The following is a 71,471-nucleotide window of genomic DNA, read 5'->3' on the forward strand; positions in this document are numbered from 1 at the left end:
AATTTCGCAGCTGACTTTGGAAAAAAAAAAAAAGTGCGTACGCAAATGGCGGCGCCCATGGGCGCCGCCATTTGCATTCCTTATTTGGGCACGTGTAGTCTACGTAAACATTTACGTAGACTACGGCGAAAATAAGGGCAATGCTATTTCCCTGGAAAAAATCAAATTTCACCTGCACCTTGCACCTTGCGCCTTGCACACAGGTCAGTGGGCCAAAGTGCCAGAACTCTGGTGGGTGGGATGCCCTCTAGTGGTGCTGGGAGGTGCCCAGGTGTCACGCGTGTGCGTGGAAACAGTGAGAACTTACAACTCTTGGCTTTGGGAGTTTTCCTGGAAAAACTCAAAATTCACCTGTGCCTAGCACACAAGCCAATGGGTCAAACTGCCTGGGCTTTGGGGGTGCAATGCCCTGGAGGGGGGCTGGGAGAGGGCCAGGTTTCATACACATCCATGGAAACAGGGAGACGTTATGGCTCTTTGCTTTGGGAGTTTTCCTGGAAAAACTCAAATTTCGCCTGTGCCTAGCACACGAGCCAGTGGGCCAAACTTCCTGGGCTTTGGGGGGTGCAATGCCCTGGAGGGAGGCTGGGAGAGGCCCAGGTTTCACACATATCTGTGGAAACAGAGAGAAGTTACAGCTCTTTGCTTGGAGAGTTTCTTTGGAAAAGCTCAGATTTTAACTCCACCTAGCACAAAAACCACTGGGCCGAAGTATCTGAAATTTTGCAGGTCACCTCCTCTCCAGGGGCTTGGAGACGTCCCCAAATTTCATGCCTGTATCCTAAAAACTGGAAGCGGTATGACCATTTGTGTTTTGCCATGCAAGTCAATGGGAAAACACCAAAACCACGTGATCCGGATATCTGAATTTTGCTTTGGATTTGGATCTGAGTTGGATCGGAAGGGGTCCGAATTGGTCTGAGGCGGATCAGGGTCACTTCAGATGATCCGAAGCGGCATCTAAAGCGGATCGGGGGGTTCGTGCACAGCTCTACTACATGACTACACCAGAATGTAAAGGGGGAAAATCCATCCAAGGAGTTCAAAGGTGACAATGAATAAGAATAACTGATAAAGCAACAACTAGTCAAGCAATTATATACTACTAAGCCCTTTATTACATCCCACGAATACTTCATCCAGCCCATGTAGTTTAAAAGTATCCCAAGTTTCCTTAGTTGTTCTAAATGCATAACATTTTAACATTAAGGCAAAGAGAAAGTCATAGCAACTAATCCAGTGCAATGCTGCCAGATACTTTGGCTTGCCCTGGATTGAAGCTCCAATGTATATACCGTTAGGTGACCTTTCCCCTTTTCCAGCGTTCCTCTTCAAAGTTCACTTTTGACACTTGCTTTGATTCCTGGCTGCTGCTTCCCGGCTGAAAGGTTTATATCCCTTGCTGCCCTCAGCCCTGACTTTATTGTGGTGTCCAGCCAACCGTGGAGCTTGGAGGTGTGTTCCCCAGCAAAATGGATTCTGCCTTCAGGCTTCGCAAGAGCCTCGCTATAGTCTATAAACTGGTAGGGGGTGAAGGCAGCAAAGGCGCACATGGAATACTTATCCAGGCTCCACTGCTTTATTACTGAGGAGGGACAGAAAGCCTGGATGTCTCTTTTGGGCACTTGATGGATGGCTGATAGGTCATCCATGATGATACTAACAGCGTCGTCATGGCTGAGGGACAGGAAGAAACGTGAATCGTCACCATGGATGTAGGAAGCCAAGACAACACCAAAGCCACTAGAGAAGTTATGGGCGGGGTAGTAGATGAATCGGGATGGATGGTCAGTTATGGACTTCCCACCACGAATGCCGTCAGCTTCCCAGAACTTCTCAGTGCAAGCAAGGAAGATCTTGGTGGAACTCCTGTAGTGGATGGATCGCAAGGCATCCATTTTGTTAGGTGAGAGGGGTGGCTCAAAATAGATGCGCCGTGTGGCCCTTGCCGTGGAGGTGACAATGGCATAATCGGCTGTCACACTTGACAGTGTTTTGCCTGGTGTTTGAAAGATCACATTGACTGAGTCGCCACTCTGCTCTATCCTGACCACCCTGGCATCGAAATACACTGTTTCTGGAATGGCACTGCAAATGGCTCTCGGCAGCTGATCAAAGCCTCCAACAATTTCATCAAATCTGCATGACAAAAACAAGCTCAAATGAACCCGTAGACATATTGAAATGGATGGGCCCTCTTCACATGTTATTTTTTACTTTAAAACAACAGCAACTAGTATGCACTATTGGTATAATCCCAGCACTGACCACCCTGGGACTGGAATATTTCTTGAAATGGCAGAGTGTAATAGTGTGGAGAAGGTAGCAAAGAAGGTTCCAGTGGACAGTCCTCTAAATAAGCCAGGTGCATAACAGATAGAACTGCCAATCTCTATCACTTTCCCCATTGAGTTCATGAGAGATAGAGTCTCTCTCTCTCCCTCTCTCTCTCTTTCTCAGGATCAGGGCTGACATGAATTTTGAGCCTCCCTCACAAGTGCTGTCAGGTAAGCCCCCTTCACACCTGCTAGGAAGAGCACCCAGCAAACTATGAATTATGGTGGGCAGCAGATGTGCTGCATTTCGTAGTAGGTAGCTGTGAGTTGCCTGCCATTTTAGATTGTCCACAATGGCCTGATGCAGCACCAATCTGGGGCACTGTGGGAAATTTAAAACGGCAGATGGTTCACAGCTGCCTGCCACCAAGCCTGGCTCCAGAGTGTGGCAAAGTTGGGCATCTGCCAAGGCCCCAAGATCAGCAGAATGCCCACCAGTGCAACAGTGCTACCTTTTCGACTTTGCACAGTGTATTCAAGAAGATCAAATAAAACCCCAGAGAATTCTCAGTCTGCATATTCCATCTCTTCCAGGTTAGGGAAGTGCCATTCTCAACGCCCCCCCCCCCCCCGCCCCAGACCCTGGAGTCAGCAGAGTTGACTGTGCTAGGCAAAAACAACGCTGGAAGGAAAGGGACCCACTCCCATGTGTGGGTCCACTCTGGACCAGGCACAAGCACTTATTTTCATTTATTTCATTCTTATTTAATGGATTTTAAAACCTCTCTGCTTACAATAGTCCATACAACAACATAATAAGCTCAGACAAAAACAACTTAACCCCTTAAACCATACTAAGATAACACAGAAAAAAACACCACACAGCACGCAAATGAATAGATTAGATAAACAATCCATACAAATAACAGCAGCAAAGAAAAGCAACATTAAAATAATGGCAGCAGATAAAACAGCTGCAGCACCACAATCATTCCAAAGCTGATTGGAAGAAGAGGAAGAAGAACCTGCCTGAATGCAGATACAGAGCATCTCTACACCAGGCTAAAATCCTGCACCTTTACCGGGGTTTTCTGCTTCCATTTTCAATGCAAGATCATGATGGGCTCCCTTTACACACTCTTCCCTTCCCCCACCTTTTCCTTATCTGTGTGTCCTATATGTTTCATTATACAGCCACTTAATGGCGCTGTGTTCTAGCTCCTCTTATTGAGAGATTTCCGGGATTTCCCCTTTTCATGAGGGGACTCAACCTGCTGAAATTTGACAGTGCATTATCTCCAATCTTTTAAAAAATGGGATAAAGGTAATTTAGCATGGGTTACACCCTGGAGGTTGACGACGTCATGTAAGGGACCCCAAACTTCTGTGAGTAACCAATCTCAATCTCAGGATAAAAGCTCTGTGTGGAGAAGCCCAGTGAGGGGGGCAAACATAGTTCTCTGACCCTTTCCCTGAAATTTGCCATTGTTATAGGGATGGACGAAAGTCCCTTACCTTATCCCGCAGCTTGCTTTGCGGTGGGGGGGAGGCGCTCCGTCCCTCCCCCTGAAATTCTGGGTGGGGGGAGGCACCTCATCCCTCCCTGCCGAAATTCTGGCTGGGGGGGAGGCGCCCCATCCCTCCGGCCACGAATCTTGTCTCCTGCTAGGACATAAATGGCGGTGGCCGTAGCCGCTGCCATTTGCCTCACTGCAGTCAGCCGTGATAGGCTACGTAAATCCTTACGTAGCCTATCACAGCTGACTTTGGAAAAAAAAAAAAAGTGCGTATGCAAATGGCGGCGCCCATGGGCGCCGCCATTTGCGTTCCTTATTTGGGCACGTGTAGTCTACGTAAACATTTACGTAGACTACGGCGAAAATAAGGGCAACGCTATTTGCGTTGCCCTTATTTTCGCCGTAGTCTACGTAAATGTTTACGTAGACTACACGTGCCCAAATAAGGAACGCAAATGGCGGCGCCCATGAGCGCTGCCATTTGCATACGTGTTTTTTTTTTCTCCAAAGTCAGCCATGATAAGCTACGTAAGGATTTACGTAGCCTATCACGTTTGTTGTTGTTGTTGTTGTTTAACTGGGAAATGGTGGCGGCAGCAGCTGGTTGGAAGACCGGCCGCCGCCGCCGAACCGCCGCCAGGAGCCGCCAGCGCCAGGGACATTCGACAAAGGTCTGGGGGGGTGGCGGGGTGGCGGCGGACCGTTTCTCCGCCAATTTCGGGGGGCCGAATGCGTTGGCATTCGGCCTCCCGGAGATTCGTGGAGAAATTCTCCGACATCCCTAATGTCTAGCCTTTTCTGAACTGATGGTAGATGTACTCACTTCCTGCTCAGGGCAGGACAGATAAAAGGAACAAGGAAGCATTTCACAGAGCACATAGTTAAACCATGGAATTCACTAGGGATGGTGGAGAAATCCGCCACGGATTCCAACAGACTACCCCCCCACCGCCAACTCCCGAAATCCCCCTGGGATGGACCTTACCTGGCGGCGGCTGCTCCGGGTTGGGCCGTTGTCTTCCTTCCACAGCTGGGCTGTGGAATGAAATGGCGGCCGTCGTAGCGGCTGCCATTTGTGTCCCTGCCCGTGATTGGCTACATAAATATTGATGTAGCCTATCATGGCAAAGAGCAGGGACACAAATGGCAGCCGCTATGCCATTTGCCCCCTTCATGGATCACTGCCTTGTTGTGGCGAAGGGGCTTGCGTAACTCAGTGAAGCCATAAGCTATGCCGTGCAGGGCCACCCAAGACGGACAGGTCATGGCAGAGAGTTCTGACAAAATGTGGTCCACTGGAGAAGGAAATGGCAACCCACTCCAGTATTCTTGCCAAGAAAACCCCATGGAACGTATCACAAGGCTAAAAGATATGACGCCGGAAGATGAGCCCCTCAGGTCGGAAGGTGTCCAATATGCTACTTGGGAAGAGCAGAGGGTATTTCCAAGTAGTGCCAGAAAGAGTGAAGCGGCTGGGCCAAACCCGAAAGGACACTCAGCTGTGGATGTGTCTGGTGGTGAAAAGAAAATCCGATGCTGTAAAGAACAATATTGTTTAGGAACCTGGAATGTCAGATCAATGAATCAAGGTAAGCTGGAGGTGGTCAAACATGAGATGGCAAGATTGAACATCGACATCTTGGGAATCAGCGAACTAAAATGGACAGGCATGGGCGAATTTAATTCAGGTGACCATCATATCTACTATTGTGGGCAAGAATCCCTTAGAAGAAATGGAGTAGCACTCATAGTCAACAAAAGGGTGGGAAAAGCAGTACTGGGGTACAATCTTAAAAATGATAGAATGATCTCAGTACGAATCCAAGGCAAACCATTCAACATCACAGTAATTCAAGTCTATGCCCCAACCACTGATGCCAAAGAAGCTGAGGTTGATCGGTTCTATGAAGACCTACAACACCTTCTAGAACTAACACCAAAAAAAGATGTCCTCTTCATCATAGGGGATTGGAATGCTAAAGTAGGAAGTCAAGAAATCAGTGGGATAACAGGCAGGCATGGCCTTGGTGTACAAAATGAAGCAGGACAAAAGCTAATAGAGTTTTGCCAAGAGAACATGCTGATCATAGCAAACACTCTTTTCCAACAGCACAAGAGGCGACTCTACACATGGACGTCACCAGATGGTCAATATCGAAATCAGATGGATTATGTCCTTTGCAGCCAAAGATGGAGAAGCTCTATACAGTCAGTAAAAACAAGACCTGGAGCTGACTGTGGCTCAGATCATGAGCTGCTTCTTGCAAAATTTCGGCTTAAATTGAAGAACGTCGGGAAAACCACTAAACTGTTCAGGTATGACCTAAATCATATCCCTGATGAATATACATTGGAGGTGAGGAATAGATTTCAGGGATTAGACCTGATAGACAGAGTGCCTGAGGAACTATGGACGGAGGTCTGTAACATTGTTCAGGAGGCAGCAACGAAATCCGTCCCAAAGAAAAAGAAATGCAAGAAAGCCAAGTGGCTGTCCGATGAGGCTTTACAAGTAGCTCACGAAAGAAGGGAAGCGAAAAGCAAGGGAGAAAGGGGAAGATATACCCAACTGAATGCAGAGTTCCAGAGAATAGCAAGGAGAGACAAGAAGGCCTTCTTAAATGAACAATGCAAAGAAATCGAGGAAAACAACAGAATGGGAAAGACTAGAGATCTCTTCAAGAAAATGGGAGATCTCAAGGGAACGTTTTGTGCAAAGACGGGCATGATAAAGGACAAAGAAGGCAGGGACCTAACAGAAGCAGATGAGATTAAGAAGAGGTGGCAAGAATACACAGAAGAACTATACAGGAAAGATCTGAATGTCCCTGATAGCCATGATAGTGCGGTCACTGAACTTGAGCCGGACATCCTAGAAAGTGAAGTCAAGTGGGCCTTAGGAAGCATTAGTAACAACAAAGCTAGCGGAGATGACAGTATTCCAGCCGAGCTATTTAAAATCCTAAAAGATGATGCTGTTAAAGTGCTGCATTCAATATGCCAACAAATCTGGAACACTCAACAGTGGCCACAAGACTGGAAAAGGTCAGTTTACATTCCAATTCCAAAGAAGGGCAACACCAAAGAGTGTTCAAACTACCGCACAATTGCGCTTATTTCACATGCCAGCAAGGTGATGCTCAAAATCCTACAAGCTAGGCTTCAGCAGTATGCGAACCGAGAACTACCGGAAGTACAAGCTGGGTTTCGAAGAGGCAGAGGAACTAGAGATCAAATCGCCAACATTCGCTGGATCATGGAGAAAGCAAGAGAATTCCAGAAAAACATCTATTTCTGCTTCATTGACTACGCTAAAGCCTTTGATTGTGTGGATCACAACAAACTGTGGCAAATTCTTAAAGTGATGGGAGTACCAGACCACCTTACCTGTCTCCTGAGAAACCTGTACGAGGGTCAAGAAGCAACAGTAAGAACCAGACATGGAACAACCGAGTGGTTCAAAATTGGGAAAGGAGTACGACAAGGCTGCATGTTGTCACCCTGCTTATTTAACTTATATGCAGAGTACATCATGAGAAATGCCGGGTTGGATGAATCAGAGGTCGGAATTAAGATTGCCGGGAGAATTATCAACAACCTCCGATATGGAGACGATACCACCCTAATGGCAGAAAGCGAAGAGGATCTCAAGAGCCTCTTGTTGAGGGTGAAAGAGGAGAGTGCAAAAGCTGGTTTGAAACTCAACATTAAAAAAACTAAGATCATGTCATCTGGCCCTATCACTTCCTGGCATATAGAAGGGGAAGAAATGGAAGCAGTGACAGATTTTACTTTCTTGGGCTCCAAGATCACCGCAGATGGTGACTGTAGCCATGAAATTCAAAGACGCTTGCTCCTTGGGAGGAAAGCTATGGCAAACCTAGACAGCATAGTAAGAAGCAGAGACATCACCTTGCCGACAAAGGTCCGTCTAATCATAGCTATGGTTTTCCCAGTAGTAATGTATGGCTGTGAGAGCTGGACTATAAGGAAGGCTGAGCGCCAAAGAATTGATGCTTTCGAACTGTGGTGCTGGAGAAGACTCTTACGAGTTCCCTGGACTGCAAGGAGGTCCAATCAGTCCATCCTAAAGGAAATCAACCAATGTCCTGCTCATTGGAAGGACAGATAATGAAGCTGAAGCTCCAATATTTTGGCCACCTAATGCGAAGAGAAAACTCCCTGGAAAAGACCCTGATGCTGGGAAAGACTGAAGGCAAAAGGAGAAGGGGACGGCAGAGGATGAGATGGCTAGATAGCATCACGGATGCAATGAATATGAACTTGAGCATGCTCCGGGAGAGAGCGCAGGACAGGAAGGCCTGGCGTGCTATGGTCCATGGGGTCACGAAGAGTCGGACACGACTGAACGACTGAACAACAACAAATGCTATTTGCGTCCCCGCGTTAGCCGTGATTGGCTACGTATATATTTACATAGCCTATCATGAAAAGAGCATGGACACAAATGGTGTAGAGGCCACTCTTTGCCTTGCTCTTTGCCATGATAGGCTATGTAAATATATATGTAGCCAATGATGGCCACGGGCAGGGATGCAAATGGCAGCCGCTACAACGGCCACCATTTGTGGCCACAGCAGCCTGGCAGTGGACGGCAGTCCAGCTGCGGATGGGCCTGGCCGGCGGCTCCACGGACTCACTGTGGAGCGGAGCCGGCCGGGCAGGATTCCGGGGGGAGGGACGGATTGCCTCCCCCCCCCCGCCGCGGACCCCACCAGCCAGAATGGTGAGTGGGGTTCTTACACTCCTAGAATTCACTACCATGAGATGTGGTGATAGATACCAACTTCAAAAGGGGATTAAACAAATTCAGGGAGAGTAAGGCTACAATCGATGGCTATGAGTCATGATGACTATGGGTTGTATACTGCCCCATGGGTCTACTTACCCATATATATTGCTTCCAGTACCGGAGCCGGTATGCTTCTGAATTACCAGTTGTTGGGGACCATGAGTAGGTGGGTGGTGTTTCACTCTTGTCCTGCTTGTGGCCTTCCCAAAAGGCATCTGACTGCCCACTGTGGGATACAGGATGCTGGGCTACACAGGCCTGTGATCTCATCCAGCAGGGCTCTGTTTATGTTCTCATGTTCTTATGCTGAGTTCATTGTGGGGAGTCTGAACATATGTTCTTACAGTCTTAGCATTGGAAATGGGATCAAAGGCCTTCTAATTCAAAGGAAAGCAGATTTTATTTCAGCAAGGATAATTGTCCTTGGCTTCCCCAGCTGTATATGTTTGCTTACCTCCTGGTAGAAGAGAAGATATCTTCGCCTCTCATGCTCTCAATGAAAGACAAGTAATACCCGGAATCTTCATTTAATATGTCTCCAATCATCTGGACAGCTCCACGACTCAGGTTTGCTACCTTGATTAAATACTCCTGTTAGGGGGGAAAGAGTCCCACACCATCTTTCAAACATGACACCGAAGCAAACAGTACATAAAATTGAAGTAGCAGACTAATGAATGTACATGCATGGAATCTGGTATCTAGAATACAGTATAGCAGCCTTCCCCAGCCTGGCGCCCTTCAGATGTGTGGACTACAATTCCCATCATCCCCAGCCAGTATGGCCAGGCCTAAGTTAAGTCCCATTCATTTCAGTGAATCTACTCTAAATAGAACTAACATACTCTAAATAGAACTAACATAGTCAAGAAGCCATTGATAGCCTATGCTCCATGAATTTGTCTAATGTCCTCTGGAAGCCATCTAAATTGGTAGTGACCGACACATCTCCAGGTAGCAAATTCCATGGTTTAACTATGCGCTATGTGAAAGAGTATTTCCTTTTACCTGTCCTTTTTCATTTTGCGCTGCACTGAGCAAGAAGTCAGCATATCTGCCATAAATTTAGAAAAGACTAGACAGGGTCATTGGGCATGCTGGCTGGGGATGATGGGAGTTGCAGTCCAACACGTCTGGATGGCACTGGGTTGGGAAGGCTGCAGTATAGCAACCTGAAGTCCTCAGCTTTCAGCATTTTTTTTTAAAGCAAGGGGTTGGATCCACAGGAAGTTAGTTGTTCTTTAGTGCCCCTGAAGTCAATGGGATAACTTTAGTCGCATTAATTTCAATGGGACTCAAGTGTGAATTCACTTCCTCTGGTTATAACCCAAAGTTCTTATTGGCATGGTTTTGAAGAAAAGCTTGAGAACATGTGGACAGTGCCTGCAGGGAAATCTCTGTCTGAATAACAGCTGAGCAGATTTACTGGGTGAAAACAGACATAATAGTCTTAACAGCGGGTTCTTCATCCACATTATGAATGACTTGCAAGTTGCCATTACACAAAATGCTGAATCAGCTCTCAGTCTTGCCTATCCAGTGAGCTTCAGACTATCTTCCTTTCTTTTTAAAATTGTAACACGTGCCAACCACAAGTCAATTCTCCCTGACACATTGAAAATCTACAGAACCATTTTTTCCAGAGCTTGTTTATGTAGTTTAGTTCAGTTTAGTTTATACATTTATATGCTGCTTAAGAAAATAATTTACCAAAGCAGCGTACAATACAAAAAACGATAAATACAATATTTAAAAGTAAAATATTCATTGCAGTCTCTCTCTCTCTCTCTCTCTAAACCAGTAACCATCAGTATACTCAATCGACAAAAAATAATCTGGAAAAGCTTGGGCAATTTTTTTTTTTAACATGTGCCTAAAGTTTATGGTTTGCTGTTGGGTTAAAACTCGGGGGGTTGTTTCTCTCTCAACAGCCCAGTGTGCCGGGTTCGCATGTCATGACAACAGTCCAGGAATAGGGCATCCCTTGTTGTTTGGTGATCTGGAAAGAAGGCAGAAGTGGAAGGTGCAGGGAAGGCAGCGTGTTCGATTGCTCCAGTGTGGCCACGGCTGAGTTGTTTAGCCCATGGTTAGCGCCATGTGCGAACCAAGTCATTCCTTTCCTCTACATTTGCTGGGTCTGAGTCATGGGAAGGGGATGGGATAGCCAGGGAAGGAGGCTTCTGCTGTAGATTTGCTTGTTTTGTATTTTAATAATTACAAAAGTGTATCAATAAACTTTAAATACAAACTATTTTGCAGTTCGCAAATTGGGGACATGGCTTCAGGAAGCGTTCCTATTACCTTGGTTGAGAAGGTGTCATATTTATCTAGTACATAGGAACAGTTTGTCCTTATCACCTCTTCTGTAACCTGGGATGGCCATTGAGAGAAAAGATCAGAATTAAAAAACAGTAACATAGGCTGGGGAAGCATCTAGTTAAAAACACATTGCATTAAGAAATGAAAGGAAAAGATGCAAAGAAAATAAAATAACAAAATGAAAAGATAAAAATGGAACCAAGATGGATGGATGGATGGATGGATGGATTACTGTAGTCTATAGACAAAGTTTAGGAACATTACAGGTAGAGATGCAATTACTGTATAGAAGAGCAGAATATGGACACAATGCAATAGTAATCATTGTACAACCTTTAAAAACCACACAAGAACAATACCTGGGACAATCAAATCAACTGGTAATTTCACCATCTGCTTTCTGATCTTCGTTGCTACTGACAGAAATGTTGCTGTAGCCACCGTAACTCCAGGAATATTATTTTTCACTAGATAACTTACCTAAAAACGTATTGACCTACCTGGCAAAAAAGCCAGAAGGGGGGCAATTACAGGCTATATCCCTACAGGGAGCAATCCTATTGGGATAGTCAGCCACCTCCAAACTTGGAGGCAGCTGACTATCCAATGCAGGGTGGGCAGAGCACAGGGGGAATCCTCCGTGCTCCAGCTACCCTGCATTTGTGGCTAGAAAGCCGATTTTGGCTGTCTAGTCGGGTACTTCAGAGAGGGGGGGGGGAAGCCAGAGGGTGCATAGTAAGCGTTGTAAGGACACTTCCGTGGCCTCCTCCCCTCCCTGCCCCTGGGAACACCCCCTTTTCGCACTCTTCGTGCTCCAGTTATGAGCACAGAGATGGGGAGGAACTGTGCTACCTATGAGGTGGCAGGGGAGTGGGAGGGGAGCATGGTTTCTGTGAATGGTTTCTTGGAGCCCTGGGTCCAAGTTCGGTTCCCAGAAATGGAAAAATCCTATGGCCATCTAGAAACTGTCTAGTGGCCATAGGATTGCTCTCCCAATCTCTGTTAAATTTGTTACATGACTGAACCCATCTTGGAGAAGAAAAGAGTGGGGAAGCCCAATGCTACAGGCTTTCATCTGTGGAATGATGGAGGACATGAAAGGAGCACCTGAGTTCAAACCTCACTTGCAGGGACAGGACTGTGACAAGGCCATTGTAAAATTGATTGAAATAATGTATCTTAAGTGCTTTGAACGTTCTGAAGTAATATATAGACAGTACTATGAAGAGCTGTTGAGGCTAGAACCAGGGACCCACAACTCTGAGGGAGGGTGCTTTGTGTCATGATCCACCAGCACTCCATCTTGAAGGATCTCCTAGGCAATAAAGAGTTCTTGGGCTCCAGACCAACAATGGCAATCAAGGCTGGCCATTGGCTCCCTTCCCCTGGAAGAACTGTACACACTTCCTGTCCAGGCTGAGACTTTGGATGGACAACAACCATCTTGACTGACTCTTAGTTCCGAACTCTCGCTTGACCGCTCATCTCAGATGGCTCCCTGGAGTCCAATTGTCTAGGACAAAGTAGGCAAAGCTGGCCATCCCATGGCTCCTTCCCCCCAGCAAACAATATTCTGTCTGTTCAATGCTGGCGATGGCTCCAAGGGTGGAGGTGAAAGGTGTGCTTTCTTCCCTTCCTCCCCAGTGCCATCATGGGGCGTGGCCAGGTGAGGGTGGACTAGGTGTCCTGAGCATGGAGGATGGATCTATTATGCTGTGTTCATCATCCAGGCCTAAGACAAGCCCCACCATTGTTTTACTGAGCAAACACACTAGGGATATTGGAGAAATCTGCAATGGAATCAAAGAAATTCTGATTTCTACAAATCTGACTCGCGGATTCTGCAGCAGACCAGCTTTTCTGGAGTTGCACAGATTCCATGGACTTGCAGAGCGTTTTTTTTTTTACTTTCCGGAATTTTATGCAAATTTAGCTGTAGAAAGATATGTAAAATAATTAAAAAAAACCACTGGCTGAAAATGTGCATTTCCCCAATGGGCTAAAGCATGAAAATGTCCATTTTGGGGGGAATTTGCACAGTGGGGGATTTGTGTATTTTCACAAGTGCAAACTTGCAGAAATGCAAATTTGTGCAAAATCAGGAAATTGGGGAAAAAAATCCTATTCCATCAATGAGTGACGATGACATGAAAGGCACCTGACAATCCATGAAACATAGACAGAATGGATTTTAAAAAATCCGTACATCCCTAAAACTAACACATGTCCCTTTCACGTTAGGTGACTCTCAAGCTGGGTTCTTCCTGGCAGGTTCCATGAATTTAAGTCTGGGGAGATTCACTGCAACCCCCCTGCTTATGCCAGGGGGCACACTGCCATTTCAGGATCCTGCCATCTCATTCTGCTGTGCATGCAGCCAAGTCTGGATTACTGCAATGTGTGGGGCTGCCTTTGAAAATGGTCCAGAAACTTCAGCTAGTCCAAAATAGGGCAGCAAGATTGTGAACAGGGACTGGCCAATGAGATCAGATTATGCTAGAACTAGCTTGACTGATGGATCCTTCCACCTTGTATAGTTTTATATTTAGGACACAGAAGACTTTGCCAGTAAAAGGGGTGAATGCTCCTTCCTTGTTCTCCTCGACCTCTCAGCGGCTTTTGATACCGTTGACCACGGTATCCTCCTGGGCCGCCTGGAGGGGTTGGGCATTGGAGACACCGTATTGTGGTGGTTCCGGTCCTTCCTCTCCAGCAAGTACCAGAGGGTAGCACTGGGAGAGGAGGTTTCAGACCCGTGGCCGCTCACTTGTGGGGTGCCACAGGGTTCCATCCTCTCCCCGATGCTATTTAACATATATGTGAAGCTGCTGGGGGCTATCATCAGGAGGTTTGGGGTGTGGTGTCATCAAGATGCGGATGACACACAGCTCTACCTCTTGTTCAAATCTTCACGAAAGTTGGCCGTAGAATCCCTGTCCAAATGTCTGGAGACGGTGAGTGGCTGGATGGGGAGGAATAAGCTGAAGCTGAACCCTGACAAGACCGAGGTACTTTTGGTGGGAGACAAGAGGAGGCTGGGGGATGCTGACCTGGTGTTGAATGGGGTACGGCTACCCTTGAAAGACCAGGTCTGCAGCCTGGGGGTCATTTTGGACTCCCAGCTGTCCATGGAGGCTCAGGTGTCAGCTGTGAGCTGGACAGCACTGTAACAACTCCATCTGATACGGTGGCTGCACCCCTTCTTCCCTAACCATCTGCTCCCATCGGTAGTACATGCCCTGGTCTCCTCTCGTTTAGACTACTGTAATGCGCTCTACATGGGGTTACCCTTGAAGACGGTTTGGAAGCTGCAGCTGGTACAGAACGCGGCGGCTCGCCTGATTAAAGGCAGCCGCCAGCGAGATCACATCACTGCAGTGCTGAAGGAGTTGCACTGGTTACCAGTTGTTTTCCGAGCCAAATTCAAGGTGTTGGTTTTGACCTTTAAAACCCTATATGGTTCTGGCCCAGCCTATCTCAAGGAGCACCTCCAGGAACACCAGACAGGCTGCTTAACAAGATCAGCCTCGGATGGTCTTCTCTCTGTCCCATCAGCCAGGACAGCTAGACTGGTGGGGACGAGGGAAAGGGCCTTTTCTGTGGTGGCCCCCACTCTGTGGAACTCCCTCCCTAGGGAACTCCGCCATGCCCCCTCTTCAATGAGCTTCCGCCATGCATTAAAAATGTGATTGTTCAGGCAGGCATTTGGGGTAGGTTAGGGTATTTTAGAAAATGTTTTTATTGTAGAATTTTATTGTTTTAAACTGTTTTATTATATGCTTTGTACATCGCCCAGAGTGGCTCAGTGACCAGCCAGATGGGTGATTAATAAATTTAATAAATACATAAATAAATAAGCCAGAGAAGGTATCCGAACCTTTCTGAGGGAGTCTCGATACAGCTGCTCTGCAGTTTTGCCTTGTTCTGAGGGCTTCACTTCGTAACCCAAGAGACTGGGATCCTTCTTCACCTCCCAGATTCTCTTCCTGATGTTGTTAAGCAAAACCCAAGCATTATCGTTGTCCTGAATGAATTCTGTCAGCCGTAGGCCAAATTTCTTAACGTATTCACGGACAATCCTGGGGAAAGCGGAGGGAAATCATAGGTATTAAGAAAAAGATTTGAGTGACACAAAGCCCTGAACAAACAGTATAGAACGGAACGCCTGTGTTGGAGTGTCAGGAGGAGAACCATGGTGCAGACGTGTGTGTGTGTATAGGGAGGTGTCATTCTACCCCAGCGCTAGGCAATCTGGTGCCTTCCAGAAATTTTGGACTACAGTTCCCACAAGTCCCTGCCAGCATGGCCAATGAGCAGGGAGCATGGGAGCTGTAGTCCAAAACCTCTGATGAGTACCAGTTCATCCACCCCTGTTCTACTCTGCTCATTTGTACTGTGCAAGCTCATCGTGTTTTACATAGAGATCGAAAAATATTTAGAGTGAACACAGCCTGAAGTTCCAGTTTCAGTAGATCTTTCCCCCCACCTCCCCGAGGGTGGAAGGGAAAGCTCCTCATAGAAAACAATAGAGAAATCTAGCAATGAACACCAAGCAAAACAGAAAAAAGGGTTGTGGCAGCTTCAAAGCTTACAAATATATTAAGGAAGGCCTAAGGTTTTGTGGAATAAGATCCGCTTCATAATCCCTGATCAGCCAGAACGCTTACTGGCTGATCCTGGGCTAGCCATGGTCTCTAGGCCTTATCTTCCCTACAGGGGTGTTGTGAGGCAGCTTTGGTGCCACTGAAATCCATGCGACAATTTAGTTAGGACTTAGCTTAAATTACATTGATTGCGGGGGGGGGGGGGGTCAAAGTCCAACTAACTTCCCCTGGATCCAATGCAATGAGTCTTCCTTTAGCAAGCCCTGCCTTCTCCCATCAGCTTTGCCCTGTTCACTTAACATAAATTGTTGTAGACCCCAAGGTCAAGTTTTAATCAGGCCCTGGGACTCATGTGCAAGCTCTGCTTGGCATGAACTTTCCTAGACGTAGAGGTGCTTACTCCAGAGTACTGGCAAGAGACCAAAGTCTCTTTTGTCTTCCACACAGAGCTTTTATCCTGCTATTGAGACTGCTCACTCACAGGAGTTTGCGGATCCTTTTCATGACGTTCTCAACCTCCAGAGGTATTTCCTGGTTATTCCAACTCAAAAAGATCCAGAAATAATGAACTATCTATTTAAGTTGGGGTCTTATGTTATTAAAACAACCACTAGATGGCCCTGTTTCATTGATCTCTAAGGAACCTTGAAAATTAAAAACTTCCCCTCTCAGCAATCACTGGTTGCTGTCTGAGAGCCCACTGTAAACGTGGAAAGGCTCCACAATGGGAGAACTGCGGGTTTTTTCTTTACTGTAAAGGCAGCCTGTGTCACACAATACAGTAGTTGTTAAAGAGCAGTAATACACAAGAAAGAGAAGTTTTATACATGCAAGTAGATCAGATAAGCACATGGCGGCCTCCCATTTTACCTGTGGCTCTCAGGCAAACGCATGGGCCCCAGATTTGCATACCAGCCTTCGTTCTCATTGCGAAAGGTCTGCGCCCGTCCTCCCACACGCTCACTGGCTTCAAGAACAGTCACCTGGAAACAAACAGGACAGCTCTTGTTGCTTCACACTGACACTGCTCTCTCTGTCAGAATTTCCTGCTCAGTTACCGTGTTGAACTTCTTAATCTGGAAGCAGGTGGGAGGAGAACTTTGTTCTGCATGCAATGCATGTGGCTTCTCTCTAACAGGATAGTTTGCCTATGCATGTCCTTCCCTTTCTTGAAGGTGATTAATAAGGGACTGATGTTTTTGTATGACAGCTGCTGGCCTCTCCTGGCCTCCTCCTTAGATCAAATTTTTGCAAACAGTTGTTGTGAAACTGAAGAAGGGGGATGGACTCACAAGATGGAATATGACACTGTGCAAAAAATATTCCTTGCACATTAAAAAATCCTAGATGCCAGGGAAAAAAGTTTCTAGCCAAACTAGCACCTCCCCCTAATATTCTAGTTTTCTATATGCGGGGAATTGCGTTGTACAGAGGGGTACTCAGTCACAAGGTCTCCCATCTGCAGTCTGAAGCAGTCATTCTCAGTCTGCTGGCTGAAGGTAATGCTTGCCATCTCATCTGCTGTTTGGAAGAATTAGGTCAGAATTCATTCCTGTCTTTTCTGTCTCCAGTTCTTCATTGCTTTCATTCATTTAAGGAGCAATCCTATGCATGTTTAGACAGAAAAAAGACCTACAACTCCCAGCATGCCCCAGCCTGCACAGCCTTTTTGTAGGCCCCTTTTCTGTCCAAACATGCATAGGATTGTGCCCTTAATCTTGATATAGCTTGTATCTACCTTGCTCCAAGCCCCACCCACCACCAGCTCATTATAAAGAATTTTGTTAAATTGCCATCCATGGCTTAGGGTTGGCTCACCAATGCTTGCTTGTTTCCTGATGTCTTGGGGAGGGGCCGTAGCTCAGTGGTGGAGTGCTGAAGTGGTCTTCCATGGGTGGAAGACCGACAGGCATGCCGAAGTAGAAGCTGAAGTGGCTCTCCCAGAGGAGATAGCCCATTCTGAGATGGATAATTACAGCCACCAAATCAGGTTCTACAGGCCCTGCTTTACATGCAGGAAGTTCCAGGTTCAATCTCTAGGATCTCTGGTTAAGTCAGGACCAGGCAGCAGGGGGTGGGGAAGAACCTCTGTTCCAAGACCAGAGAGCTGCTGCCAGGCAGAAGAGACCTGGGCTGGGGAACCCGTTTCAATCCAAGGGCCACATTCAGTTTCGGAGGAGCTCTCAGGGCCGTGTTTCAGTGGGGCCAAAGGCAAAAGGGTGGGGCAAAATAAACACATTACTAGCATATGGCACCATAAAGCTCTTATTGCCCAGTAACTAAGACTGACTAAGCTTTTCCACCTTCCAGAAAGTGGGGAGAACTCCACCAAACCTGGAAAGCCATAAGATCATCGCAGTTGGGAGAAGGGTGTGGAGTCAGAGGAACGGGGCGTGGCCATCTGGGGAATCCCAGAGTGCCAGACTGAGACTCAAGGAGGGCCGGATTTGACCTCCGGGCTTGAGGTTCCCCCCTGTAGGAGACAATACTTGTCTAGATGGACAATATTCTGGCCGGATGTGGGGCAGCGTCTCACATTCTAACACAGGGATGGGGAACATGTGGCCCTCTAGATGAGGTTGGACTGCAGTGCCCTACATCCCTCACCATTGGCTATGCTGCCTAGGGCTGATGGGTGTTGCAGTCTAACAACATCTGGAGGGCCACACATTCTTCTCCCCCGCCCCTGTTCTAATATGACCATGTCTTCATGGACTATCACAGATGTTTTATATTAGGTCTTATCATGGGTTAATGTTTTATATTAGGCCTGATCATGGTGGCTTATCATAGGTTAATTAACCCACAATTAGCCCTGGTATTTGCAGTGTGTGTGTGGCTGCCGTTTTGAATGTGTGACCTCTGATTGGGATAGAGGAGGTTGCAGTGTGTTGTGCGAACCTGGCCATTGTGGGTTAATTGAGGGTTAAACAATCCACACTTAACCCAACTACTAATCAAGGGTCACGTGTGGGTTATCTAACCCTCAATCAACCCACAATGGCTGGGTTTGCATGACATGCCGCAACCCCGCATTGCCCCCATTGGAGGTTGCATATTCAAAAGAGCAGCCCACTTGCCCCACACAAGCTGCAGCTAATCATGACTGAGTACTGTGTCCAGTTCTGGGCACCATTCTTTAAGAAGGATGCAGATAAACTGGAGAGGGTTCAGAGGAAGGCAACAAAGATGGTCAGGGGACTGGAAACAAAGCCCTATGAAGACAGACTGAAAGAACTGGGCATGTTTAGCCTTGAGAAGGCTGAGGGGAGATAGGATAGCGCTCTTCAAGTACTTGAAAGGTTGTCACAGACAGGAAGGCCAGAATCTCTTCTCGATCATGCCAGAGTGCAGGACACGGAATAATGGGCTCAAGTTACAGAAAGCCAGATTCTGGCTGAACATCAGGAAAAACTTCCTGACTGTTAGAGCAATACGACAATGGAACCAATTCCCTAGGGAGGTGGTGGGCTCTCCCACACTGGAGGCATTCAAGATGTGGCTGGACAGCCCTCTGTCAGGGATGCTCTGACTTGGATTCCTGCACTGAGCAGGGGGTTGGACTTGATGGCCTTGTAGGCCCCTTCCAACCCTACTATTCTATGATTCTATGATTCTATGAGTTAACTAACCACAATAGCCTGCCATGTCATGCGAACTGGGTCGATGTCTTATGTTAGTTCTGCACAATCCTTTCCAGCAGACTCAACTGGCATGCATCTGCCAGTCCTGAAGGCCTGGTTCTCGCATGCAGCCACATCCTTTGAGTTCTCTGCATCTGATTATTGTGCACTTGATGCTGGCAGTTAAATGTGTGAGCTGATTCTACTGAAAAAGCATTGCATCTGTCTGTGCAGCCATGCAAGTCTTCACTTGACTTGTACTCCATCAAATGAGGACATTGGATGTGAACCAGCCCCAGGCGCATGGTACGCAAGTGTTGCTTATCCTAGGAATGACTTCCTTATGCTATGTGACGTCACACGTTTATATTGGCCCTCTCCTAAATATTACTTCCTTTCAACTTATTGCCTATTTAAAACTTCTATTCTGGCCCAGTTCCCCTACCCATACTGCTGGCCGCATTTCGAATCTTACCCATGGCCAAGAATCCTGCCAACAAACCATGCCAATACTACATTGTTTGTGCCTGTAGCTGTGTTTGAATGCTGGCAGGACCCTGGCACAATGTGACTGATATATTAGGGGGACCCAAAATGAGGTTCAACAGGCCATGTCATTACCAGTGTAGAGCTTTGGGCAGTATCGAATGCTGCCTGTCCATGTGTGGAGCCCACCACCGCTTTCGTTCCATGCACAGCCAGCCCCACTGATTCTGCTGTGTGAGCGGCACCCACCGCTTCCGCAACGGAGATCTAGAGTTTCTGAGGGTAAGCCCCCAAACAAGCAGAAACATTCATTTCTGGAATGGGGCAGGCCAATGGAGCTCCTGTAGGCAAGCTCTGTCAGCCTGCCCAGTTCCAGAAACGAGCATTTCCGCTCATTTCGGGTTGCCCACGGAAGTGCTACATGTCCGTTCTGCAAGCAGTGGGCGCCACTTGCAGAAAGAATTGGCAGGGCTGGCTGCTCACGGGCGGTCACCGTTGATTCTGCCCATAGCATGTAGCCTATGCTTCATGCATTTTTCTCTTTTCTAGTTGTCATTTTCTCCAAGAAATGTGATCCAAGAGAGGTGTCAGATTTACCTTGTGCCCAGCCTCCGTGAGAGCATAGGCTACGCTGAGTCCTGACACCCCTGCGCCCACGACCACTACATGTCTCGGATGGGTTGTCTTCTCTAGGCCATTCCTGGCTATCTCTACAAATTCTTCGTAATCAGCCTCCTTGAAGCACTTTGCCAGTGGGTTAGAATCGGCGGTGCAGCTTTGCAGCGTTGCAAAGAAGAGCAACCAGGAGAGAACTGGACAGAACACACACAAAGAAAATATCTATCAGGCCTGCATGCATTGTCCTGTTTGTCCACATCCTGTGGATTTATCTTGTCCATTATCACTCCAGCTTACTTTAGCTCTGTGCTCATTGATTGATGGACTGCATTTTCCCTGCCTCCTTAAGGTGGCTTACAAGATATTACAATATATTTAAAATACAATTACAAAGGGAGGGCAAAGGCATATACACATTTCCTCCACTCTTCTGATGCTCCAGCTGCCACTCCACAGGTGGATGTCTGGGCCACAGCAGGGCTCCTAGGAAATGACCCCGGCCTGGAAATGGCTGTTAGTTAGAGCAAACAACACAGAAAGAATATTAGATAAGGCATTTCAAGAAGACCCTGGCTTGTAGGCAGCAGAAGATTCTTTTCCTGAAAGAGCTGAAAGAATGGTGTGTATGGAGGAAAACTCATCTATCAGCAGCACCTGATGAAGTTCAATGAAAAGGGACATTTCCTGTTTCCCGTTTCTTTTCCTCTCACACACCATTCCACCTGCCCATCGAAACACACACACGCACGCATTGACACTTATCTATTTATCTAATTCATTCATTTATTAATTAAATTTCTAAACCACCCTTCATCCACAGGATCCCAGGGAGGTATACACAACACAAACAAATGCAGTATAAAAACCATATCATTACACATTAAAAAGCAAACAATAACTTAAAATTTTAAAATTTTAAAATTCAAATGTTAATATGCCTGGGCAAAAAGAAACATTTACCTTGGTGCTGAAAAGAAAACCAAGTCGGTGCCAATTGTATTTCCTTTGGAAGGGCATTCCAAAGTCAGGGCACCACCACAGAGAAGGCCTTTCCTTTGTAAATGCATAGTGTATATCTCCCACTGATATGGTGCATGTTGATGATGGGTGGTGGGTGATGGATGAATGGAATGCGTGCTTGGGTGTGGATGGATATACACATGCCCATCCATCCGCACACAAGCATGCATTCCATCCATCCTTCACCCACCACCCATCATCAACATGTACCATCTATTTTTATTTTTTTAATTTAAAATGTTTCTAGACTGCCTTTTAGGGCAGTCTAGAAACTGACTTCTAGAAACTGACTTCACTTCATCGGGTGGCTTCCAGCCATAAAATTCAGTATAATAATTTTAAACAAAAACCCTGATACAGTAATAAAACAGCCAATAGCTTTAGGCACTAAAACAGATTAGAATCTCTTTATAAAAGTGGAATTTCCACCGTTTTACTCTTTTGACAAGAGCAGCTGTTTGGGTGATAAGGGGCAGGGGACAGATCACAAAAGGAAGGGCTAGAAAGGGGGAGACTGGGATGAAAGGGAGAAGACAGCAAGAGGCAAACACACATTTGGGGGATAGAGAAGGGAAAGAAAGGGAGAGATGGGGATAGATAACAAGAGGGAAGGAAGGGATAGACAGAAGAGGAACATCTTGGATTCTGATCACAGAAGAGGCACCCAAAGAACAGGAAAAGCAATAAATACACAAGCACAGGCAGAGCAACCCTGAGGGACATTTGCTCACTTCCTCGCTTCTTGGCAAGAACTTTGAGAGGTTTTGAAGCTAAATGACTCCGTGGGATGGATCCCACCTCCCTGCAGTGAATGAGGGGAGTGTACAAGCAACCATACCAGGCTGATGGCCTCAACAGACTGACCTAACTCTTGCCTCCCTTCAGCACACCCCTGCGAGGTTTTTGTAAAAGGCGCCAACGATCCAAGCGGAAAGCTGGGCCTGCTGTTGAGACCAGCTGACTGCCATGGGCACAAAGAGCTGCCACCCCACCCCAGCAGCGCCTTAAATACATAAGTGCCCTTGGAACAAAGCAGCATTACTCCTTTTGTTGGTTTGGCCTTTCTGAGGAGGAAGGAGATGTTGCCAGACACCGCTCTGGAAAAGGAGCCCAAATTGGCTGTCTGAGCAAACCTGTCTCATTCTGTGTAGTGGTTGGGCCAGCCCTGGCCCTGAGGTTCAAGCAAGCATTTCACGCTGCATCAAAACAGGCTGAAATTGCTGCTATGATGACTAGGACAGAGTCTTCATGATTTCACTGGCAGATTTGCCAGATTCTGGTCCTCCAGGTTGCAGATGGTACGAACCCCACCTGCTTGTCTAGAAATTTGTTAATGATGAGACAAAATGTCTCACAGACTCACAGATTATAATTGTGTTCAGTTAAATGTAAGATACATGACACTGAGAAAGAAGCTAGCATAGTTCCTCATGATGGTTACTAATGACTTCTTTCCCCTTCCTTTTAGAATCATCACAGTCATTATTATTTAATTAAATTTCCCATCCTGGCTCATAGGCTCTTTCCCTATAATCATAGAATCAATCATAGAATAGTAAGGTTGGAAGGGGCCTACAAGGCCATCGAGTCCAACCCCCTGCTCAATGCAGGAATCCAAGTCAGAGCATCCCTGACAGATGGCTGTCCAGCCTCATCTTGAACGCCTCCAGTGTGGGAGAACCCACCACCTCCCTAGATAAATCTGCCCTGTAATCTGCTAGCTAGTCTGTTTCCTAATCTTTGACTCCCAAGCAAGGATGGACAAATCTGTCCATTTCAGGTTCTCTCAGTTTCCTATTTTTCCAGTCTTAACTCCAGTTCAACCCAAACTCTATTTTTTTAAAAAGTGTTCATGAAAATTCATATGCAGTTTTGTGAACATTTCTCTGAATACATAAATTTTTGTACATCATTTTGCCTAATGTACACATTTTGTGCAAGAAATTTGCTTAATATAAAGATTTTTTTAAATGTTCATTTAATATATGCATTTTGTATGCAATTTTAATTAGAAAAATCCACTGCAAAATTCAGGGTTGTGCAAATTTTGAACGATAACTGAGTTTTGGTTCACATAGTGCAAAATCAGGTGAGTTCGTATTAAAATGCAAACGGAACTAATTTCTTCTCCTTCATTACTCTCAGGGCCAATTCATGTGACAATATGAGCCCTATATGAGCATTCTAATCCCCCACACAATCAAAGTTCCATGTTAGAGTGGGACCAACTGTGCTAGATCAGGATTCTAAATGACATGGGGAGCCAACGTAAGTTAGGCTCCCCACTCCAGATGTTCGCCTTACAACGCTTGGTGCATGATGGAGGGGGCAGACTTAGGGTGCTTTCAGCTGGAGGGCTCTTAGCACTCACAGCTAGAAAGCATCGTGCAGCTATTCTGTCTTCTGTTCCTTTGCAGATTTTCCAGAGGACAAAAAGAGATGAAAGAAGATGTGAGAAAACACAGGAGGGTTATGAGTGGAGGACGGCATCAGCTGGACACCACCTTGCCATAAAATTCCAGGAAGGAGGCAGGGCAGTAGTGTGATAAAAGCTGTATCTTGAAGCACCCTTAGCTTGCTCATCCACTCATGTAATTCTAGCTAGCCAATCCCAGGAGGCTGAGCTGAGGGAGAGGAGAGAGAGAGAACAGGGCCATTCCAACAGCCCTGCTAAAAAGAATCAATCCCTCCCACTTTCCTCCCCATTCCTTTTTCCTTGTGTGTGTTGTTTTTTTAGATTGTAATTGTTACGTTCAATTACACACACACACACACACACACACACACGTCTCGAGTAAAGAAATGATGGGGAACATTTGAGACCAATCCTATTTCTAAACAGTGTTTTTCAGGCCAGGATTCCCAGGGATGGTTTAGGGTCCCAGCAATTGTAGGACTTTTTTTCTCTCTAAACATGCATAGCATTGTGCCTTGGGAGACTCAGGATCTTTGGACAGAACCAATTAAAAAAAGTAAAAGCTAAGTACATTGTCCCTTGGGAGCTGATGTCAGGGTGGAAACTGAGCCCATAGAGCCCCAGAGCAGTTCTGATTCTGAGGAGGAACAGCAATCCATGGGAGAGGAGCTCGCTCATCTCTCACAAGCACAGGAGCTGGCAGAGCTCCTGCCAGCATTCCTGGGATACATAGTGACCCTGGCAGCGAGAGAGCACTGGAGGGGGGCTTGCTGGATGCTTGGTGCAGACGCAGGGAGCAACAACAGATGGAGGGCGCGGAAAGGAGGTGTAGTGCTCGTTTGGCGCGCAAACAACGGTTGCGTCCCGAGGACTCAAGGGAAAGAGGGAGGATCTCTCCATAGCCCATAAGTTCAGAGTCTTCCCGCAGTTCTCCTTCAAATGGGGACCAACTGCCTTACCTGGAGCTTAGGCTACTCTGCTATCTATCCCCAGTGCAGTTCCTTGCTTAGTCGCTAGTGATTAGTATCTGTAAGAGTCATAAGTAATAAAGGAATAAAGCCTTGGAAAGAATCCTCATCATCTGTGTCCTGAGCTGGCTATTGGAGGGGACTGCAAGAGGCAGCTAGGGCGCTCCTGACAGCTAATAGGTAGCCAACTAAGGATACACAGCATGTTGCAAAATGTTGTAACCCCTTATTCCTTGGCCTAATGTCATTACAACGTATATTTCCCTGCCAGCATGTATTTATTTATTTTATTGCATTTTTAAACTGCCTGGTAGCCAAGTTATCTGGGTGGTATACAAGCTAAAAACATAACAATACAACATGGCAATAAAAAAATAATAAAGAAGTCAGATGACAACAAGATGAACACATAAGAAAACCAAAAAGTAAAACCACTAGCATGGATAAAACAGAACAAAGATTAAAAAACTGTCCCCTAAAGCACTAAAATAGTTCCTAAAATGCCTGGAAAAATAAAACATTTTTCACCTGGTGCCAAAGAGAGTAAGGGTACAATCCTATGGAGATGGCACACTTTCTGGCTGGGGAATGCTGGGAGCCTGCCTAGGGAATGCTGGGAGTTGTAGGACCTTTTCTGTCTAAACATCCATAGGATTGCACTCTAATGTAGTCTTTCTGGGGAGGGCATTCGAAAGACGAGGCAGCACCACTGAAAAGGCCCTCCTCTCTCTTGTAGCCACCTGCCTCACCTCATTTGGTGGGGGTACCTGGAGAACAGCCTCAAATTATGACCTTAGGTCCTGGGTAAATAAATATGGGAGTAGAAGCTCCTACAGGTAACCTGAACCCAAACTGTCTAGGGCTCTAGAGGTTAAAACCAGCTCTTCGAATTGGGCTTGGAAATGGACTGGCAGCCAGTGCAGATGGCAAAGTATTGGCATAATGTGATCATGTCAACCAGTCCCCGTTAATAATCTAGCTGCCCTGTTGAATGACATCAGAACACAAGTTGAACTAGAATGCTAGATGTTCTGTATCCTTTGTAACGTGAAGTTGTAATATGCAGTTTCATGTACAGAATGGCTAAGATGCTACGAGAGCCAGTGTGGTCTAGTGGTTAGACAGCTGATTAGGACTGAGGAAATAGACTAGGACAATGGTAATCATAATCATAATCATAATAGAAGGGTGGGAAGCAGAAAACAGGAAGGAGCTGCAGTGATCAAGGTCATGCGAATTCTTTCTTCATATGGAATGCTCCAATGACTCTAACACTCCCTTTCCCTTAACCTCATGCACAGAGTGGATCAGAAGAAACTGTGCACAGGTGCTGTATGACATCCAAGAAGTTCAAACAAACAGAGAGCAACCTGATAAATGCGGTACCCTGTGCAGACATGTCGTAACAAAAGGCCACAATCTACCAGGGAGTTTCCCTGCACAGGGCCCATTGAAATGAATGGGAGTTGCAGAAGAACAAAATCCTACATTACTCCACAGACAACAGTTCAGAGCAAAAACAAAGTTTTGTACACCAAAAATGACTTTTTGAAGAAGCTCAAACTTTTCCCTCTTCAAACCTTGCTTTTGAAATTCAACTTGCCATGATATGGTTTTAAAAACTGTGTTGGTTTCAGCACCTCCTGAAAACGGCTTTATTTCAGGAAGCCTTCCTTGACTGACCAACCAGTTTTACTGGTACTGTGTCTTTTAAAATAACAATTTTTAATATGGTATTTTATTTCTTTTATCTTTTTTTAGCATTTTATCTTTTATGGTTCACCTCTCCGGAATCTGTTTAGATGTAGAGTGGTATATAAATGCTGTAAAATTAATAAATAGATAAATAAAAACTTTAAACCTAAATTCTACTGATTTAGATTTGGTTAGACTGTGAGCAGGTTACCCATTCATTTTATTTCTGTTACAGCATCTCATCTACATTAGGTGGTATTATTATTATTATTATTATTATTATTATTATTATGGCATCTGAGTTAAGTCTTAACGTGCAAATTATTTTACCTCCCCATCTTCATTCTCTGAATCCAGCAACATCAACAACTGGGGATTCTGGAAATTTTTTTTGAATGAATATATAAATTTACATCAAAAATTTTTGTTGTTGTTAATATCCATCAATTACAAATATTCAGTAGATGAAAGATTTGCCTTTTAGTCATTTCATAGGTACCTTCTGTGGACATTATAGGGAATGTGACTATCCAAAGCTACCACCTTTAATATTTATTTTTACATTGCCACTTACAGGAATATAGTAGTGCCAAATTCACCCCCCAAACAAACAAGTGAATCACAGCCCCATTGGTTAGAATTTGCCTGAATGACTAAAACTGGCTTCCGGCAATTAATAATTTAAAGCTTTATAACAATTGGAGCTTGCAGCCCCTGTTGAGACCACTCCCTCATCCCCTCCCCACTCAAAATATTTTTGCTCTACTACAATCATTAAGCCAAAACTGTATTGTAAGCTAAAGCTGACAATTTTCACAGCTACTGGAGGCCTTCAAACCTTTGAAAAGTTTCAGAAGCACATGCAGTTATTATGTTCAAAACACACACTCCCTAAGAAGGAACCCTTTCTGAAGATTGGAAATATGTTTTAATTGGAAATATATTTAATAAGATTGTCATGCCAGCAACAACCCCAGAGATGCTTGATTAGCCAGAATGTTACTTACGGAAGATGCCCATTTCCTTGCACTTAGGAACGTGGATGGCAACGCTTGGACAAAGTATTTCTTTTGCTAAACAATCTGCTCGAAACACTTTTTAAAACAACTCATATGCAAATAGAACAGGAAGAACTGCGAAGAATGCTGTCAATCCATAACCTCCTCTCCAACTCTTTCCACTTCTCCTCCCATTCTAATTATGCATTAAGTAATGAACAAAGAAATGGAAAAACCTCAATAGGCTGTGTTGCTTGCGTTTACCCCTCTGGGAAGTCCACAAGCAGGGCATGAAGGTTACAGCCCTACCCTGACATCTCTCTCCAGCATCCAGGATGTGGTGATATCCTCTTAATATGGAGGTTCCATTTGAGTATAAGCCATAGCTGTCCTCCATGACTTTCTGATCCTGGAGGAGCTCTCCTATGGCCCCTAGACAGTGTCCGGGGGCCCACAAGATACTTCAGATTCCTGGATCCAAGGTTGGAGACAAGGCTCGGACCTCGGATCTGGGAATCCATGGTCCACCCCCTCCCCCTTGCAGCTGGCACAGGAAGAACCACGCCAGCTGCCTCTCTGAGGTTGGGAACCTGAACTCAGAGACAGGGTAAAGGGGACATTCTGGTGGGTGGGGAGGGGAGGAGACTGGAGAGGCTGGGATATGAGTTCTCCTGAAGCCTCTCCAGACTTCTTCCCTCCCCCTCCGAAACGCCCCAGCTAGATGGGAGAAAAACCCTGTCTAGCGAAAATGTAGAGCGGGAGGAGCGGTGGACGCGGTGAACACCGCCACTCTTCCTGCTCTGCACTGGATGCTCGAAAGCGTCTGAGTTCAGAGGTTTACGAGCATCAAGGGCGGAAGTCATAGGACTGCACCCTTAAAAAACAAAACAAAAACCCATGTAAGCCAGAGGGTGGCCATCATCCCATCTTGTGGCAGAAAACTGTACATTAATTCCTACATTACTACAAAATTCTAAAGTGTAGAATATACCCAGTACACACAAGTGTAGAAATTATGTATCTGCTAAATGAAGATTTCTGCCTGGTGCAACCATGATGCCTAACAACCTACGTCAAATATGTAATAGCCACATCCTTAATTCCTTCCCCATGTCCATCCCTTGTCTGCTCCTCTACTCCTTCCTCGGACAATTGATTGCCTCTTTAGGGCAGGGGTGAGCAACTTGTGGCTCTCCAGATGTCGTTGGACTGCAACTCCCATCACCCCTGACCATTGGCTATGCTGGCTAGGGATGATGGGAATTGCAGTCCAACAAAATCTGGAGGGCCACAGGATGGAAGGAAGGTTAACAATGTGGGTTAAAGCCAACATTAGGGTAGCAGAAATCTGCTAGTCCAATGGGACTGTCTCCCTCTCTCCTCCTTCCTGGAGCCATGCACATCCTTGAAAATCTGCTCCACAGAGTTTCCTGGCCTAACTGCTTCCATCAGCAGAATTGTTGGAAGCTTATAAGGCAGTGTAACTGAGCTTATTTTAAGGCAAAGAGCTGCCATAAGGTTTTTGCTTACCTACTGTATAAGACCAGCATAGATAATATAAGATAGGTATAGGCTAGGATAGCTAAGAGAACCACAGATTACTAGGCCTGGTAAAACACTAGTTCAGTAGGCCTAGTTCGTGTCAGAGTAAAATTGCAGGAAGTATTTGTATGGGGTAGTAAACTCATTTCTGCTTTGGAAAAGAGAGATGTATAAGAGAACAGGTTGCGGTTAATGTACCTTTTTTAGATATGTTGCAACCTCAAGGTACAGAGACAGGATGCTTAAGAAGTTAGAGACGTTCTGAGTTTCTCTAGAATTAGTCAAAGCATAAATAATGACATGTTCAGAAGGGAGGCACTTAGATTTAGAGTAAGGGAGTTGAATGACCATCTTATAATACCCAATCAGTGAGCTTATAGCAGATGCCCAATATGGTGCAGGACAGATAAAAGGAAGTACTTCTTTATACTGCACATAGTTAAACTATGGAATTCACTATCACAGGATGTAGTGAGGGGCAATCAATTTGGATGGCTTTAAACGGGGGTTCCACAAATTCCTGGAGGAAAAGGCTATCGATGGCTACTAGTCCAGTTACAGTAACAGAGGCAGTGAACCTATGTACACCAGTTGCTGGGGAACATGAATGGGAGGGTGCTGTTGTGCTCATGCCCTGCTTGTGGGTTCCTGGTCCACAGCTGGTTGGCCACTGTATGAACAGATTGCTGGACTAGATGGACCCTTGGTCTGATCTAGCATGGCTCTTCTTATGTTCTTATGTTATATTTCAAACTCACCCCAAGCTTAGAAAGGGGCAATAAGAGTCTGCTTAAAGCAAGAAAAAGTGCAGGGTGGCTTCAGATTGGGCTCAGTTTAGGCTCAGGTTTTAGGCCTTAAAGAGCGGTTCACCAAATAAAGCAAGTTTAAGGGTCTCAGCATATCATTTAAGTTTTAAAAATCACACAGAAAAAGGATCTAGACCTTGCAAGCCACAGCCTTCCCAAATCACCTACCCTTTGTCTGCTGTCCTCTCCAGTGACCCATTGGATAGAGGATCTCCCCTCCATAGGTCTCCCATTCACTACTGTTAATAGTCCTCCTTCCTAAATAGGAATCATCATTCCCAGGGGGCAGGGGAGGGGGACTGACCTACATTCCCAGCCACTGAAAGCCAGTGCTGATCAGGTGTTTTCACACAGCCTCCCTTGCTTTTCAAATGAGGCCCTTCAATGAGATTCACTGCAGCAGCTGCTGGGCCTATCTATATAGGGACGCATGCTTGAAAGGGAGCCAGCTCTCCGAACGCAAGGAGCCTCAGTGACCAAGCATCTCGGCTAGGGATGGGGGAGAATTTCTCCCCGAAACTTTGGGGGGCCGAGCGCCAACGCATTCGGTCCTCCAAAGGTTGTTCGGGGACAAATTCCCCGCCCCCCCGCCCCCCCCCCCGGGATGGGACTTACCTTTCACGAATGTCCCTCCCGGCAGCAGGTCCCGGCGGCGGTTCGGCAGGTCTTCGTCAGGGGCGGGGGCGGCAGCCGGTCTTTTGACCGGCTGCCGCCGCCGCCATTACAAGCAAAGTAAAAAAAACAAAAACACCCCTGTGATAGGCTACGTAACGATTAACGTAGCCTATCACGGCTAGATCTGCAAAGTCAGCCGTGATAGGCTACGTAAATCGTCACGTAGCCTATCACGGGTGACTTTGAAAAAAAAAAAAAAAGCGCGTACGCAAATGGCGGCCCCCATAGGGAGCCGCCATTCGCGTTCCTTATTTGGTCGCTGTAGTCTACGTAAAGGTTTACGTAGACTACGGCGAAAATAAGGACAACGCAAATAGCGTTGCCCTTATTTTCGCCGTAGTCTACTTAAATCTTTACGTAGACTACAGCGACCAAATAAGGAACGCGAATGGCGGCTCCCTATGGGGGCCGCCATTTGCGTACGCGCTTTTTTTTTTCAAAGTCACCCGTGATAGGCTACGTGACGATTAACATAGCCTATCACGGCTGACTTTGCAGATCTAGCCGTGATAGGCTACGTTAATCGTTACGTAGCCTATCACAGGGGCGTTTTTTTTTTCTTTTGAAGTTCGCGGCCGGGGAGACGGGGCGCTTCTCCCCGGCCTGAATTTCGGCCGGGTGAGGTGGGAAGCCTCCCCCCCGGCCTGAATTTCAGCCGGGCAAGGAGGGAAGCCTCCCCCCCCGGCCTGAACTTCAGGGGGAGCAGCGAAGCGCCTCCCCCCCACCGCGAAGCAAGCTGCGAGACCAGGTAAGTGACTTTCGTGCACCCCTAATCTCAGCCCCAGTGACCAAGTGTCAGCAAACAAGCGAGTTAAGCAATTGTGCGAGTTTAGCAACAGGGTGAGGAAGCCAGGGCGGGGAACTCTGACCCTTCTACTCTGTATTCACAGTAAGTAACTGTAAATAATTCCCCCAACCTCTCGTAGTAAACAACTAAGTTTTCCAGGGAAAACACACCCAAATAAAAAACCAGTGATGAAGGTAGAAAGCTAGCAGTAGGGAAGGGGCTATCCAGTGTATTGCACTGAGTGCAACATGCAAGACTATCTACCTGCTGGTAGGGATGGGGGAGAATTTCTCCCCGAAACTTCACGGGGCCGAGTGCCAACGCATTCGGCCCCCGAAATCGGCGGTGAAATTCTCCGCCCCCCCCCCCCCAGAATTGGACTTACCTTTGACGAATGTTCCTCCCGGCGGCAGGTCCCGGCGGCGGTTCGTCGGGTTTTCGTCAGGGGCGGGGGCAGCAGCCGGTCTTTTGACCGGCTGCCGCCGCCGCCATTACAAGGAAAGTAAAAAACAAACAAACTCCGTGATAGGTTACGTAACGATTAACGTAGCCTATCACGGCTAGATTTGCAAAGTCAGCCGTGATAGGCTACGTAAATCGTTACGTAGCCTATCACGGGGGTGTTTTTTTTTTTTTACTTTTTTTTTCGCGGCTGGGTAGACGGGGCGCTTCTACCCGGCCTGAATTTCACCGGCGAGGGATGGGGCGCCTCCCCCCTGGCCTGAATTTTGGCCGGGAGAGGCGGGGCGCCTCCCCCCCCTTGCCTGAACTTCGGGGGGAGAACCGAAGCGCCTCCCCCCCACCGCGAAGCAAGCTTCGAGAACAGGTAAGGGACTTTCGTCCATCCCTACCTGCTGGACAGAAGTCATGGGTGTGTGCTCGGTGTAATGAGCTTCTGGTTCTCAGGGAACAAGTTAGTTCCCTTGAGGACAAGGTTGCTGACCTGGAGAAGCTAAGAAATGCAGAGAGATTGGTAGATGAGACCTTCAGGGACCTATTAGCTGTGTCCCACTCCTAGGGTGACAGCTCCTCTGCTGTCATGGAGAATGCAGGTCTTGGGGAAGGAGGACTTAATTCTGAGGAAGAGGGAAATGATCCCTTAGAAGGGACCCATTCCTCGGAAGACGAACGCATATCTTCTTGCACCGAAGATGTGCCTCCCGGGGGACAGGGGCTTGTGGTAGTGGGAGATTCGATCATTAAACACATAGACAGCTGGGTTTGTGCGGGGCGTGTAGACCACATGGTGAATTGCCTGCCTGGTGCAAAGGTTGCAGATATCTAGGGATGTTAGAGAATTCTGCCACGGACTCCAGTGAGGCCGGATTCTTTAGAATCTGCCCCCCCCCCCGTCTGTGGTGGAACAGAGCAATCCCCCCTGCCACCCTGCGGAATTTCCCCGGGACGGAGCCTACCTTTGTCAGCCGTCCGCTGCCCCGTTAATGGCTGCCCCAGACTGTGGCCACCATTTCCTCCTCTCTACTTTAGCCGTGATAGGCTACGTAAGTATTTACATAGCCTAATACGCCCAACACAGGGACACCATTTGCATCCCTGCCTTTTGCCGTGATAGGCTATGTAAAGATATACGTAGCCTATCACGGCTAACACAGGGACACAAATGGTGTAGCGGCCGCCATTTGTGTCCCTGCGGTAGCCATGATAGGCTACGTATATATTTACATAGCCTATCATGGCAAAAGGCAGGGATGCAAATGGCGTAGCGGCTGCCATTTGCGTTCCTGCCTTTTGCCATGATTGGCTACGTAAATATATACGTAGCCTATCACGGCTTCCGCAGGGATGCAAATGGTGGCTGTTATGGCGGCCACCATTTGCCACAGCCCAGCCGTGGATGGAAGTCCGGCTGCAGGCTGCCCAGGCCAGCGGCTCTGCAGGCTCCCGGCATAGCGGAGCTGGCCAGGGAGGATTCCGGGGGGGAGGGACGGATCGCCTCCCCTGCCCCACTGGACGGCCCCAGCAGAACAGGGTAAGTAATCCGTACACCCCTACAGATATCACGTGCCATCTAGATAGCCTAGGAGATAGTGCTGGGGTGGAGTCAGTGGTCGTGGTCCATGTTGGTACCAACGATGTGGGGGAATGTAGGCGTGAGGTCCTAGAAGCCGAATTTAGGTTGCTAGGTAGGAAGTTGAAATCCAGTACCACCAAAGTGGCTTTCCCTGAAATGCTACCTGGTCCATGTGCAGGGCCAGCTAGACAGGTGAAGCTGAGGCGTCTCAATGCATGGATGAGACAGTGGTGGAGGGAGGAGGGGTTCAGATGTGTTAGGTGCTGGGGAACGTTTTGGGACAAGCCGGGCCTGTACAAGAGGGACGGACTCCACTTGAACCAAAATGGAACCAGACGGCTGGTGCTAAACATAAAAAGGGTGGCAGAGCAGCTTTTAAACTAAGCCCTGGGGGAAAGCCAACAGGAGCTGGGAAGCATCCGGTTCAGGTAAAACCATCCCAAAGGGATGAAGCTGAAAATCTTTTTGATTACCCAAATGTAGAAGGGGAGGAAACAGGCCAGGAGTACATGGCAGAACATAATAGCCAATCAAAGGGGCCAATGTCCCATAGCAAAAGATGCACATACCAGAGGCATCTGGGGAGGGATACCATGTATTGGTGTTTTTAAGCAAATGCCAGAATACTCTGAGCCAAAATGGAAGAACTGGAGTGCTTGATGTTAAAGGAAAACCTGGATATAGCAGGCATTACAGAAACCTGGTGGAGCGGAGAGAACCAGTGAGATATGGTCATCTCTGGATATAAACTCTACAGGAAGGACAGGGAAGGGCGTACTGGGGGAGGTGTTGCCCTGTACGTCAAAGAGGGCATAGTGTTGAGCGGACTAGAACACCTAAAAGGGGTAGGCTCTCCACAGAAGCGCCGTGGATGACAATACCAGGCTTGAAAACTAATTTAGTGCTAGGAACATGCTATCACCCCCCCAGACCAGAATGCTCAGGGTGACTTTGAGATGGAAAATGAGATCAGGGAGGCCTCCAAACAAGGAAGTGTTGTAATAATGAGCAACTTCAATTGCTCCCACATTGATTAGATACATGCATGTTCCAGCCACGAGAAGGAGGTTACATTTCTAGATGCCCTAAAAGATTGTGCCCTAGAACAGTTGGTCATGGAACTGACGAGAGAGGAGGCAACCTTGGATTTCATCCTAAGTGGTACTGCCCAGGACTTAGTACAAGATATAAATGTTGTTGAACCAATTGGAAACAGTGATCACAGTGCTATCAAATTTAATATATATTTAAATGGAAAATTGCCTGGGAAGTCCAACACAGCCACATTTGACTTCAGAAGAGGAAACTTCTCTAAAATGAGGGAACTGGTGAAAAGGAAGTTAAAAGGGGGAGTCAAGAAGATTAAATCCCTTCAGAATGCTTGGAGATTACTCAAAACCACAATAATAGAAGACCGCTAACATGTATACCACAGGATAGGAAAGGTAGCACCAAGTCCAAGAGGTCGCTGGCATGGTTAACAAGCAGCGTTAAGGGAGCTATTGGAGAAAAGAAGGTTTCCTTCAGAAATTGGAAGTCTTGCCCAAATGAGGGAAACAAAAGGGAGCACAAGCTTGCACAAAGGCAATGCAAGCAAACAATAAGAGATGCAAAAAAGCATTTTGAAGAGCATATTGCTAACAACGTCAAAGCCAACAATAAAGAATTCTTTAAATATATCAGAAGCAGAAACCAGCTAGGGAGGCAGTTGGACCACTGGATGACAATGGACTCAAAGGATTACTAAAGGAGGATATTGCGGAAAAACTAAGTGAATTATTTTCATCACTCTTCACTGCAAAAAATGTAGGACAGATACCTGTGCCTGAACTGATGTTTTCAGAAAGGGAGTCTGAAGAACTAAGGCAAATAGTGGCGACAAAAGATGAAGTTCTCAACCTTATCGACAAATTGAAAGTTAATAATCACCAGGCCCAGATGACGTCCATTTTAAAGAGCTCAAATATGAAATTGCTGCTCTTCTAACAAAAATATGTAATATGTCCCTAAGATCAGCCTCTGTACCAGAGGACAGGAGAATGGCCAACAGTAACACCAATTTTTAAAAAAGGATCCGAGGGGATCTGGAAAACTGAAGGCCAGTTAGCTTAACATCTGTTCTGGGTAAATTGGCTGAAGGCATTATTAAAGATAAAATTAGCAAGCATATAGAAGGACAAGCCCTGCTGAAAAAGAATCAACATAGCTTCCACAAGGGTAAGTCCTGTCTCACTAACTTTGTAGAGTTCTTTGAGAGTGTCAATAAACATGTGGACAGGGGTGATCTGGTAGATATTGTTTACTTGGACTTCCAAAAGGCTTTTGACAAAGTCCCTCACCAAAGACTCTTGAGGAAACTTAGCGGTCATGGAATAAAAGGAGAGGTCCTCTTATGGATCAGTAACTGGTTAAAGAACAGAAAGCTGAGAGTAGGAATAAATGGTAAATTCTCCCAATGGAGGGAAGGAAATAGTGGGGTCCCACAGGGATCTGTATTAGGACAAATGCTTTTCAACCTGTTAATAAATGATCTGGAATTAGGAGTGAGCAGTGAAGTGGCCAAGTTTGCGGATGACACCAAATTATTTAGGGTGATTAAAACAAAAAGGGATTGTGAAGAGTTCCAAAAGGATCTCTCCAAACTTTGAGAATGGACAACTAAATGGCAAATGCGGTTCAATGTAAGCAAGCGTAAAGTTTGGGGCGAAAAATCTCAACTCCAAGTATAACCTGATAGGATCTGAGCTAGCAGTGACTGATGAGGAAAGAGACCTTGGGGTTGTGATGGACTGCTCAATGAAGATGTCAGCCCAGTGTGCAGCTGCTGTAAAAAAGGCAAACTCCATGTTATGCATAGTTAGAAAAGGGATTGAGAAGAATACTGCCAATATTATACTGCCCCTGTACAAATCTATGATGTGGCCACACTTGGAATACTGTGTCCAGTTCTGGTCATCACACCTAAAAAAAGATGTTGTAGAGCTGGAAAAAGTTCAGAAAGGGGCAACTAAAATGATCAAGGGGCTGGAGCATCTCCCCTATGACAGAAGGTTACAACAGCTGGGATTGTTTAGCCTGGAAAAAAGGAGGGTAAAATGAGACATGATAGAGGTCTACAGAATTATGCATGGTGTGGAGAATGTGGATAGGGAGACATTTTTCTCACTCTCTCAAAACCTGAGAACCCGGGGTCATCCTATGAAGCTGATTGGTGGGAGATTCAGGACAGATAAAAGGAAGTACTTCATGCAGCACATTGTTAAACTATGGAATTCGCTACCGCAGGATGTAGTGATCAACACCAATTTGGATGGCTTTAAAAGGGAGTTGGACAAATTCCTGGAGGAAAAGGCTATCAATGGCTACTAGTCCTGATGGCTATGTGCTACCTCCAGAACCAGAGGCAGTGAGCCTATGTACACCAGTTGCTGAGGAACACAGGTGGGAGGGTGCTGTTGCACTTGTGTCCTGCTTGTGGGTTCCTGGTCGTCAGCTGGTTGGCCACTGTGTGAACAGAGTGCTGGACTAGATGGACCCTGGGTCTGATCCGGCATGGCTCTTCTTATGTTCCTTAATGTTCCTTATGTTTATATGGAATTAGATAAAGGGTTGGCATAGGACTTATGGGTATGAAAGGTTTACTGATGGGCAAGGTTCCTGCCTTCTATCCTGACTCCAAAAGAATTGTTCCTTTTTACTGGGAGAAGGAACAGAGCCTCTGCCAGCAGAATCATTGTAAGACAAACCCTTTCTTTTCTATTTCTGCATTAAATATGAATGGTGTGTGTGAATGAATCTTATAACAAAAAGTACTTTATTTCACTCTAACCAGTTGTATGAGTAAATAATATATTTGTATATAAACTCAGCAACTTGTGTCAAAACAGTCATATCTCCTAGCCCACGTCAAATTCTAGGAGACAGGAAATAAAATCCTGTCATAATTCAACATTTCTTTGAGACTAACACCGTTGGATCCAACCCCGTATGTATTAATTGTGTTGATTTTCTTTAAAGGGCCTGTAAATGGACATCTGACAGTTGCCAAATGGTCTCTGAGAGAATAAATAATAAAATATTTCTGTTTCTTTGAAAGGTAAGCAATTGCAATGTATTTCTATGATTGCAAGCCTATATGCCCTTACCTTGGCATATGCCTCATGGAATGCAGTGGGACATGTTTGAAAAATGATGCGTAGGATTAGGAAGCTGCCTCATTATATCAATAAATCTTGCTCAGAACGCTGACTGGCAACAGCTGTCCAGAGATTCAGATCAGAGTCTGTCCCAGCCGTACTTTGATATGTCACGGATTGCATCAGAGACCTTTGCATGCAAAGCGTGTACTCAGCGGCTTTTTCTTGCACCATCAGCACAGGAGTAAGTCCTGTATTTGGAAACCTACATAAAGCATGAAATGCTGAAGTGGAGTAATCTAATGAAGATGTCACTAGTACCAGGGACCTTTTAAGTAAGCATAAGCATTAAACAGAGGAAACAACAGGCAGCTGGATGCAGCGACCATGAAGGAGGCTGGTTGGAAATGCTGTCATATCACTTCTTGTGGGCTTCCCAGAGGCATCTGTCTGTGGGAAACACGGTCTGGAGCGGATGTGCCTTTGTTGTCTGATCCAGCAGGACTCTTGTTTTGAGAGTCACTCTCCACCTCCACCCTACCCCCCTTAGCCAATTTTTGTTTAATATGGTGCAAGACAAGAGTAGGAGCGGGGTGAATGAGTGTATATGAATAATGGCCCTTGTCATCATAAATAGAATCTCATGGTTCTATTCGCCTTCCTTCTGAAAGACAGTTGATGAAAGGCGGACCTGGTAAAAACAAATCTCCTGACCTTCTGCTCTGAGTGGGAGAAAGGGAGTGGGGAAAATGAAAGGAACAAGCATTTCTTTTGTGGTGTGAGAAGAAAGGGGTGTTGCTTCGACAACAACAAAATTACCACACTAGGAAAAAGTATCAAGGTGTATTGGTGGATCTTAAGCTGTATAGGAGGGGCGGGGAACCTGTGGTCCTCCAGATGTTGTTGGAGTACAACACTCATAATCTCTGACCAATAACCATGCTGGTTGGGGCTGATGGGGTTGGAGTTCAACAAGATCTGGAGGACCACAGGTTCCCCACCCCTGCTATACAGATTTCCCTTGTCTGCCAACCAGGCAAATATTTCAGAGGCAGAATTACCTCTGGGTGCTGTTGCACTCATGTCCTGTGTATGGGTCTCCTGTCTACAGCTGGTTGGCCACTGTGTGAACAGAATGCTGGACTAGATGGGCCCTGGGTCTGATCCAGCAGGGCTCTTCTTCTGTTCCTATGTACTAATTCCCTCCCTCTGCACCCCCTCAGTACATGATGACTTGTGTTGCTATTTCTGTTCATTGTTTGGAGTTTGAGGTACACACACACACACACACACAATAGGTTCGGTAGGAAATTGAGCAAAAGAATTTTGATGCAAGTAGTTCCGTTCAGGTTTACTGTCTGATCCCAAAAGAGAGAAAGAGGAGCCCAGTGTGGTAGAGATGGTAAAAAGTTCTCGTAATAACCAAAAGAATGTATGAAGCAGGTATTGCAGATGAAAACCCAAGAATAGGGGGAAAGGGGGGGGGGCTGCAAACCTATGCACGCATACCTGGAAGTAAGCCCCATTGAGCAAAGAGTCTTACTTTTGACTAAACATGCCTAAGATTGAAATGTCTGCTGCCTGAATGCTAGGCTAAGCAGGAAATGCTACTTGGAACTACTCAAATGTTACTGGGTCTGTAACAATCATGAAGGATGCTCATCTGCATCTGGATTTGTTTAGCTTAGAAAAAGGGTGATAAAGGGAGACATGACAGAGGTGTACAAAATTATGCATGGCATGGAGAAAGTGGATAGGGAGACATTTTTCTCCCTCTCTCATAATACTAGAAGTCATCCCATGAAGCTGAATGGTGGGAGACTCAGGACAGATAAAATACTTCTTCACACAGCAGGTAGTTAAACTATGGAATTCACTACCACAAGATGTAGTCATGGCCACCAATTTGGATGGCTTTAAAAGGGGGTTGGATAAATTCCTGAAGGAGAAGGCTATCAATGGCTACTAGTCCTGATGCCTGTATGGTACCTCCTGTATCTGAGGCAGTATGCCTCTGTACACTAGTTGCTGGGGAACATGGGTGGAAGGGCGCTGTTGTATTCAGGTCCTGCTTGTGTGTGAACAGAATGCTGGACTAGATGGACCTGTGGTCTGATCCAGCATGGCACTTCTTTTGCTCTTATGCGTTTATAGAAACATCTCACTTTGCATTAAGTGATACTGATGTATTTCCAATGCAGTGCAATGTTCAAACTGCCACCTCTCCCCTCCTCTTGGTATTAGTTGAAGTTGAGTAACTTTATCTCAAAATGTCCAATGCAAGAGCATCACATTTGTGTAAAGCATTGGGATGACTCACAATGGAAAGAACTGATCTCCGATTTCCCCAGAAATTCTCTAATTCCCGCAACTAAACCCACAATTCAGAGAGATGCTTCAGCCAGATGTTGTTCTTATTCTTATTATTTTTATTTTCATGTCTATACTGCCCAATAGCTGAAGCTTTCTGGGTCGTTCACTAAAATACATCACAGTACATCACTGTGATCTACTTGCACTGTACATCACAGTACAAGTTAATTAAAACATAATATAATATTGTTATAACATATATTTTTATAATTTTATTTTATAATATAATATAAAATCTTTAACATACAAACATTAAAACAAGTCAGACAGCTAAAACAGTCACGGCAAGCAGTTTTTCTTACAGCGAGCCAGAAAAACGAGCTTCTAGGAATAAATATGTCTTTCCTTCTAGCACACCATTTTGAAGAACGCGAGAAAAGAGCTCCCTTGGATCAGACCAAAACACCATCAAATTCACTGTGCCCTGCAGCGGCCAGTCAGAAGCTCACAAGCAAGTGCTGTGCAACTGATCTTGAAGGATGGAGGAAGCGCTCCTGGCGGCAGCTATTTCACTGCCAGATATAAAGCACACGCTACGATCCCCGTCCATCAGCTCAAACATTTTAAAAAGTAAATAGAATAGGCGTCTTTCCCTGATCGGGAATCGAACCGCGTCACACAGGCGTGCACTAGATTATGGGGATCGGGGTTCATTTGTTGCGGTCATTTGCTAACGGATTCGAGTTATTAGCAGGAAACTTGGCCTCGTAAAGCTCGTCTCTAAGAAAGTGGCTTTGTTTCTTGGTTTCCTTTGGGGTTATTGCTCTCGACTCCTTAACGCGATCGCCGCTTCTTCTTTTGGGGCCTTAAAAAAAAGTTAAATGCGGCATGCACGCTGCATATCCCAGTGAGGCCAACGTGGCTTTTCCTGGAAGTGGAAAATAAATATGTCAACTCAAATGTAACATATGGAAGTTATACAATACTTCCAGGTGTGAAAATGAAATGAAGGCCGTTTTTGCTCTAACGATACCCCCTCCTCCCACCTTTTCTCTGACCCACCGCACAACGCCCCCCCCCCCGCCCCAAACACAAACCAGCAGCAGAGCTGGGCGTATGAACAGCGAAAGGGGAGACTGGGATCCTTCGCTTTACAGGGCAAACCCCAGCCATGCTTACACGGAAGTAAGTCCCAGCGCGCGACCAGTGGGGTTTACTCCTCCCAGCAAAGCGCAATAGGGTTGCCGCCTCAGCGCTAGAATGCTGCGGAGGAAATGACATAAATTAAGCTCCGAGCGATTTCGGGGTTTATAGAGTGCAAGGACATTCAGTAACTACAGAGGGATAACTGAGAGCAAGCTTCAAAAGAGTGTGTCAGAAGTGGGATTTGAACCCACGCCTCCATTCGGAGACCAGAACACCCAGGAGAGGGAAAGGTGGAGCCTTGAGTCTGGCGCCTTAGACCACTCGGCCATCCTGACACTGACGCAGCGCGGCTCTCCAGCTCTGCCCGAACTGCTAACGCGCACATACGTTCCCTGAGCTCCCGCGCGCGTTTGATTTGGAGGCGGCCCCCTTTCGTTTCTCACAAGGCGCCGATCTCCTCGCATATTACAGAAGCCCGCCGTTTTCTGCAAAGCGGCAACCCCCGGCTACCCCCCGAGTTGCCCTAGCCGCTCCATTCCGCCCGCTCCACCCCTCAGCCCAGCTGGGAGACGAAAGTATGCAGAAGCTGCTCTTAAACCAGCTGTTTCCCCAATAAAATGCAGAGCGTCGTGATGAGGGTGGTGGTAAATGTTCGCAAATCAAATACCGGTTTTTGTTTACCAAAACCTTCTCAAAACTGGATGTGACCTTTTGAGTTTCACACAGGATGCTTTGAGGTTATTTCAGTTAATAAGGATATTAAAGACGTAAATTTCCAGATGTAAAGTTTAATAGTAAGCTATGCATGTTTATTCAGAAATGAGCCTCATTGAATTCAATGGGACTTGTTAGGTAAATTTGCATAGGATTTCAACTTCAATTATAACTACACAGAACTTTATCAAATGGCTTTCCAGACCTTGGGTCCTCAGATGTTGTTGGAGGGTGCTGCTGCACTCATGTCCTGCTTGTGGGTTTCCCGTGGGCAGCTGGTTGGCTGTTGTGTGAACAGACTGCTGGACAAGATGGACCTTGGTCTAACCTAGCACAGGTCTTCTTATGCTCTAATGGACCACATCTCCCATCATCACTGACCATTGGCCATGCTGGTGAGGGATGCTGGGAGTTGCAGTCCAGCAACAGCTGGGGAGCCGTAGTTAGGAAAAGCTGTGTAAGGTTTTCAGTTCACACAGAAACAGGCCGGGGATAAAGAAGCAAACAATGGAAGAGTTCCTTCAAAAACAAACATATTCTTCTCCATTCTATAGATGCATCAGTTCTAGATGCATCGCTCCTAGGCTACCAATCAAAAGACATCGCACTGATGGCTTTTTAGCAAATAAGATGGTAATTGCCTTGTTGGCTTGTTGTACAAACACATTTGTACTTGTACAGATACATCACCTCATATTTGTTGTACATTGCCTTGATGGCTTTTTAGCAAATAAGATGGCATATCTATTGATGATTGATGGATTTTTTTCTGGAAAGAAAAAAAAGAGACTTCAATTTTAAGGGAGATTTTTTGGCAGTTGTGTTCCACAGTAATGGCAACTGCTGCAGCCTAATCTCTGATAGCTTTCAATTTGTTATGTGATTCAAGATGCAACTGTTTCCGTAACATAAGGTTCACGCCAAAGGAAACTGGCTTGATTTCTTTGAAAAGCTGAGGCTGGTGCTGCAAAGTCTGGAGCATCCCTCAAGGCACATCGTATTCAAAATCACCACATCTCACCACAAAAGAGACATCACAGAAACATTTGTTGATTTGAGAAGGTGCATAAAAATGGGTCTGTTAATTTGCAAACAGCCACAAGATGTCAAGTGCACACACACACACACACACAGATACACATAGGCACAGACACACAGAACTGCCTTGTAGTTCAGACACTACATCAAAAGAGCGGTGCTATGTTCCAATAAGGTTTACATAAAAACATTAACCTTTTCCTAAAAATAATGACCTTCACAAATGTATCCCAGATTTTCATGGGGCAAGCACCTTTTCAAATAAAGACATTTCTACCCATTTCTGTTCGATATGCCCAGGAGTGCTGGTCTTTAGGATATGTTATAAATTCTTTGTTCACCTGCAGACCTATAAGGTCAGTGAAGCAGGAGCAATTTGTGGTGTAATTCGAAAGTGTATGGAGCCTAGAATGGTTTGCCAGAGGATATGGGAAAAGGTGCTGGAACTAAAAAACTTATATGCAGAAACCGCAAACGTTTTGCATTACACATGAAAGGACAAATTCAGAAGACACTGCTGAAGTGAAGACATTGATTCTAAAATCCCACTTTATTAGTATGTTAATAACTAGTTGCTTTGTCTTCCCCTGAAGGAAAACCTCTCACATGCAATCTGGATGTTTGGAAATCCAACATTCTCTGAAGCAAGAGGATCTTTTCTTTTGAATGAAAACAAGTTTCTTCTGTTGGATGAGCTTTCTTCTCAAAGCTCTGCTGTTACCTTGATTGTTGTAGACTGATGAGGCCATTTTCTTAGTGTGTTGGGTTTCTTGGCACCTTAGATGGCAATGTCAGGTCATCCGTCAGGAGGAGGATGGGATTTTTCTCAGGCCGGCCGCTTCTTGTCTCCCCTCCGCCCTTCAGAGACTACTTACACCAGCGCAGAGGGAAAGGGAGTGATGTTCTGCTAATAAGGATTTGTGCTGGGGTTGCTGGCAAACAAGTGTGACATCAGCTGCCTGAGCATTGTCTCATTCGCTTCATGCTGAAGATCCTTGGAGGGCAGAGTGCAGAGGTTGCTGCCCATCCTGCCACAGATAGATGGCGAGGGCCCTGCATTGCTGAGGACACATTGTTGCTGCCCATCTTGCCACAGGGGCCTAGTGAGAGCACTTTGCTGCTGAGGACACATGGTTGTTGCCCACCTTGCCATAGGTGGCCACACAATTGCTGGAGGCACATTGTTGGTAGCCAATGTGGCTTGTGAGGACATACAGTTGATGAAGAAAGATTGCTGCTGCCCATCTTGGGTTGTGAGAACACACTGTTGTGCAAAGGTTGCCCTTTCATTGGCCTTGGTTGGCAGGGGCACCTTTCCTTGGCCTAGCTGTTGCAGCACCTTGGGCACAAATATCTTGGAAGGATATTTCACCTGCCATGTTGCCAAGTTCCTCTGTTGCTGCTTTTTTCTTTGCTGCTTCTTCTGTTTCTGTTTCATTCTTTTCTGACGTTGCATCTTCTGTTTATGGGCAACAGCCATTGTTTTTGTCTTCTGTGCCTATGCTTACTTGTACTCCTTAGTGATGAATGCCTCTGGGTTGTCTCTACCTCTGCTGTCATATACTGGCTTGCATGCAAATGAGGGAGCAGCTTTTTGGCCTTTGATTGGTTGGCTAGAACAATACACACTCTTAGGATGTAACAATAGTACCTGAACAGCCAACAGCACTTCATAATATGCCCCTGTGAGCTGGTCCTCCCTCCCATATGCAAGCAGAGAAGACTGTGACATCATCAGACCTAATCTCTGGCCAGTGGGAAGCAGCAAAACAGAGAGGCTGATTGAAGAAAACCCCAAACATAATTATTACAGTAATAGCTAACCATCCTATAGCTACATTGATTGTTGCTTCAGAAATCACTTCTCTTTTTTCCCCCTCCTGCAAGTGTATCAACCCCGGTAGAGGGCACATTCCATTCACTGTGTAGCACAACTGATGTCCAGTAGGGAGTCAGATGGTCTTCACTTTGATCCGGCTACTACAGACACTGGGAAGTGGGAAATTGGACTGACGTTTCTCTGTACATGCAAGAATAGCTCTCAGCTGTGTCAAATGCTACTGTGAGTTAGTTATGTACTTGGAAAGCAGCAGCACGTCTACAAACAATCATTGTGTGGACACTTTCACCAGCATCGGAAAGCTAAAAAAGGGAGAGAGTAGCCATCTTTCCCACCTTTCTTAGCAGTAACCAGAGCCAATTGCCATGGCCAAGGGATGATGCTACAGGGTTTCTACTTCCTATGCTCCCGTGGAAGACTGGGAGGAAGGGGATTTTGTGGTGAAAATTTCAGGTACCATGTCTGGGAAAGATCTCTGAATTCAATCTTGAGCAGCTGTATCAAACAGAGTAGTAAATAAAGGGACAGATGGAGTATGGTCGGGGGCTGTATAATGTAGCTTCATACATTTAAAACATAGCCCTCATTTGTGTATTTGCCTTCTAGAATGGCTTGCCAGAAGATGAGGATATGGGAAAAGGTGCTGGAACTAAAAAACGTATATGCAGAAACCGCAAACGTTTTGCATTGCACATGAAAGGACAAATTCAGAAGACACTGCTGAAGTGAAGACATTGATTCTAAAATCCCACTTTATTAGTATGTTAATAACTAGTTGCTTTGTCTTCCCCTGAAGGAAAACCTCTCACATGCAATCTGGATGTTTGGAAATCCAACATTCTCTGAAGCAAGAGGATCTTTTCTTTCGAATGAAAACAAGTGTCTTCTGTTGGATGAGCTTTCTTCTCAAAGCTCTGCTGTTACCTTGATCGTTGCAGACTGGTGAGGCCATTTTCTTAGTGTGTTGGGTTTCTTGGCACCTTAGATGGCAATGTCAGGTCATCCGTCAGGAGGAGGATGGGATTTTTCTCAGGCCGGCCGCTTCTTGTCTCCCCCCCGCCCTTCAGAGACTACTTACACCAGCACAGGGAGAAAGGGAGTGATGTTCTGCTAATAAGGATTTGTGCTGGGGTTGCTGGCAAACAAGTGTGACATCAGCTGCCTGAGCATTGTCTCATTCGCTTCATGCTGAAGATCCTTGGAGGGCAGAGTGCAGAGGTTGCTGCCCATCCTGCCACAGATAGATGGCGAGGGCCCTGCATTGCTGAGGACACATCGTTGCTGCCCATCTTGCCACAGGGGCCTGGTGAGAGCACTTTGCTGCTGAGGACACATGGTTGTTGCCCACCTTGCCATAGGTGGCCACACAATTGCTGGAGGCACATTGTTGGTAGCCAATGTGGCTTGTGAGGACATACAGTTGATGAAGAAAGATTGCTGCTGCCCATCTTGGGTTGTGAGAACACACTGTTGTGCAAAGGTTGCCCTTTCATTGGCCTTGGTTGGCAGGGGCACCTTTCCTTGGCCTAGCTGTTGCAGCACCTTGGGCACAAATATCTTGGAAGGATATTTCACCTGCCATGTTGCCAAGTTCCTCTGTTGCTGCTTTTTTCTTTGCTGCTTCTTCTGTTTCTGTTTCATTCTTTTCTGACGTTGCATCTTCTGTTTATGGGCAACAGCCATTGTTTTTGTCTTCTGTGCCTATGCTTACTTGTACTCCTTAGTGATGAATGCCTCTGGGTTGTCTCTACCTCTGCTGTCATATACTGGCTTGCATGCAAATGAGGGAGCAGCTTTTTGGCCTTTGATTGGTTGGCTAGAACAATACACACTCTTAGGATGTAACAATAGTACCTGAACAGCCAGTAGCATTTCATAATATGCCCCTGTGAGCTGGTCCTCCCTTCCATATGCAAGCAGAGAAGACTGTGACATCATCAGACCTAATCTCTGGCCAGCGGGAAGGAAGAGTAAAACAGTGAAGCTGTTGTGGTACTTTTGCTTTAGGAATTACAAAGATATCTAACCATCTTTTCCTACAGCTAATTTTCATTATTCTTACTAAATGTGGTAGAAATCATTTAACAGTAGTAATAGTAACATAGTGGAAATGCTTATATACGAAAGTAAGTTCATGCTGTGTTCTGTTACACTCTAATATGAACAAGAGAAACAGAAGTTACAATCAGTCGTCCAACCTAAAAAGGATACTCACCAGCACAACACACCTTGCAACAGTGATACAGACACAAGAACCAGACCCAGTGGCACACACAGGTGCTAACTCTATCCCCATATCTATGCTGGCAACACTATTACATCTTAGGCACAAAAGTGTCAGATGAGTAGTTATGTGGCATAGGTATGTGAACACATATCTATGCTGGGAATAATATTATAGGACCTAATAATGCCATCCACAACATCAAGTTCATATGATGATGATGATATTATCCATTCAGTCGTGTCTGACTTTGGCGATTCTATGGATCATCTCTCTCCACATATCCTGATCTTGTACTATTTCTTTGAGCTGTTCCATGCTCTGGTTGGTATCAATTTTGATAGTATCTAGCCATCTTGTTCTTTGGCGGCCAGGTTTCCTTTTGCCGCTAACCAATCCAAGCATAATTGCTTTTTCTAGTGAGTTCCTCTGCATAACATGGCCAAAATAAGTCAATTGCAGTTTCATGATTTTTCCATCCAATGACATGTCTGGGTTTATATGTTCCAGTACTTGCTTATTTGTTATCTTAGCTGTCCAAGGAATGCGCAGGAGGCTTCTCCAACACCACAGCTCAAATACATCAGTTCTCTGTCTTGTTTCTTCATTGTCCAACTTTCGCATCCATACCATAAGTAACTATGGGAAACACAGTGGTACAAACGAATCTGCATTTAGTTGTCAAGCTGATGTCCTTGTTTTTCCATATTCGGTTCATGCTCATCATTGTTGCGCGACCCATCGCAATTCGATGTTTTATTTCTGGGCTGCATTCACCGCTATGATTGATCTGCTATCCTAAGAAAATAAATTCTTCTACACATTCAAACTCTTCACCATCAACTACTATGCTGGTATTTCCATTCTTTGCAGTGGACATGAGCTTGGTCTTTTTGATGTTTAAGGAGAGGCCAAACTTCTCACTCTCTTCGATTTTCTTGATCATATATTCCAGACCTTCTTTGGTTTCTGAGAGGAGAGTTTGTCATCAGCATATACTTGCTCATTTTTCAATGTGATATATGTCATCATATGGAACTATGGAATTCACTTCCACAAGATGTAGTGATAGCCACCAATTTGGATGGCGCCAAAAGGGGATTGGAAAAATTCATGGAGGAGAAGGCTATCAATGGCTACTAGTCTTGATGGCTATATGGTACCTCCAGTATCAGAGGCAGTATGCCTATATACACGTTGCTGGGGAACATGGGTGGGAGGATGCTGTTGCACTCCTGTGGGTTTCCTGTGGGCAGCTGGGTGGCCACTGTGTGAACAGAATGCTGGTCTAGATGGACTGTTCGTCTGATCCAGCAGGGCTCTTCTTATGTTCTTATCATTTGTCAGCAATGCCCTACTGCATTCTACACAGGACAAACAAGCCAATCTCAATGCAAGAGAATAAATGGACACAAATGGAGGGATAAAGACAGGCATTTTGTTAATCCCTTCTTAATATTTTTTCTGCAAATGCATTTGATTTCTGTAGAGGTACTGTTAATCTTTTTCTTTTTTTTTTAAACATATTTATAAATACAGCCACACCACTCATTGGTTGACTCATAAGATTAAACCACAGGTGCTTTAATTGGGTTGAGTGTAGAGAACAAGTGGTGTGCATCTCTTGATTCACATTGTGCGTTTCATGATTTTTCAAGCAATAAATAGTTCATCTGTGATCGTCAATGCAACCCACAATAGTCATGCAAAACATCACTTGTATGGTGACCCTATACAATGTTGCATTTATCAGGACCTATGTATTGCCTTGCCGGATCTGACCAAGATCCAACTGGTCCAGCATTCTTCTGCAGCCAAGCAAATGCCTCTGGAAGGCACAAGCAGGCCATGATTATGTTCATCCACAACATCCAATACTCTGAGGTATACTTCAAGGTAGCAGGGAGGATCAATTTAGCTACCGTGGCTCATTGCCTTTGCTAAACCAGGGCTAGATCTACACTAGTCTTTATAGCAGTACTGAAGTGCACTGATAACTGTTGGGGCACGTTACACATTCAATATACCACTTTTGTGGTGTTATTTCCTGCTTTTTATTCCACATTATCCAAAATTCCGCAACAAATGTCATTGTGTGTGCTACGAGGTATAAATGCTTTGACTTGGATTCCTGCATTGAGCCGGGGGTTGGACTCGATGGTCTTATAGGCCCCTTCCAACCCTACTATTCTGTGATTCTATGACTCTATGAAATGCTCAAGAGGAATAGAGTGTTATCATGTTGGGATCGTAATGATGTGACACAAGGTATAGATTCAGCCCTAGTTTTTATAGACGTTTGTACAGAGTACACCATGGTGAACACATTTCCTCCATTATTAAAAGTGGATGATGTTAGCAGGAACTTTACATTTCTATTTAAAAATGCATGTGAAGAAATGGGACCAAATAGCTCAAATAGTCAACATAAATGTAGTGGAACGTCTCATTAAAAACCAGCAGAACCTGATAAGTGTATTGTTCTGTCTTACAACTGCCATTCCATTTACCTTCTTGCAAGAAAGACAGCAATTCAAATGATTTTAAAATTGCTACATGTTCCAGTAGCTAATTAAACAAGCCAATGAGACTATTTTGGAACACTGAATCCTTGAAAGTAAGATCAGTATATGCACAGTATTTGACATACTCTTGTGCAGTGCTATGCAAAGCACATTTACTCAGATGTCCTGCTTAGAAAGTGTGCTCTGGGGATCTCGAAAGCTTGCACAATTTTGTGTGTGTGCGTGGGATTTTTCAGTTGGCCTAATAAATGTATTACTGCAACAAGGAGTTCAGATTTTTTTCTTTTGGTCAATACAGCTACCTTGAAGAATACCATATCTGGGCCTGGTGATTATTAACCTTCCATTTGTCAATAAAGTTGAGAACTTCATCTTTTGTCGCCACTATTTGCCTCAGTTCCTCAGACTCCCTTCCTGAAAACATCAGTTCAGGCACAAGTATCTGTCCTATATCTTCTGCAATGGAGACGGATGTAAAGAAGTTTTTCTGCAATCTCTTTATCTTCCTTTAGTAATCCTTTAACTCCATTGTCATCCAATTGTCCAATGGAATTCTTTACTACTGGCCTTGATGTTGTTAGCAATTTGCTCCTCAACATGCTTTTTTGCATTTCTTATTGACTGCTTGCCCTCCTTTGTGCAGGTTGTACACCCTTTATTCTCATTTGGGCCTTCCATTTTCTGAAGGAAGCCTTCTTTTCTCTAATAGTATCTGAGAGATGCCAGTTTGGGGATGGCTGTTTTAGACAAATCAAGATGATTGTATTTTTAGTCCATTGGGGAGCAATCCTATGGGTTGCGCGCCCTGTATGACAGTAAGCCCCCCGAACTCGGAGGCTTTCGATCACCCTATGCAGGGCAGGAGAAGGGCAGAGGGGATCTTTGCCCTCACGCTCGTCTCGCCCTGCATTTTCGCTCCACAGAGCCCTGCCTAGCTGTGGAGTGGGAGGGTTGGAGGATTCTTTGTAAGCTGGCCGCCCTAGTCTCTTCTCTTGCCTGCCCACAGAACCACCCCCTTTCCCTCCTTTCTCGAGCTCATGTCTGCGAGCTCATAGAGGCAGCCAGCACACCAGGGGAGAGGGCGGGGCCGGGGAGCTCGGACTCCTGGGTCTGTGAGTCCTGTCTCCAGCCTCGGGTCCAGGTATCCAAAAAATCCTATGGCCCACCAGACGCTGTCTACGGGCCATAGGATTGCTCCCTTAATCAACTAAAAGTTGCATCCCTAGTACATTTTTCAAGAAGGGATGTCTCCTGCGCATATTCTCCCACTGAGGTTTTGCCAGTCGTATGTACTTCAGCAATGCTGCATTGATATCTTTGAAATGGCTGGTTTTGCAGGATTTTCATGCCTATATCAGCATTCACAAACAAGCCCATAACTAACTGCACAGAAGTTTTAGCTTTTGAAGTAGAATAGGGCTCAGCCACCTCTCCCTTTGGAAATTAAATGCAGCCTTTCTACCTTCTATGCTTCTCTGTTTTTATTACCTCCAGAGTTTAGCATAATCTCACAGACTCCTGGACGAAACACAAACACTACCAAGATAAATTAGTGAGGCAATTACAGGGAGCACGAGCGGTGTGTAACAAATCAGACTCTCAAACATCCTACGTGCCATCTAACACAACGGTCGTCGCTATGTGGCAAAGTGACAATCTTGCAAGAACAAAAGGGGATGCCTTCAATCGACCAAAAAGGTCTTAGCCCCACATTCAAGACCAAGTTTGATGCTGTAGGCAAACAATGTCAGTAATGGCTATGAAAGACTATGGTCTAAATTGCTCCTTTGAGTATAAAAGCTTGCTGCTTGTCCTTGCTCTCAAGTCATTTTATTTCGCTGTACCTGACTGTGCAGGGCTAACATGCAAAGAAATGCAAAGAAATAAGAATGATAAAGCACTCTGTACACCAAAAAGTGCCATAGAAATAATGAATAAGAAAATGGGCGTAGCTGTGATCTGTCTCACAGGGCTTCTGGGAAAGCTAACAAAAATCCCAACTGAGCGAACAAACAGCAAGGCGCACTTGACAACTGGGGCTATAGTTATTGTTCAGATTTGGGATGTAGTCAACTGGCTATGTAGACTGTTGGATGCCTAAAACAATGTTCATGAGAATGTGCACAATCCTTCTGGACCGTTTGTTTTTGAAAGGTAATGGTACCATGAGGCTGCTTGAAGTGATGTCCCTATACCAGGGGTGGGCAACTTGTGGCCCTCCAGATGTTTTGGATTCCTCACCATTGGCTATGCTGGCTAGAGCCGATGGGAGTTTTAGACCAAAACATCTGGGAGGCCCATATGTTGCCCATCCCTGCGCTTTATTGTTCCACCGGCCTGATTTTGATGTTCCTAAACTCTGTATTTGCCTATTTCATCCACACCTTTTTGAACTCCACTGTGGACTGTAAGACAAGAGACATTTTTCTTTGCCATGTGGCTTTAGGGGCTGAGATTCTTTCTGAAGAAGCATTTGTCCTCCTAGACAGATCACCTAGTGGTCACTCTCAGTACTCATGCACTACTGGGTAGAAAAAGGTAACATTAAACTTTAACAGAGGTACGGCCTGATAGCTTTCTCATGGTCCCCATGGATGTAAACTTAGAGAACAGCAGCACGTACGATTTCTTTTCAGTTTTAACCAGGGTGCTGGGCAATTTATCAGGAAGGAAGTGCTGCTCTTTCCAGAGCCTAGCATAAACCAGCCCAGCCAGAGTGTCACAGGCCCTTTCGGGGGGTGGGGGTGGGCTATTTTCTACTGAACTCCTTCAGGCCAACCTGCTGGGGCCCAGCCCCAGCACAGCAGTGGCCTTGATAGCTTACAGTTAGAATCCAATCAGAAGTGGTCTGGAAGGGTCTGGAGCCCAGTTCAGTAGTGAGAAGCCCAGGGCCTAAGAGCTTGGCTATGCCTCATTATTCATGTAATGGTAAGAAGAAGGGGGGCTGGTTTGGACCTAATCACCCTATGGAATGTCAAAATAAATGTGTGCTTATCTCTGTCAGCTTTCTCAGAGAAACTAGCAGAAGGGGAGTGAGTCTCTCCTGTCCACCTGCTAGTGGTTGACCTTAAATGTCATGCCTATAGTTCAGATAGCCAACAGCCTCTCCATGAGAAACTAGCAGAAGGGGCGGGTGTGTGTGTGTTCAGAGGTGTCACTCAGGTTGATATGCCAACTCAAGAAGGCGGAATAGAAACACCCTGTTTGGTGTAGGTTGGGTTTATGGGCTAAGATCCCCTGTCATTAGATTGTTAGGAGGTGTGTTTTGCAGCCCTACCCTTGCTTCAAAGGCTGGGAGCCTTTGCTGGGAACATCGTCTTTAATTTCCATCTTTTACTGTCCATCATATACTGCCTGTAATCCTTCATGTTTGGGACTTCCCTCCATATGAGCTGTGAGAAACACTTCTCATATGAACTTAGTTTGTTTCAACTGCAATGTCTTTTCCTGCAACCTGCATTGTCTGTTTGATCTGTGAATCATTAAGGGCTTTTCTACATGAGGCTTTTAACTTGCCACTTAGCCAAGGTTTCTGCTTCCAGATTCTTTGTGGAATAAAGATCCAATCCTCTACACATGTTTTTTCCCCAGGGTTTTTTCTTTTCTGCCTTTCTGAATTTTCCATTACATTACCTCTGGGTAGTGCTGTGGAATAGCAGAATTGCTCAACTACACTAGGATTTCATTCTGCCTTTCATTCATCCCAGATATACCAGACTTTCCTCCTTAAAAAAAAACAAGCATGCTAGAATGGTTGCAAAGAACAGGAGAGGTCCTAGAGGATGGCGACGTCGGGTAAGGCACCCACAAACTGCCGTGAGTGAAGAATCATGAGTGCACAATAAATGCCTCATGTAGGAACCTGTTATGAAAGGTATTGCTATACCTTTCATAGAACTTGAATTCTTGTTTGCTCTGGATTATGTATCTTCGACTTTGATAGGCCAAAATGTCTGCTGGCTTGGATTAATCCTGACTCTTGGACTTTTCTATGCCTTGACCCATGTAGCAAGGAGGTACCAAGGTGGAAGCTATGGTTGTCGAAATCTCTGTGTTTGTGGGATTACTCTGGACTTACTCTTGAACCTATGTCTTGACTCTTGGATTTGATAGGCCTTGACCCATGTAATGTGGAGGAACCAACAAAAATTTCAAAGTTGGTCTCAGTCTCTGTGTGTGGATTGACTTAGGTCTTTTCCTGGAACCCTTGTCTTTGATTGCCTGGGATAGATTATGTCAAGAATCTTTCAAGCCCTGTATTCTGAATCGTAGAGATTGCAATGGGGAAACCAAGTTGTATGGATCTCTGACATGGTTATGGTTATTAGTTTTTGACTGTTCTTTGAATTACATACTGAGCCTATAGCTAACTGCCATCAGTTATACGATTTCTGGAGTATTGCAACCATTAAGCTTTTGCTGCAAGAGCTAAGAAGCTTGTCTTGGAAACCTGATTTGCTAACAAAAAATGTTCTCACTCTTACTGGCATTTTGTGTTAGTTTGCCAGGATTTGTTTGTGCCAAGAGATAGGCATAGGACACAACCATCTATAGGCATCTTCAGCAGCTTCAGATTTCAAAGCTGTAGACAACAGCTGTTTCCTTGATCTCAATGCACAAAAGAGTCCTGTGTGAACTCCGTACTAATGCTTCCTGCTCCCCCATTCCATCCCATAATGACATTTGTAGCAGTTCAATCCCATATGAATTCACCCATACCTAACCAAATACAAAGTTGCATGGAAATATTTCTCACTGGTTTCACATTTCTGCTGCTTACTGCTGGTGTGGATTCCCTGTTGTCTATTAAGACCCAAAGACTTTGTCTATGCAAGTCTCTCATTGGGAGCCCCTGTAATGTTGCTGTTGATTTACAACCTGCATTCTTGGCTGAAGAACACAATTCCAGGGTGCATTGTACTTTTTAGCACACTGGTGTTCTATAGCACCTAGTGAATACTCTGGTGTTTGTTCTGCTGCAAGTCATCTCTGAACCTTTCCCCACAGATGGGGCATTCATAAGGCCTTTCTTCTGTGTGAATTCTCTTATGTTTGTTAAGATCTGATTTATTGGCAAAGTTCTTCCCACACTCAGGGCATGTGTAATCTTTCTCCCCTGAGTGAGTCACCTGATGTTTAATAAGATTAGAGCTGCAGGTGAAAGTTTTCTGACAGGTGAGGCATTTATATGGTTTTTCTCCGGTATGGATTCTCTGGTGCTTATTCAGGCACGATTTCACACGGAATCTCTTCCCGCAGCCCCCACATTCATATGGTTTCTCTCCTGTGTGAATCCTGTAGTGTCCATGTAGGTGGGATTTGATGCTAAATCTTTTTCCACAATCAGGGCAGCCATAAGGCTTCTCTCCTGTATGGACTCGCAAATGGACATTGAGGTTGGATTGCTGGTCGAAGCGTTTCCCGCATTCGGCACAGGGATACGGTTTCTCTCCAGTGTGGACCCTCTGATGTTTAATTAAGTTTGAACGCCGATCGAAACTCTTCCCACACTCAGAGCAGGCATGATTTCTTTTTGACACAGCAATTTCTATTTGGGGCCTACTTCTCATAATTTTAATGAAATTTCCCTTTTGGGGAGCTGCATAGCCCTGTGTCAGCTCTGGTAATATTGCCTGAGATCCTACTGATTTGATCTCAATTGCTTTGGACAGCTTGGGATCTCCCGCATGGATTCTCTGGTGCTTATTCAGGCATGATTTCACACGGAATCTCTTTCCACAGCCGCCGCATTCATAGGGTTTCTCTCCTGTGTGGATCCTGTAGTGTCCATGTAGGTGAGATTTGATGCTAAATCTCTTCCCGCAGTCAGGGCAGCCATAAGGCTTCTCTCCTGTATGCACTCGCAAATGGACAGTGAGGCTGGATTGCTGTCCAAAGCATTTCCCACATTCGGCACACGAATACGGCTTCTCTCCAGTGTGAATCCGCTGATGTTTAATTAGGTTTGTACGCCGATCAAAACTTTTCCCGCACTCAGAGCAGGCATGATTTCTTTTTGATACAGCAATTCCTATTCGGGGCCTGCTTCTCATCATTTTAACAAAATTTCCTTTTTGGAGAGCTGGATAGCCCTGCATCAGCTCTGGTAATGTTGCCTGAGGTCCTACTGATTTAATCTCAATTGCTTTGGACAGCTTGGGATCTCCCACATGGATTCTCTGGTGCTTATTCAGGCACGATTTCACACGGAATCTCTTTCCGCAGCCACCACATTCATAGGGTTTCTCTCCTGTGTGGATCCTGTAGTGTCCATGTAGGTGGGATTTGATGCTAAATCTCTTCCCGCAGTCAGGGCAGCCATAAGGCTTCTCTCCTGTATGGACTCGCAAATGGACATTGAGGTTGGATTGCTGGTCAAAGCGTTTCCCACATTCGACACAGGGATACGGTTTCTCTCCAGTGTGGACCCTCTGGTGTTTAATTAAGTTTGAACGCCGATCGAAACTTTTTCCGCACTCAGAGCAGGCATGATTTCTTTTTGACACAGAGATCCCAATTTGGGCAGTGCCCCTTGTCATTTTTCTGGTAGCTGCACAAGCTTGTGTCAGCTCTGGTAATATCTCCTGTGGTCTTACTGATTTGATCTCCAGCACCTCAGACATCTCGGAATCAAAGAAGATATCCCACCACAGTGCCTCATGCAGTTGGTCTGCTGCAGGTTCTTCCTGCTGAGGCTTCTTCCTCTCATCCGTAAGTTCTGACCCATCACCTGCAGGAACAAAGACAGCTTTAGTGGAAGTTGGCCATTGTGCTGAAGGCAAAAAAGTGGCAAGTGGGAGAATATGAAGGTGACAAGGGACGGGGTGGATGTGATGGGAACAGGGCTTCAAGTCAGGTAGGAAAGTAGTGGTCAGTGGGTTGGATCTAGAGTCTGCCTCCCTCAGATAGAAAGGGAAGTTTCATCCATGGGAGGTTCCTGATCCAGCAGAAGAATCCCGCTGGCAGAATGGAGGGAGACAGTCTTCATGGATCCCCCGCATCCTCCTATATTCTGCCAAATCTGCTCCAGAGGTTTGGGGGACTCCCTAGAAGAGGGGTGGACGACTTTGGGAGGCCTGGGGACCATTTTCGCCCTCTCCCAGGCCCTGCCTCCCAGCAGCCCCCTCCCCTGGTGCATTTTTTTTTCCTGAGTGGGTACGGAGCACCAAAAGGGTCAAAATTTGTTTGTTTTCAAGCTAATTTTGACTCTTTGGTGCTCTGTAGATGGAGCACTAAAAGGGTAAAAAAGGATTTAAAATGGCTGCTCTCTATGCCATTTTGTTTTGTTTTTTTATTTGAAAATTTTAAAAAATTTTTGGGGGGCAGCATGCGGCCTACTCAACCCTGTCTGCTCATTGGAAGGACAGAGACTGAAGCTGAAGCTCAAATATTTTGGCCACCTAATGTGAAGAGAAAACTCTCTGGAAAAGACCCTGATGCTGGGAAAGACTGAAGGCAAAAGGAGAAGGGGGCGGCAGAAGATGAGATGGCTAGATAGCATCACTGATGCAATGAATATGGACTTGAGCACGCTCCGGGAGAGAGCGCAGGACAGGAAGGCCTGGCATGCTGTCGTCCATGGGGTCACGAAGAATTGGACACGACTGAACGACTGAACAACAACAACAACATGCGGCCTACTGTCCACATGTTGCCCACCCCTGCTCTAGAACATTGGGGATAGTGGTGCTGGGACACCAAAGGGAGGGGGAATTGGTGAAAATCTCTACCGCTTTACGCTGACAGGAGCATTCTCAGCAGAAGTCTGCTCAGGGAATACTTCTGCCAATGGAAAAGAAGCTGGATCCAACCCATTGGTTATCTGATGCAAAGTTATCCTGGCCTGGAGAACATGTGCCACAACTAGTGACCTAGGCTTCAAGACTTGCTTTGTGTGTGGCATATCCGTACACGAGGAGCAAAGCCTGCAGGGCTGGGCTATGGTCTGGAGCAGCTAGAGCAATGGTTTCAAACTGTGTTTCAGGATCTGCTAGTAGTCATCATCATGGGCAGATCAGCAATGGTTAAGATGGACCACCTTCCCATGCAATACAGCTTTCTAGAACTGATTTTCCTCTACAGGGGTGTGAAAGAAACTTCACTAGCTAAAAGTGAAACTGCATGTAGCCAAAAGTTCTGGACAAGTAAGCATGATCATGTAGATGGTGTGAGAGAAGCTTGAACCTGATGAGTAGCCAATGAATGATTTTCTCTGACCTTTTGCTAGATTTTGTGCTGCCAAATGTGCTTTTGTCTGTATCCATGTATAAATACCCTGAAAATATTTATTTATTAAGTGAATCCACGGATTCTCTTCCATACATGTCTGTCTGTCTTTTGTTCAGCTGAATAATAAAAGTGAACGCTTGGAAATAAACAGAAGACAAGTTTTTCTTTGACAGGGGAAAGCGCAGCCACAGGGGAATGTAAAATGTACTCTTGTATATGGGAGAAACAGTGAGGCCCAACAGCGAGGCTTTGCATGAACGGAGTATGTGCTCTATTAACGTTCTCCTGAACCCTCAACGATGCACTGAGATTTCTTGGAAGATAGTGTAATCCTTGCTGAATTAGACTAAGGGACCACCTACTCCTGTGCCCTGTTTCCTGTGATAACTAATTGGATAGCTCCAGGAGGATGTCAAGGTAACAGCCCTCGTTATTTGCTCTCCCTCTGCCCCCAGCAACTCATATTCAGACTGATACTGCCTCTACACCAGGAGGTTCCATGTTGCTTTCATCACTAATACTCACTGATGAGCCTGTCCTCAGCCTTTCTGAACTTAGTGCCTTCCAGATAGGACTACCTATCACCAGTGGCCATGCTGGCTGGGGATGATGGGAGTTATAGTCCAACAGATCTGGAGGGTGCTGGGTTGGGCAAGGCTGCTCCACACATCTGTTTAATCCCATTTTAAAGCCAGCTAAGCCTGCCTCCATCACCATGTCTTGTAGCAGCGAGTTCCACAAAGTCAGTATGCCCTGTGTGAAAGATTACTGCCTTTCTTCTGTCCTTAATCTACTGCCAAACACTTTCTCCGGGTGATCCCACATTCCAGCATTATGAGAGAGATTCCCCCCTCCCTTTCCCACACCATGTATAATTTTATAAACCTCTATCATATCCCCTCCTTAGTCAACTTTTTTAAAAAGCTAACTGGACCCAAACAGTTGAGGCTTTACTTTTACAGAAGGTGCTTCCTTGTTCATGTTGGTTGCCCTTTTCTGCACTTTTCCCAGCGTTATGATCATGTCTTTTTTGAAATGGGGTAAGAAAAACTGTGCACAGAATTATAGATGTGGCCACATCATGGCAGCAATATTATACTGGGTGTTTTATTTCAGTCCCTTTCCTAATAATCCTCTGCTTGGAATTTGCCTTCTTCACCACTGCTGCAGGCTGACTTGACATTTTCACTGAGCTATCTACCATGTCAGGAATATCACTTTTCTGGTCAGTCACCGCCAATTCAGATTCCAACAGCATATATGTGAAGGTCTGAGGCCTGCAGAGGCAAAGGGAAAAAAGATCAGGCTTAGAGGCCTGTAGTTTTCTGCTGGGAGGGGGTAACCCTGAGAGGAGTAGTTCCATTTCCCCGGCTGGGTGTCAGTTTCATTTCTCCACTTGGGTTTCATTTCTTCAAGTTTGAAGCAGTATTTTCAGTTTTGAGAGAGGAAGGTATATAAAGACAGCAAGAGAGCCAGTAAGAGCAGAGACAGCCAGAGTCTGAAGTAAGAGCAGAATCTGAAGTGTGATCAGGAAGAAGCAGCTTAGAAAAGTCTAAGGACAGCTAGGGTAGCAGAACTTGCATTTTGCAACTTTTTTTTCCTTTTAATGCCTTCTGTATCACTCAGCATTATTGTGTAATACCTTTTGTTGTAATTTGTTTGCTTTAAATCTACTAGTAAATTGTTGTGGTTAAATCCTGTGTTTAGAGTGTCAGTCACCTCACGTTTACAGCCTACCAATATTTAATGACATAACCTATTTGGAGTGAAACAGGTTAAGATCGAGACATCCAGCCATTTCTACGGCTAAAGCTCTTCTAGAAGATGATTTCAATATCCACAACATGTGGAAACAGCATTGGCTAGGAAACTGCCCCCCCACAATGCCGAAGCTTGCCCTGCATCTTGGAAAAACCACCTGGATTTGACCAGCCCCGTGTGATATGGGCAACCTTGAACCGAATTCGCACGGGTCATGGTAGATGTGCAGATGCCCTTTATAAATGGGGCAAAACAACATCATGAAATTGTGATTGTGGGGCTGAAAAACAAACTATCCAACATATAGTGACAAGAGTGTCAAAACCGAGCCTACAATAGAGGCTTTGCTGATTTCCTGGCTGAGACAACTGAAGTAAAAAACTATATCTGTAACCTAGACATACGTTTGTAATATTCCTGTCTATATTTTACATTTACATTTCATATTTATTATGCTCTATGTTTTTATTGTAATGCGATGTAAATGTGCCATACGATAAATAAATAATAAATACAGCCTAAACCCCACATTACTGGGAAGGGGAAGGAAGGTGGGACTCTTAAGGAGGCAAGAGATCCTTAAGGAGTTGTTCAGGGGGTCTAGGACATAAGTGGAACCTTGACAATATATATGGAGGGCCTTTTTTTGCCCCAGCGTGCATCACCTCATACATTTTCACACTTGAATCTCATTTTCCATTTTGCTTCCCATTCACCCAGTTTGGAGAGGTCCTTTCGTAGCTGTTCGTGTGATTGTGGAAAAGGTTCTAAGCATGAAGATGGCCTAGGGACAATTCTGCACTTCTGATTAGAGGCAAAATCACACTGAGACATGGGAGGTGCACTAAAATTGGCCCTGTCATATTTTGGATCTGACTTGTTGTGGGATACCTGCCAAAATGTTTAGCCAGAAGTGCGTGGGTAATCCAACTCAACAACTCTCATCCCTTCCTCATCTGCCTTTTCTCCCTCCTTCATACAAGAAAACTGGAAGAAAAGAAAGCAGGCACAGAGCTGCCTAAGAAGAGGTGAATGAAGCAATGCTCTATTGGCACTGCCTCTGTCCCTTATGGCTCAAAAGGATGCTCTAGCATATTATGTCCTCCAACCTATCAGATATAGAAGGGATTTTTTAGCTATTTAAATTATTTTAACTTTTGTATGTTAATTTTTTCAGATTATGTTTTATTATAATGTTGTATTATGTGATGCTGCATAGTGTTTATAATGTAGTTAGTATTTGTGAGTTTGTGTGTGAACTGTTATGAACTTCCCAGAGAGCTTTGGCCATAGGGTGGTATAGAAATGAAATAATAACAGCAGCAGCAGCAGCAGCAGCTGGACCCTAACTTAACTCCCCCCCCCACACACACACCTGTTCCTCGAGCAGTCTCATTATACCTTCATTCCAAAAGGGTTCATTGATCCAACCCCTCACCTGCAAAGGGACCTCTTGGACTCTCCTCCTCCTCAGACTCTTGAATCTTTTCCTCCTGTTCCATCCGTAATATTGTGTCATATTCAGGGTCATGGAAAATCTTGTCTGGATTTGGAGGTGGCAATTCTGGGTCAGAGGAAAGACGTGAGATCAGAGGACGGGCTTAGAAAATGCTTGTTATGAAAAACAACCTCATGCAGATAAGACTTTTTTTGATGGGACCATCAAAAACCATCATGATCTAGCACTCTGTCTTGAGCAGGGGCCAGCCAGAGGTTCCTTGGCTGACTTTAAACTGGTCCATTTTTGTGCTAGGATGAAATGTGGCATGCAAAGCAATGGGAATGTGGTCACACAAACCAACTGGGGGTAGCCAAATGACGCTGGGGGACTTTTCTTTTTTAAAAAGCAATTAACCTCAGGTCAGAAGAAAGGAATGAAAGGTAAAAAATGCCTTTTCCCATCATGTGAAAAGCAATGGGAGCAGGTTTCTATAGTGTTTTGCTTTATTGTCCCCCCGCCCCCAGCCCAGCATCTCCTTGGCGTAAAAGGGCATTACCAAGTGCACCCACCATAGTACTTTAAAACAGCCTTGTGGGAGACTTCCCCATACATCAGAAAGCACTGGCCATTTGTAAGATCCTTTGTAGATAGGTACTTTGGGCCCACAGGGGACTTTGATTATGTAATTCATTCATGGCTCATGGCACATGGTGTGTGGATTGCCAGAACAGATGATATTAGCATTTGTCCCGCTTGTTTCTGGCCTTGGGGAGGAGGAGGGACTCAGCAGTGCCAGCAGGGCAGGACTTGAGAACAAGGAACATGGCCAGTAGTCACTGGTAGCCTTATCCTCCATGAGGATAAGCAGAACTTTGGAGCAGAAGTCCAGGGCCCCACTCAGCAGGATGAGCAGGAGGGCCTTCAAATGCAGTAGGGCTGGCTTATCATATTTTGAAATAAGCAAAGTAATACATATAACCAGTGGAGGCTGGTGGTTCTGATGTCAGTGGGGCGGTGAATCTGCTCTGAGTTTCAGTCAGAACTCTAAAGGAGCTAGAGCACCTTGGATAGCCCCGTTAGAGTTCTGACTGGTTCTGACTGAAACCCAGAGCAGGTTCACCACCCCACTGACATCGGAACCACCAGCCTCCACTGCACATAGCCACCTGAAGGACCCTGCCCCTGTGTCCTGTAGGCCCCTTCACGCTAGAGCCAGGCTTCCAGATGGCGGGCTTCTCATGCTACCTATGAGAAGGCATTGTGAAGCTCTTCTGCCTTTTCTTTCTTAATGGATTATCTGCGGTAAGAGAAAAGACGGAAGCAGCAGCAGGGAAACACAGGAGGGTTATGAGATGAAGACGATGACGTCTGGGCCCCACGGTAAAATTCCTTGAATGAGGCAGGGTGGTGGCACCATAAAAGCCTCGCCTGGAAGCACCCTAAAATTACCTAATTGTAGTAGTGGAAGAAAGTGCTGAGGATACATAATTACCAGCTCCCTTCCCCGCACCCTCTTTGCTCCCAAGGCTGTATTTAGGTCGCAGGGGTGGTTCTAGCACTTCACAGATGAAGGGAGAGGAATGCAGGATAAATATGGGGAATAACAGGTTGGTCGTGAATTGGAATCTGCACCAAATATGTTAAATCTGCAGTGCATATGTATGCCCTGACCGTGGGCTGCTAAGGTTTGGAGGTGCCAAGATAGTGATAAGCCAGATCCAGGTTTGCTTACAAGGAGACTTTATTGAGTACTTACAGCACACAGGCATACCCTATGGTTGGATCAGACAGCTTCTCAGAATCCAGAGCTAAGGGGTACAATGGGTCTTATACCATACATGTCAGCAGTGAGGCAGCATGACAGAAGCAAGCATTAATTAGCATTCATTTGCAACTTTCCCAGCACAGACTAGCAGTACTTGTTCAGAGGGAAAACCATCAGAACTTTCCCAGCACAGCCACCTGTAAGCCACCTGTAAGCCACCTGTAAGCCACCTGTAAACCATCAGAACTTTCCCAGCACAGCCACCTGTAAGCAGAGCCTAAACAGAGGCTCACTTCTCAGGCGCATCCTAGGCTCTGATAAGATAAATGGTAGCTCATTAGCATGGAATGTGCTGAGGCAGTGATATCTACCTTTGACTCATCTCACAAGCTCAGAGGCCCACTAGCAAGGAAATTGCACTTAATAATGAACCAAAGCAAAGCATTATGGATCTCTAGGCCCCTCTAAAACTACTGGTCACTTGGTTACAGGCCTGGGGCCATTACAGCATACATGGTCTAAGGCAGAGGTAGGCAACTTTGGAGGGTAGGGTGGCCGTTTTTGCCCCCTGCAGGCCTCACTCTATAGGGCACAGGCAAAACAAAAAATGAACACCAAGTTTTAGGGGAGAAATGGCAGTTTTAGCACTAGGGAAGGCCAAAAAGGTAAATTTAGCTTCCGACCAAGCTAAATTGGACCTGTTTAGTGCTCTGTAGTGCCAGAGCCTCCATTGCATCCCCCTCCCCATCAGATTTTTTTTACTGCCGCCACCAAATTCAGCATGTTGCCTATCCCTGATCTAAGGCAAGGGTGGGGAAGCTGTGACCTTCCAAATACTATAGGGTTCCAACTCCCGTCATCCCCAGCCAGCATGGCCAATGGTCAGGGATGATGGGAGCTGTAGTCCAACAATATCTGGGGGTGACAGGATCCCCACCCCTCATCTAAGGGGATACTCCATTAGTTCCATTTGGCAACTTTGCCATTTATATAAAAAATCTTGACGTGGTGAGCGTGAAAATGGGAAGGAGCAGATAGATAAGGAGGGGACACCTGCAAAATGTTTGATGGGAAGAGGCCCTCGCTAGGCATAGCTGCATGCTCACAATGCACAACAATTGTTTTCTTTTGCTTTGATTTCTGTGGACCTTCAGTCCGTGGCTCACTCCCCACTCAGGCTAGAGAACTGGGTCAGTTTGGAAATCAAGAGCTCTAGGCCAGTCTTCCCCAACCTGGTACCCTCCAGAAGTTTTGGACTTTAACTCCCATCAGGCAATGGTTAGGGATATGGGACTTGTAGTCTAAACATCTGGAGGACAACAGGTTGGGGAAGACTGCTCTAGACAAAGGGAAAAAGGCATGATGGAGGGGATGATGGATTTCAGTAATAGCCATTTAACATAATAAACTGCCTTATACCAGGACAGGCTACTTGTCCATCTACCCTGGTACTGTCTACTCTGATTGGCAGAGGCTTTCCAGGGTGTCCAGTCAAGGTCTATCCCATTGAGTGGAGTCTGGTAGCTCCAATTTTGGTGGGGCAGTAAATCATTCCAGGTTTCAGCCAGAACTCTAAAACAGCTATCCAAGGTGCTGAACCTATTTTGGTTCACCTATTTTGGTTCACCATCACTTGCCACCAAATTCTTTTTTAATCGGAGATGCCAGGGATTGAACCTGGCACACGCTGTACCACTGAGCTACAGTCTCTCATCTCAGTCAACACTTTGCAACAAAATAAATTCAGCTTCACTTTCAGTGTGGAAAGAGATTCTCATCTGGAAATGGGAATGAAATCTGATAGAACAGCCATCCTCATTTCTAGACTAATTCATGCAATACTCTGTGTGTCGTTTTCAGGCAGCCCATGGTGATTTCCAGCTGTGCTGCTACAGGCTGAGTCAACTTTGTGCACATGGGCATCACGCACTGAACTCAGTTACAACTTGGTTTTGGTAACCAATTGCAGCTATAGCTTTTCAAGGTCTCAAGTGTGTGGCCTGAGACTAGCGCAGCCCTCGGAAGCATGGAGAAGCTTCAGCATGAGTTGCCGAAAAACCACAGCTGCCAGGGGCTCAAAAGTGCACATGAATTGGTCCGAACAGGATCGAGCTTCTTACCTAGGGAAGCCATGTTCTCAGAATTCTCCTGCATGACACTGTAATATAAAGTTCTTTGATCTTCATCGAGAAGATTCCACTCCTCTTGGGTGAAATATACAGCCACTTCCTGGAAAGCCACAGGCCCCTAGTGGATGAAGAAAACAACAACAACCAAATTAATACATTTGACCTGGCTACTTTGATTGCTACTATATTCAGCAACAATGTAGTGATGGTTGTGTTGTCTGTCAAACCGTAATCACTCATGCAGACCCAACAGTGGTGTTGCTAAAATAAAAGATTTGTCGAACAGGGCAAAGAACATAAGAAGAGCCATGCTGGATGCGATCGAGGGCCCATCTAGTCCAACATTCTGTTCAGCACAGAGACCAGCCAGATGCAATGGGAAGTCTGCAACAGGACATGAGTGCAATAGCACTCTGACATTTGTGTTCTCTCCCCAGCAATTTGTATACAGAGGCATATTGCCTCTGGTATTGGAGGTAATATATAGCCATCATGACTAGTAGCCATTGATAGCCTTCTCCTTCATGAATTTGTCCAATCCCCTTTTAGAGCCATCTAAGTTGATATCCATCTTGTGGTAGCAAATGCCATAGTTTAACTATGCGTTGTATGAAGATACTCCATTTTATCCCTCCTAGTTCTTTCACCATTCAGCTTCTTGGGATGACCTTGGGTTCTAGTATTAGGAGGGAGAGAAAACATCTCCCTATGCCTATTACTCCACACCATGCATTCATTTTTACAGCTCTATCATGCCCAGCCCCGTTACTCACATTTTCCTAAACTAAGGGTTACATATAGCTCTCTGGCAGGACTCTAAACACAGGCCTGCAACAGGGATACTACCTAGTCCGAGGGCGGGAAACTTGTGGCCCTCCAGATGTTTTGGCTTACAACTCCCATTGATTCTAGCCAGCATAGCCAACAGTCAAGGCTGATGGGAGTTGTAGGTGAAAACATCTGGAGGGCCACAAGTTGCCTACCTCTGTACCTAGTCTAAAGGAAGAGAGAGAGAAGAGGGAGACTGAAGGTTGAGCTGCATTTAAAGGGACAGGAAACAGTTAATTCACTGCCCCTGAATACAACATAGTGGGTCGTATGTATTTACATTAGATCAGTGGCTCTCAAAAGTCTGGGTCAAGGTTCTCTGGAGAGGCAGGAACAGTTACCAAAGGCAGCAACAGTTGGCCTGTTTCTCTTTTCTCCTCCCCCTCCTCCAGTGTGTGACCTAATTTAGTTAAGAGGAAGGCTGCCATGTCCCAGTCCATGCAATGCGGAAGGTTGTATGTCCTACCCTCTGTGTTGCTGCCTTGTCAATTACTGAGGCCAATGACAGGGGCTGTCTGTTTTGTGCCGGTGATTTGCTTCCCCTAGTACCTGAAAACACCAGTGCAAATCATGCCAATAATCAGGATCTCAGTTATTCAGTAGTTTGGGGTGATACCTGCTGCCCCAGGTAGGCCTCGGCCAGCTGGGCTGCCTCCTCGCTGCTGCTTGGCTTCGTGGCTCTCACCCAGGCTTGCATTCCCAAAGGCAGCACTTGCAGAAACTGCTCCAGGACAATTGTATCCACAATCTGCCCCTTGGTGCGGTCCTGTGGCTGCAGCCATCTCTGGGCTGCCTCACCCAGCCGGAACAGAGTCTGCCGGGGCGTTTCTCCCAAAGGAATGGCCTCAGAGCGAAATCTCAGCCTGTTGCCTTCTTCAGTGTCTTTGAATAGGGTTATAAGGTCCGCCTTGGCCTCAGTGTGGGTTCCAATTTGCTCCTCCTTGATGGAGTGGTGCCAGGCTTCTGGATCTTTCCTGGAGACTGAGGAAACCCATCCCATTTGAGAACAGGCAGGACTTAGCTCCATTGGGCCAAAATATCCAGTTTCTTTGGCCCCATCCTGTGAAAACAAAGACTTTGGGAAATCCATCCTCTACAGAAATGACGCAACCTGTTGCAGAAAAGGAAGGAAATTTAATTTGTTTAATTTAATTTGTTTGGCTATAAGCCATAGCAAAACGAAAATAGGAATACAAGATAAAATCTCAGAATAATACAGACATACTGACAAGAGGAGGACAGGAAGGCCTGGCGTGCTATGGTCCATGGGGTCACGAAGAGTCGGACACGACTGAACGACCGAACAACAACTGAGGAGAACCATGATTATATAAGCGGGATGCAAGCTGTCTAAAACGTTCAGGCTTCCATTGCAGGGAGAAGCAAACTGATTTATAATGGGAAGAAAAGGCACTATTTATGCAGCATCCCTGGAAAAGAACTGATGTGGCTACGCTGTGGCTCATGTTAAAACCTAGCACCCTGCCACACTGGGAAAAAGTCTGGTGAGGCAAACATACATTTCCCCCTCACTTTCTATCCTCTCCCCCTTCTTCTATTCTCTGCACCTTTCCCCACATCCAGCACCCTGGACTCTTCTGCTATTTGGAGAGACGTTCTAGGATCGCCACCTACCTACAGACGAAAGCTACACTTGGGGAGGGGAGGGCAGACAGGGTGTTTATCTACTCTCTGCCTTACCCAGTTCCAGCCTTGTTCTCAAGAGCTTCTCAAGACAGATATCTGGCTGCTTGGTGTGAGCTGCTTGGTGTGAAAAAGGAGAGAGTCTTTGGTCAGAAAGCCAAGCAGTAGAAGCAAAATATTTCTCCCTGCCGAGCCTTCTTGCAACACAAACATGACAGACAGGTGATGAAGCAGCAGTGGCAGCAACAACCTCTGATTTAACCCGGAAAACAAAAAAAAGCCTCCATGCTGTTTGGACCAAAGAAGAGCAGCTTCTTTTCTTCCAGCCAAAAACCCAGAGCCCTCTAGTGGGCAAAAGACCATGAAATCTTTTCATTCAGACAAGAAACCTTCCCTCCAGCAAGCCCCACAAGACTTTCTCCTCTCTACTCTGGATCAGTTACAGCTTGGGGTGGGCAGAAGGCAGACTGGGATCTACAGGTAGATCTCTGGGTGACCTGAAATCGATCAGCAAGGATGTCTGACTCCCACTTATTTAACTACAGCAGCAACAAAATGACGCCCTGCCCTAAATGGTCCTGTAGAAAGCAAGAGAGTTTGAGGTAGCCATGGGAGCTGCCTTCAGTTCTCGTGCACAAAACCATTTCCTGGGCTCAGAATTCTTTAATTTGAAGTGTAGGTCCGTTTTCCGGTTGGTAGAACTTGAGGTTCTAGTAAAAAAAGGAACTGGATCCCACAAGTCTAAAGTCTGCCCAGCCCCGAATTATATAATCAATAACATTATACAATGTATAACATTTATACATTGAGAGCTTTGGCTATTGGGTGGTATAGAAATGAAGTAAAGAAATAAATTTACAATTTTTTAAAACCATATTTCCAGCCAATGGAGGCTGGTGGCTCCAATTTCAGTAGGGATGTGGATCCATTCTGGGTTTCAGTCAGAACCAGCCAGAACTCTAAAGGAGCTATCCAAAGTGTTGAACCCATTTTGGGGATAGGGTTCAGCACTTTGGGTAGCTCCTTTAGAGTTCTAGCTGGTTCTGACTGAAACAGCCCCATTAAAATCAGAGCCACCAGCCTCCACTGTTTCTAGCTCTATCCCACCTGGGCATATGAGGTGACAACAGTTTTTCAATATGATGCAGTTTGTAGGAAATGGAGGAATGGGGTGAACTCCTCTCCTCCACCACACAGACAGGCATGCCTTCTGCGTGAAGAGGGCCTGGTTGTGTGGCGTCCTGGTACTCATGACTTTGCCCCTCAAAAAAAGTGGGGAAAGATCACACAAACTGAGTCACCACAGAATGCAGTACTCCCATGAGTGGCCCAGTTCACACACTGAACACAATCTGCATAGTAGGGGGAAGAGGTTTGTATAGCGGCCCAAAGAATGTTCAAATATGTATGTATGATTTATCTAATTTACATCCTGCACCCTCAACACAAATGTTTGTTTCCAGGGCAGCTGACAAAGTAGAAAGAAACAATCAAAGTACGATAATTTTTAATATTGAAAATAATAAAATAAAGCATACGAACTGACACAACAAACTAAAACAGCAACAGACAATTTAAATGGACACTAAAATCACAACTGCTCTTAAGTGAAAAATGCTAACATTAGCAGTTCTTAAAAGCCTGGGAAAATAGAAACACTTTTGCCGGGCATCTAAATGATAGTAAAGAGGATGTCAGGTGATCTCCCTGGGGAGGACATTCCAAATGTGAGGAGCTACCATGGAAAAGGCTTTCTTGTCCCAGAAGGATGAGTGGAGAATCACTGGGCATCTCTACACCAGCCTAAGATCCTGCATTTAAAACGGGGCTTTCTGCTCCGTTTTAAATGCAAGATCACAACAACCCCCATTTTCACGTGCTTCCTTCCGCCCCATCCCCTTCCCTCTCCTTCTTCCCGTATCTGAGTCTTCCATATCTTTCATTGATCTCGCTCCTCTTCTTGCCACTTTAACTCTTTTCACGGAAGAAACTGAAACCGAACACAACAGGGCAATTTGATAGCTCATTATCTGCAATCTATTTAAATACGGAACAAAGGGCATGTAGTGCAGGAGACGCCTTGGAGGTCCATGGTGTCATGTAAAGGGCTTGCAAACTTCCATGAAGGAGCAATCTCAATCACAGGATAAAAGCTCCATGTGAAGGAGCCCATTGACAGCAGAGGCCAGAATGGAATGAATCATGGGTGGAGTTAGTGGCAGTTGGGAAAGTCAGTTAGTGCAATCTAGTACTCAACAAAAAGAAGAAGAAATAGCCACTATGATTGTGAGTACTTTAAGAAATGAGTGCTTTAAAAGAGTAAAGAATAACTTAGGGTAGATTTTTTTCCAGATCGCTTTAAGTTATCTCTTTTTTTAACCCTTTAGCAATAAACAATCAGTCTTGCTCTACTCATCATAAACTGCCGAATAAACAAACCTTACTGCAGGCAAACAAGCATACTTTTTATTACTGGCTCAGGAAGGCCTGGCATGCTGTGGTCCATGGGATCACGAAGAGTCGGACATGACTTAACGACTGAACAACAACAACAGTACAGAATACAACTGAAACTGAAAAGGAAAGCAAAGGAAAGTCCAAGGAGCGGAGTCTAATATTAGATTACTAATATTAGAATACAAAGTTCTAATATTTAACTCTTCAAGGGTCATGTTACCACACAGGTTGTTTTTTTTTCTGGATCACTTAAGTAATTCTAAGGTGATTATGATCATGAAAAATCCACCCTCAGTCAGGGAGGGTCTGGAGCGAGCAGACTTTGGGAGGCTCTTCAAGATGAGGCTTTTGTTGTATACTCACCCTGCTTTATTCACTGAATTTTTCAGGGGGTCCTATTCTTAAATTGATCCTGTTCGCAAAACAAGCTGTCACTGTTTAAATGGAGGCTATTGTCTCTCATGTCACAAATTAAAAAGACAATTTTCCAAAAGCAATCCTAGGGGCAGCGAAGCACAGCTCTAGGGCATGGTGCACCCATTTGCCCCACCCTGGCTACAGGGCTGCTTTAACTAGCTGTGTTCTGATCTGGGTGGAATCAAAGACTGACATATCTCATCCCATGTGCAGACTTTGAAGTACACAGCTAAGGATGTAAAAAGGAGAGTCTTACTGCTCTCTGCAAATCTGTAGATGGTGGCAGATGGGGTTTTGGGGGAGTATTAGGGAAAGTCTGGACCCAGTGACCTCTAGGGGCCAGGGCCCTGTTGGGGACCCTTAGAAACATCACAGCTGGGAAAACAGAAACATTTTTGTCTGGCACCCAAATGATAGTAACGGGAGAGCCAAATGGGCCTCCCTGGGTAGAGCGGCCCAAAGGTGAGCAGCCACCACTGAAAAGGCTTTCCTATGGCGCTTATCGTGTCAGAAGCTGTGCAGAACTCCACCAGGTGTTGAGTCACTGAACTGCAGGTTTCAGCCTTCTCAGTCAAGAACCTTCCAGACTGACTCTGCCCACCCAGGCTGATCATTGGATCCTTATGGGCAGGACGTGTATAAAGGGCTCCCTGTTTCAGATGAACCTTGCATGAGCAACAAGGTCTCCCTGAGCTCTAGCATGTCTGGTTTTGCTCTTGGTACTGGCTCATTTTCTGATCCTGATTGGACTCCAGTCCTGACTTCTTCTTCTTCTTCTTCTTCTTCTTCTTCTTCTTCTTCTTCTTCTTCGAATCATAGAATAGTAGGGTTGGAAGGGGCCTACAAGGCCATTGAGCCCAACCCCCTGCTCAAGGCAGGAATCCAAGTCAGAGCATCCCCGACAGATGGCTGTCCAGCCTCGTCTTGGACGCCTCCAGTGTGGGAGAGCCCACCGCCTCCCTAGGGATTGGTTCCATTGTTGTATTGCTCTATCAGTAGGGATGTCAGAGAATTTCTCCACGAATCTCCAGGAGGCCGAATGCCAACGCATTCGGCCCCCCGAAATTGGTGGAGAAACGGTCTGCTCCCCTGCCCCCCCCCCAGGATGGGACTTACCTTGTGCGAATGTCCCTGGCGGTGGCGGCTCCCGGCGGCGGTTCGGCGGCGGCGGCTGGTCTTCCAACCAACTGCCGCCGCCGCCATTTCCAAGTAAAAAAAAAACAAAAAACAACAAACGTGATAGGCTACGTAAAGATTTACATAGCCTATCACGGCTAGATTTTCAAAAAACACCGTGATAGGCTACGTAAATGTTTACGTAGCCTATCATGGCTGACTTTGGAAAAAAAAAAAAAGCGCGTATGCAAATGGTGGCGCCCATGGTCGCCGCCATTTGCGTTCCTTATTTGGGCACGTGTAGTCTACGTAAACATTTACGTAGACTACGGCGAAAATAAGGGCAACACTATTTGCGTTCCCCTTATTTTCGCCGTAGTCTACGTAAATGTTTACGTAGACTACACATGCCCAAATAAGGAACGCAAATGGCGGCGACCATGGGCGCCGCCATTTGCGTATGCGCTTTTTTTTTTTCCAAAGTCAACCATGATAGGCTACGTAAACATTTACGTAGCCTATCATGACTGACTGCAGGGACGCAAACGGCGGC

The 71,471-nt window shown here is 45.7% G+C and overlaps 2 protein-coding genes and 1 non-coding gene across 3 annotated transcripts; all 3 read right to left on the reverse strand.

Annotated features, from left to right (window-relative positions):
* Positions 1 to 1,097: 1,097 nt before the first annotated feature.
* On the reverse strand, positions 1,098 to 29,951 carry LOC146355174 (L-amino-acid oxidase-like). Its single transcript, XM_084840776.1, has 7 exons — positions 29,870 to 29,951; positions 20,236 to 20,450; positions 16,400 to 16,512; positions 14,803 to 15,004; positions 10,908 to 10,976; positions 9,061 to 9,197; positions 1,098 to 2,139 (listed from the first exon to the last, which is right to left on the reverse strand). Exons 1-7 carry the CDS (start codon positions 29,898 to 29,900, stop codon positions 1,332 to 1,334), a joined length of 1,575 nt encoding a protein of 524 aa, XP_084696902.1. The 5' UTR covers positions 29,901 to 29,951; the 3' UTR covers positions 1,098 to 1,331.
* An 11,065-nt stretch (positions 29,952 to 41,016) lies between these two features.
* On the reverse strand, positions 41,017 to 41,125 carry TRNAL-CAA (transfer RNA leucine (anticodon CAA)). The gene is made up of 2 exons: positions 41,088 to 41,125; positions 41,017 to 41,062 (listed from the first exon to the last, which is right to left on the reverse strand). It is a non-coding gene; the product is annotated as a tRNA-Leu (tRNA).
* Positions 41,126 to 50,623: 9,498 nt separating this feature from the next.
* LOC146355176 (uncharacterized) lies at positions 50,624 to 67,192 on the reverse strand. The gene is made up of 5 exons (XM_084832527.1): positions 66,986 to 67,192; positions 65,901 to 66,395; positions 64,448 to 64,574; positions 60,560 to 60,685; positions 50,624 to 55,861 (listed from the first exon to the last, which is right to left on the reverse strand). Exons 2-5 carry the CDS (start codon positions 66,372 to 66,374, stop codon positions 54,081 to 54,083), a joined length of 2,508 nt encoding a protein of 835 aa, XP_084688653.1. The 5' UTR covers positions 66,375 to 66,395; positions 66,986 to 67,192; the 3' UTR covers positions 50,624 to 54,080.
* Positions 67,193 to 71,471: the final 4,279 nt, after the last annotated feature.

The sequence above is a fragment of the Heloderma suspectum genome, chromosome 2, assembly GCF_057233095.1.
Source record: "Heloderma suspectum isolate Gila_16-S chromosome 2, 16-S_ref, whole genome shotgun sequence".
Lineage (NCBI taxonomy): Eukaryota > Metazoa > Chordata > Lepidosauria > Squamata > Helodermatidae > Heloderma > Heloderma suspectum.

What these genes read in the sequence shown, in the direction of transcription:
- LOC146355174 (XM_084840776.1), bottom strand. Translation starts at nt 29,900, where the DNA reads ATGGGTCACTGGAGAGGACAGCAGACAAAGG. An exon ending in ATGACACCTTCTCAACCAAG is followed by an intron (nt 9,198 to 10,907) that starts GTAATAGGAACG and finishes CCCCCCTAACAG; the next exon opens with GAGTATTTAATCAAGGTAGC. An exon ending in ATCTTCTCTTCTACCAGGAG is followed by an intron (nt 2,140 to 9,060) that starts GTAAGCAAACAT and finishes TTTGTCATGCAG; the next exon opens with ATTTGATGAAATTGTTGGAG.
- LOC146355176 (XM_084832527.1), bottom strand. Translation starts at nt 66,374, where the DNA reads ATGGATTTCCCAAAGTCTTTGTTTTCACAGGATGGGGCCAAAGAAACT. An exon ending in AGGCCTACCTGGGGCAGCAG is followed by an intron (nt 64,575 to 65,900) that starts GTATCACCCCAA and finishes TTCATCCACTAG; the next exon opens with GGGCCTGTGGCTTTCCAGGA. An exon ending in TCCAAGAGGTCCCTTTGCAG is followed by an intron (nt 55,862 to 60,559) that starts GTGAGGGGTTGG and finishes TTGTTCCTGCAG; the next exon opens with GTGATGGGTCAGAACTTACG.